This window comes from Perognathus longimembris, chromosome 7 (genome assembly GCF_023159225.1).
Source record: "Perognathus longimembris pacificus isolate PPM17 chromosome 7, ASM2315922v1, whole genome shotgun sequence".
NCBI lineage: Eukaryota > Metazoa > Chordata > Mammalia > Rodentia > Heteromyidae > Perognathus > Perognathus longimembris.
This window is the reverse complement of record NC_063167.1, coordinates 1,177,628-1,245,432: the sequence shown is the minus strand read 5'-3', so window position 1 is coordinate 1,245,432 and position 67,805 is coordinate 1,177,628. Positions and strand designations below refer to the sequence as shown.

The 67,805-nt window shown below is 64.7% G+C and overlaps 3 protein-coding genes across 4 annotated transcripts; 2 read left to right on the top strand and 1 right to left on the bottom strand.

The window, feature by feature from the left end:
• Positions 1-23,582: 23,582 nt before the first annotated feature.
• Positions 23,583-31,692, top strand: LOC125354425 (collagen alpha-1(I) chain-like). The gene is made up of 7 exons (XM_048349999.1): positions 23,583-23,978; positions 24,139-25,038; positions 25,128-25,327; positions 26,178-26,786; positions 29,415-30,102; positions 31,168-31,317; positions 31,402-31,692. Exons 1-7 carry the CDS (start codon positions 23,583-23,585, stop codon positions 31,690-31,692), a joined length of 3,234 nt encoding a protein of 1,077 aa, XP_048205956.1.
• A 7,210-nt stretch (positions 31,693-38,902) lies between these two features.
• Positions 38,903-44,040, top strand: Pex10 (peroxisomal biogenesis factor 10). Its single transcript, XM_048350094.1, has 6 exons — positions 38,903-39,052; positions 39,328-39,408; positions 40,701-41,107; positions 42,260-42,435; positions 42,516-42,651; positions 43,564-44,040. The coding sequence occupies exons 1-6, from the start codon at positions 38,947-38,949 to the stop codon at positions 43,630-43,632; spliced, it is 975 nt and encodes a 324-aa protein (XP_048206051.1). The 5' UTR covers positions 38,903-38,946; the 3' UTR covers positions 43,633-44,040.
• A 976-nt stretch (positions 44,041-45,016) lies between these two features.
• Positions 45,017-56,455, bottom strand: Rer1 (retention in endoplasmic reticulum sorting receptor 1). Of its 2 annotated transcripts, none has more exons than XM_048350096.1 (7): positions 56,316-56,455; positions 52,519-52,606; positions 50,976-51,080; positions 49,297-49,396; positions 47,761-47,839; positions 46,285-46,420; positions 45,017-45,834 (listed from the first exon to the last, which is right to left on the bottom strand). In XM_048350096.1, the coding sequence occupies exons 2-7, from the start codon at positions 52,597-52,599 to the stop codon at positions 45,745-45,747; spliced, it is 591 nt and encodes a 196-aa protein (XP_048206053.1). In that variant the 5' UTR covers positions 52,600-52,606; positions 56,316-56,455; the 3' UTR covers positions 45,017-45,744. The 2 variants fall into 2 exon arrangements, with proteins under 2 accessions (XP_048206053.1, XP_048206052.1); XM_048350095.1 differs by lacking the exon at positions 56,316-56,455 and adding an exon at positions 53,389-53,407.
• Between the last annotated feature and the right edge of the window lie 11,350 nt (positions 56,456-67,805).

The window sequence follows — 67,805 nt, the reverse complement described above, 5'->3', positions numbered from 1 at the left end:
AAGGCGGGCGTGTGGGCAGAGCCCACCCCTTCTCTGTGCCTCGGTTTCCTCACTCCTCAATGAGGTCCCTCCTGGCCTCGAGCGGCGCGGAAGGCCTGCGGGGCGGGGCTCCCCGCGCCAGCCTGGGTCCCGGCGCCGGCGGAGAGGACCCCTCCCACCCGGCGGGGGCTGCGCTCCAGCCACCCTGGGCCCCAGAGCCCTGTGCGGGCCAAGGGGCAGCACTGGGGGCAGTCGAGGCCGCCGCCCCGGAGCGCAGAGCCCAGCAGCCACGAGCCCCCCGGCCGCCCGCCCTCCGGCCGCGGGGTGCAGCTCTCGGTGGCCCCAGCGCACTCCTGAGAGAGCAGGCGCCACAAACAAGAAGGGACCCGGCGGACAGTGCCCAGCGCAGGCGGGCAGAGCCCCCGCGCCAGTCCCGGCGCTGCCTGTCTCCGTGTGAGCCACAGGCCTTCGGTTTCCTCCTCTGCCAACAAAAAAGGCCGTCAGCCTGGGCAGCCCGGAGCCTCGAGCTGCGGAGCCCCCAAGCCGGGCCCGGGGGCAGGCAGCGGACACTCGGGGGGCGCCCGGCAGGGTCAGAGGCTCTCACACCAAACACCCACCAACGAGCCCAGGGCACTGGCCCTGCTGCTCGGGGGTCACAAGGGCGGCTGGCCACCGGGCAGCCGTGCCCACGGCCTGCCCCTGTGGCAGAGCCAGAGGCCACGAGAGACGCCTCCCCGCCGAGGAGCAGGGCGGTTCGCACCTCCGAATCCTTTGTGGGGCACCTCAGCTGCGGACTTCCAATCTCTGTCCTACATACATCTCCAAGGAAACACTGCTGGCGGCCAGCTGCTGCGAGCCGAGACAGCTGTGCCCCGCCCCCCCCAGCCCAGCGCACCTGAGCGGGCCTGGACACGGCCCCGGGGAGGGGGCTCCGCTCAGCCAGGGCCTGGACACGGCCCCGGGGAGGGGGCTCCGCTCAGCCAGGGCCTGGACACGGCCCCGGGGAGGGGGCTCCGCTCAGCCAGGGCCTGGACACGGCCCCGGGGAGGGGGCTCCGCTCAGCCAGGGCCTGGACACGGCCCCGGGGAGGGGGCTCCGCTCAGCCAGGGCCTGGACACGGCCCCGGGGAGGGGGCTCCGCTCAGCCAGGGCCCGGACACGGCCCCGGGGAGGGGGCTCCGCTCAGCCAGGGCCCGGACACGGCCCCGGGGAGGGGGCTCCGCTCAGCCAGGGCCTGGACACGGCCCCGGGGAGGGGGCTCCGCTCAGCCAGGGCCTGGACACGGCCCCGGGGAGGGGGCTCCGCTCAGCCAGGGCCTGGACACGGCCCCGGGGAGGGGGCTCCGCTCAGCCAGGGCCTGGACACGGCCCCGGGGAGGGGGCTCCGCTCAGCCAGGGCCCGGACACGGCCCCGGGGAGGGGGCTCCGCTCAGCCAGGGCCCGGACACGGCCCCGGGGAGGGGGCTCCGCTCAGCCAGGGCCCGGACACGGCCCCGGGGAGGGGGCTCCGCTCAGCCAGGGCCCGGACACGGCCCCGGGGAGGGGGCTCCGCTCAGCCAGGGCCCGGACACGGCCCCGGGGAGGGGGCTCCGCTCAGCCAGGGCCCGGACACGGCCCCGGGGAGGGGGCTCCGCTCAGCCAGGGCCTGGACACGGCCCCGGGGAGGGGGCTCCGCTCAGCCAGGGCCTGGACACGGCCCCGGGGAGGGGGCTCCGCTCAGCCAGGGCCTGGACACGGCCCCGGGGAGGGGGCTCCGCTCAGCCAGGGCCTGGACACGGCCCCGGGGAGGGGGCTCCGCTCAGCCAGGGCCCGGGCCCGGCCCTGAGTTGGCCTCCTCCAGAGCACCTGAGCTAGCGGGGTGGCCGGAGGCCCTTGCTCCCCCCTCTTTGTTTTCCAGGTAGGAACGCTGGCACCCGCAGGCCCGTCCTGCCCCGTCTGGACCCCCGAGCCAGGCGGAAGCAGAGGCCCCAGCGCGGGCGCTCCCTGACAGTCACGGGGGCTGTGTTGCCCGATGCGAGCCCTGCGCGTGCGGGCGCCCAGTGCCGTCAGGACTCCCCGCAGCGCCGGGCGCGGGGTTTAAAGACAGCTAGCGGCGGAGGCTGGGCTCCTGGGTGACGGACGGCGCTGACAGCGCTGCCGCTGGGACGGAGAGGCCGGCAGCCCGCGCCCGAGACGTTTTATTAATTATGCAATATCAAAGCCAATTGAGTGTTGCTTCTTGCCGGGCTTAAGCGTCTGTCCATGTGACCACTATCAGCAACCCAGGCGGCTCTGGAGGAATTGGTAGGAGCCAGGCCCACCCTGCATCCCTGAGCGCCCTGAAGCCTTGGGCACCCCAGAGCCCTGGCACCCCGATATGCTCACATGGGCCGGGCAACCTCCTGCCTGGGAGGACTGGGAGGGGTGCGTGGCATGCAGGAAACTCTTCCTCAAGCCCCAGTGTCCCTGTGTCCCTGTGTCCCTGTGTCCCTGTGTCTCTGTGTCTCTGTGTCCCTGAGTCCCTGTCTCCCTGTGCCCCTGTCTCCGTCTCCCTGTGCCCCTGTGTCCCTGTGTCCCTGTGTCGTGGCCCCCAGTTTCCTGCATGGAGTTATCCCAGTGCTGAGTGGAGCCCAGGCCTCCTTCCTACGGGTTAGAGAGGGCAGAGGAGCAGGTGCTGCAGAGGAAAGACCAAGAAGGAGCCAGCCTGACCACAGCCGCCCAGAGACCACGGCCTCTCCCGTGGCCCCAGCCTCTACGCCCATGACCCCCGCTGCCCCAAGCTGACCAAGAAGGCGCTGCCATCTCAAGTCCCCCAGTTTACACCCCACGCTGGAGCCCCACTCCCTGTGAGTCAGGGTCAAGGGGAGCACCCCAATTCCTAGGCAGAAGATGGAAAGACAAGGAAGCGCGGGGCAGAAGCTTCTGGCGGTGGAGTCCACGGAGCCGTGGCGGTCAGGTTGTCATTGTCCTCACAGCGCCCTGTCGTCAGGGAGGAGGGCGGCATGGCGGCCGGCGCCGCGGGGAGGGGGGTGCGGCCGAGCCCAGGCCTGCGGGAGCTCCCCCCGTGCGGAGGCTAGGTTGTGCAGGCACTGGGGGGGGTGGGGGCAGCTGTCAGCGGGGGGCGGGGGGCACGGAGCTGGGGGGCTGGGGAGCTTCAGACAGGCCCAGACCAAACTGTGGTGACCGGGGTGACAAGGTCCTGGCTCACAGTGACACCTGGCAGCTCCCGTCACGACAGCACCTGCAGCCTCGGCCCCCGCCCCCAGCCAGGCCCCTGCGCCCCTCAGGGCCGCTCCCCGCTCCGCCTGGCCTAGGTCAATGGGTCAGATCGCGCCCTGGGCTGCAGCAGCCTGCTGAGCCCGAGGAAGCAGCACTGCCCTGGCTGCCCGCCCTGCTCCCCACAGCAGCCTGACCTAGATTCCGTGCCCGCGTGCGGCAGCCATGCAGAGCCCTGGCCGGCCTGGCACCGAGACAGATGGGCAGGGCTCCAGGACAAAGCAGCCTCACAGCCCACAGCGCGGGGGCTCGTGACCACCCACCACCCCGCTTCCCTCTTCCCCGTCTCCCCGCGCAGGGTCCCAGGGCCCCTCCTGGGCCGGGGCTCCGAGAGACCCTCGGCCCCACCCCCACTGTCCGGGCCTGCCGAGCCAATCCACTGGCGCAGGGGCCGGTCCCTGACCCGCTGGCACATAGGCCATGATCTAATCCATTCACAGACGAGAGGAGTCCCTCCCCACCACACTGCCTTCTCTGGGCTCCCGCAGGTGGGGCCGTCACCCCTGCAGAGAGTCAGAGGCTCACCCCTGCACCAGTGGGTTAGATCATCACCCTCGCACCAATGGGTCAAAGGCTCAGAGAAGCCAGAAGACTGCCTGTGGTCACCCAGGGAAACCGTGGCTCAGAGGAGCTCTGGCAGCTCTCAGGTCTGCCCAGAGGCAGCGCCTACCACACCACCATTTCCCAGAGGACATGGCAACACATCTTCCACGACAGGCCAGAAGGAGGCCGTCAGACACGTGCACAAGGCCTGCCAGAGGAGTACAACCCCCGCACAGAGGTGCAAAGACACCCCAGGAATGGGCTGTGCACACGGATCAGGATAGGAGTGTGCACACGGATGAGGACAGGAGTGTGCACACAGATCAAGACAGGAGTGTGCACATGGATCAGGACAGGAGTGTGCACACGGATCAGGACGGGAGTGTGCACACGGATCAAGACAGGAGTGTGCACACGGATCAGGACAGGAGTGTGCACACGGATCAGGACGGGAGTGTGCACACGGATCAGGACAGGAGTGTGCACACAGATCAAGACAGGAGTGTGCACACGGATCAGGACAGGAGTGTGCACACGGCTCAGGATGGGAGTGTGCACACGGATCAGGACGGGAGTGTGCACACGGATGAGGACAGGAGTGTGCACACGGATCAGGACAGGAGTGTGCACACGGATCAGGACGGGAGTGTGCACACGGCTCAGGACAGGAGTGTGCACACGGATCAGGACGGGAGTGTGCACACGGCTCTGGACGGGAGTGTGCACACGGATCAGGACGGGAGTGTGCACACAGCTCTGGACGGGAGTGTGCACACGGATCAGGACGGGAGTGTGCACACGGATCAGGACGGGAGTGTGCACACGGAGCAGGACGGGAGTGGGCACACGGATCAGGACGGGAGTGTGCACATGGATCAGGACAGGAGTGTGCACACGGATCAGGACGGGAGTGTGCACACGGCTCAGGACGGGAGTGTGCACACGGATCAAGACAGGAGTGTGCACACGGATCAGGACAGGAGTGTGCACACGGCTCAGGACAGGAGTGTGCACACGGATCAGGACGGGAGTGGGCACACGGATCAGGACGGGAGTGTGCACACGGATCGGGACGGGAGTGTGCACACGGATCAGGACGGGAGTGTGCACACGGATCAGGACGGGAGTGTGCACACGGATCGGGACGGGAGTGTGCACACGGATCAGGACGGGAGTGTGCACATGGATCAGGACGGGAGTGTGCACACGGATCAGGACGGGAGTGTGCACACGGATCAGGACGGGAGTGGGCACATGGATCAGGACGGGAGTGTGCACACCGATCAGGACGGGAGTGTGCACACGGATCAGGACGGGAGTGTGCACACCGATCAGGACGGGAGTGTGCACACAGCTCTGGACGGGAGTGTGCACACGGCTCTGGGAACCTAGACGATTTTCAGACCCTGTGACCTTGGCCTTCCCGCCCGCGACCCCAGCCCTGCCTCCCGGATGACGCGGCCCCGCAGCCCTCTTGGGCTACACGGGAGAATGTTTATTTTTTTCTTTAGGGCAAAAAAAAGCAAAGCAAAGGAAGCGGGCGAGTCATCCCGAGCCCTCGTGCAGGACGGCGGGCAGCCCCGCCCTCGGCGCGGCCCTCCCGGCGTGCCCCCCGCGGTCCCGGTCCCTGCTCTTCCCCTGGGCTGGGCCCGGCTGGGGCCGTGGCGCGGGGTGATCGGCGCTGGCCTTCGGGGAGCTCACCCCTGCCCGGCCCCACGTTCCCAGGAAGCCCAGGAAGTCCTCCCCACGGTCCTCGCCCACCGACCCCCGCGGCCTTTGGGAAGCTGGCGGAGGCCCGGGGCAGGCGGCGGGCGGGCGGGGCCGGGGCAGCCGCTCCAGCCGGGCCGCATCCCTGCCAGCGCACGGGGCCACCGGGCACGGGCCGGGCCGGGCTGCGCCCTGGGGCCCCGCGTCAGGCCACCTCGGACAAGAGCTGTGACACCTGTGCCGCCGCACCCGAGGACGGAGGCTAGCCCGGCAGCCCCCAAGAAAGGGGGTGGCGAGGGCCCGGGGGACGCCGCGCGGGCCCCACAGCGCAGAGGCGCAGCCTGCATCCAGACTCGAACACAGCACCTCGCCCTGGGCCCCAGAGAGGGCGGAGGGGCCCCTTCCACCATGGCACCCAGCCGGGCCAAGGCCAGAGGAAGACCGGCTCCTCCGCCGCAGATGGGGATACTGAGGCCCGGAGGGAGGGCCGCTGGCCATCACCGGCCCACACGCTAGCTGGCGGGAGGCGTGCGGGGCCCGGGTCTCCAGCTCTGCCACCCCCCGCCCGTCAGGCGTCTGAAGGGTCCCGGGAGCCGGGGGTCCCCGCCCGGGCTGCCAGGAAGAGCCGCCCCTGCGGCCTCGTGCGGCCCGGGGGCAGAGGCGGCGGCGGTGACGGCGGCGGTGATGGTGGCGGTGACGGTGAGTCACGCCCACAGCTTTTTAAGGCTCCGCTGAGCGCAGGGGCAATTTAGGTCTTTTGATTAGACGCAAGCACACAGGCAGGGAGGGCAGATCAGAGCCAGCTAGAGAGGCGGGGCGGGGCGCCACGCTGCACCCCAACCTGCCCGTCCCCCGCGCGGTGCCGTGCGGAGCCCACTGGCCAATCCCAAGCCCCTCTTCACGGAGCCGCCCAGCGGCCGGCCCCCACCCGGGTGCATGAGGGACGGGCCAGCGGCCCCCACCCGGGTGCATGAGGGACGGGCCAGCGGCCCCCACCCGGGCGCATGAGGGACGGGCCAGCGGCCCCCACCCGGGTGCATGAGGGACGGGCCAGCGGCCCCCACCCGGGCGCATGAGGGACGGGCCAGCGTCCCCCACCCGGGTGCATGAGGGACGGGCCAGCGGCCCCCACCCGGGCGCATGAGGGTCGGGCCAACTGGCCCAGCCTCTGCTGCGTGGCTGGGGTGACCTCGGTGGAGTGTGGCAGACTTTCTTGGGGCCCGCCTGCTGGCTCCCACCCCGCCAGCCCACTCCTGTCCTTCCTCCAGTAGCAGCCAGATGAAGACGAAATGGGGACGGCCCCGGAAGAAGGTATCTGGAATTTGGGCACCGATCGTGGACTTGGGGCCCGGTTGTGGTGGCCCCGGGGGCTCCGGTGAGCCCCCTCTGGGTCCTGCGGTCCAAGCCACACCCCAAGCTCCCCACCTCTCAGCCTGATGATCCCCAAGTGCCACGGTTGCCTTCCAAATACAGAATATAATAATTCCCCATAATGCCAAGCCTAAAATAACCCCACAATGTACACTCGCAGAACTCCACAGAGAATGAGCCTGACTCAAACACAGCTGCAAGCTGCTTTAAAAATACTTACACACACAAACAGGCATGCAAACAGGCACGCACAACCTGCCTGCCAGGGCGTCTGCCTCCGCCCACGGGCACGGCTCCACAGGTGAGCTGGGAGCCAGGGGCCGCGGGCGGGGGGGGGGGGGGCCCACCCTCCCGGGGACCCAGGCCCGGCCACAGGACGCGCCCAGCTGCCCGGGGCTGGACACACAGGCAGAGAAGGGAGGGAGCACAAAGGTCAGCGTCCCGGGGAGAGGGCCTGGGGGTGCCTGGGTGCTTGGGCCACACGGCAGAGCTGCCCCTGGGCGGGGTGCCCCAGCCTGGCAGCAGGCTCGGGGGGCCACCCGTACCCCCGGGTGAGGAGCCCCGAGCCACCCTCGTCTGCACACCAAAGCCACAGTGGACTGTCAGCCAAGCTGGACCCAGGAAACCACCCAGAAATCCTCAGAGCTGGGCCTGCCTAGAACTGCCCAGCAAGGGCCGAAGGGACCGGCCAGGCCCTCTCAGGTCCTGTGGGGCCCCACAATGCCCACTCCCCCCCCCCAGGTCAGGACCCTCGCCTGAGAAGGAGCCCCAGGGCCAAGCAGAGCCCAGTCAGGAAGGCCTGGGTCACCGCTGGACGACCAGCCTGGGAAAGAAACGTCTGGGGCCTTGGCCTCTCCTGCCCACCCTGGAGGGCAGCCTCCCCCCACCAGGTCACGCCAGGCCCCGGGAGGGAGCCTCCACGCTCAGGGCTGGCAGGCCGGGTCACGACAGCCCCCAGACTCGCCTCTGGCGGCCCGGCCAGCGGGGGCCCGGCCCTCCTGGCTCTAGTGGTGGAGAAGTGACGCTCGGGACATGCCACCCCGGCTGGGGCCAGGCGTGGCTCCGCTCACCTCGGAACCTCCCGACCCGCCGGGGCCTGGCGGCCAGCGGCGTCCCTCCGCCCGCGCCCGCCGGAGGGAGGACTGGGCGTGGGAGTGGGGGCCGCAGGGGCTGGGCCACGGGGCAGATAGGTGGGTGCTTCTCTCTGGCCCAGAGGGCCCGGGCCAGCACGGCCTTGCGGGGCTGCCGCGGTGGAGCCGCCTCCGCCCCTCGGGGAGACGCCAGGGGCCCCGGGGCCTGCCGAAGCCCTGGCCCGCCCCTCCCCCCTCCCCGTGACGCCCGCCCCCCCACTGCCCGAGAAGTGGGCCACAGGCCCGGCCCGGAAACGGCTGCCCAGAGACCGGCCGGTCACGGGGCCTGCGTCTCAGCGGGTAGCCCGCAGGGAGGGACAGCCGTGGAGCGAGGCTGGGCCTCGGGGCCCCTGCCCGAAGCGCTTGGGGGGCTCCCCCCCCCACCCCGGGTAGGAGAGGCAGGAAGCACGTCACCCCGCAGAGTGCCGCCCCTGGGGGCTGCCCAGGAAACGAGGCAGCGCCCGAGCCATGCCCTGAGAACCGGGGGCCCTGGTGTTGGGGGGAGGGAGTCCCGGGTGCTCTGGGAGCGGGGGGGGGGCTCGAGCTGCTCCTCACGCCCGCCCCGGGACCTTCCTGAAGGAAGCCCGGGTTGAAGAGCACAGCACGGAGAGGCCAGGGAGGCAGGGAGACCCCGGAGCTCCGGGGCGGGCGAGGGGCCGGGCCTGCCGTGCGCCCGCGGCCCCGGACGGGCCCCGGCTCGGGACGGGAGCGCTGTGAACCAGCCCCCCCTTCCCAGGGCCAGCCTGCCGCTCTCCGGGGCAGCCCCGGCAGGGGAGAGCCGCACGACCCGTCACGATGGAGCGGGCGCAGGCCGGGCGCAGGGCCGGGCGGGAGGGGCTGGATCCGGGGCCGGCGTCTGCGGCTCCCGGCCCCGCTCACCCCGGGAGAGCGGCCGCGGCCTTTGAGCCGGGATGGAATGCTTCCGCCCGCGGCTCTACCGCCGGCACGGCCCAGGTGGAGGGCCAGCGGGGGGCTCCCGGGAACCTCCGGTGTGCTCCCCGAGGGTCCCCCCAGCCCCGCTGCCCGGCCCGGCCATCTCACAGCCCCGTGCTCCCCCGCTTGACGCGAGGCCGCCCGCGGGCCGCCCCCCGCCCAGGACGGGAGGAGGCTCGGGGCTCCCCTCCCGCCAGCCCATGCGGCGCCCGGCCCTCGCTCGGAAGGCTCGGCATTTGTCGAGGATGACAAAGATCCTGGGGCTCAGAACGGGAGGTTTTTCTGTGGGGTTTTTGTGGGAACAGACACTTCCATACCGGCGTGCCGACGCCAGCACCTCCCCTGCGGTCCGGGCCTGAATCATCGGCTCCCCTGGCAGTCGGCACCCCGGCTGGGCGCACGCCACGGTCCCGGGGCTGGGGGGCTCGGCCCCAGGGAGGCTCGGCCCCGGCCGGCTGGAGCACAAGCACCGGGGTTCCACCCTGCCTCGGCGGGGCGGGGGGGGGCCTCACCCCCGGGCTGCCCCCGCGCGGCGGCGGAGCCCGCGGAGGGGATGGGCGAGGGCCGGCTCTGAGGGCCGGAGGTCTGCCGGAAGTCGCGCCCCAAGCTGCCGGGGAGCCGGCACAGACGGTGGACGGAGCCCCGCGCGCGGCCTCATCAGCCTCGCTCCGGACGAGTCTCTCACCTGTCAGTGCGATTCGCGTCCCCGGAGGCCGCCTCGGACCACTGTGAATTCACACACGCACACATCTGTAGTCTGGATCTGGAGTGGGTCCGCGGCAGCCCGCCCTCCCCGGGGAGCAGCCAGGCCCCGAGGGCCCGTCGGGCGGGGCCCTGCCTCCCCCCCACCTCCCCGATGACAGGCAGGGTCTGTCCTGGACGTGATGGGACTGCCTGCCATCCCTGCCTCGGGCGCGGAGTCCTGTTTGCAGATGGGTAAGCAGTGTGTGCTAAGCGGCCCAGCCACAGGTCCCTGGGGAAGCCAGGAGCCCAGGCCAGCTCCCCTCCAGCCAGGACGCCCAGCCCGGCCGAAGCAAGCAGGTCCTCCCCGGCTTGCCGGCCTTCTCCTCAGCCCTCACCCGCCCCTTCTTACAGGTGAGGAAACGGAAGCTCAGAGCAGAAAGGATCTCGTCCAAGAACCCACAGCCCAGAGAGTGGGAGGTGGAGGGACTTGGGCGGGGCCCGGGGGCTCAGACACGCCCCCCCCAGCCAGGCCTGGGCGTGGGGATGTGGGTCGCGTGGCCGGGCGAGGCCCTGAGCCGGACCGCCCGCTCTTGCGCTCCCTCCTGCGTGCTCGGGGCGGCAGGAAGGATCCCAGAAGCGCGTGTCTGCTTTGTGCGGAGGCTCACGGAGGCAATCAGAAGCTCTTAGAAAAGTGGGGCATTTCACGATTCATTAGCGAGAAGCCCAGAGCAGTCCAGACCCGGGGGCAAGGAAGGGAGCTGCTCGACACGCCTCCGGAAGAAGCAGCCCCGAGGCCCCCGAACCCTCCTGGGGCCAGGGGCCCCCAAGACCCGTCACGCTGAAGCCCGGCCTCGGGGACCGGGTCACCGGGGCGGAGCTCGCTTTGCACCTGTCGGAGGCTGCTGCTCTCCAGAGGAGAGGCTCGAGTCAGGACACCCCTGGGGGCCGGGATGGGGCGGTGGGAGGCTCAGGGCCCCCACGGGACGACCGGGGTGTGGGCAGAGCTGCCCACGCGGCCTCACGACCCCCCACAGCCGGCTCCCGCCAATCTCCGGGACGCCGGGGCGCACCGAGGCCGGGCACGCCGAGACCCGGCCCCTCCGCCCACCCACGAGCCTGTGCCTCCACTCCACCCGGGCCTTCGTCTTCCAGAACAAGCCACTGCCCGGCCCGGCCAGCCCCTCCGGTGTCTGAATTCCCCGCGGCGCCGAGGCCCCGGGGCGCCCTGGGGAATACATCCCTGCGGCGCCGGCTCCGGCTTGGTGGTGGCCGCTGGTCTGCACTTCTCCTCACTTCAAGGTGAGTGAAAAGCGGCTCCGGCCTGGGGCAGCGCGGGAACCGGAGCCCCAGCCAGCTCCGGCCTCCCCGGTGGCCTCCCGGAACGCCAGCGGGGCCGGGCCGCTCCACGCAGGGCGGACCTGAGCTCGGCGGCTCGGCTCGGCTGGCCCTTCCTTCCCTGGACCTGCCCAGCGGCCTGAGGTCTGCTGATGACACCCCCACCCCCACCCCCAGGACCCGCCAGCGCTTATTTAGAAAGTGTCTCTGCAGATGTAACTACGTTTAGGATCTCGAGCTGCTGATCCCGAGCGCAGTGATGACCCAGCTGAGCCCCAAGCCCCAGGGCCAGTGTCCTTGCAAGAGAAACAAGACGTGGGAGATGGAAGGCAGATTGGAGAGGAGGGCCCCGTGCGGGGAGAGGCCGAGGGGCGGGCTGTTCCCGCCCAGGAAGGCCCAGGGCGGCCAGTGGCCGGAGGAGCGGGAAGGGCCCGGCCCTCACGCCTTCCCAAGAACCAGGGCGCTCAACACCGGGATCTCTGACTTCTGACTTTCAGTGGGAGACACATTTCTGGTCCCCGTGGACTCCCCGAGCTCAGACGGGAGGGGACCAGCGGGAGGCTTCCCATCCCCCGGACCGCCAGGACCCGACCCCAGCAGCCGTGGGCACGGAAGCCACTGCTTCCTCCAAATCGCGGGTTCGGGGCCCGCAGCTTGCCTGGAGCAGGGGCTCCGGATGAGTCTTGGGGAGGGGGAAGGGAAGGACAGATGGCCGGGGGGCCTGCCCAGGTCCCGAGGGCAGTCGGGGGGACAGGCTCCTCGGGAGGCTCCAGGCCCTACACACAGCACCGCTATGGACCCCAAATCTCACCTAGCACCTTAGGGGGGCTCGCACGCCGGCAGCGCGCCCCCTCAGCGGTGCCAGTGCCCCGTCCTGAGGGCCGAGTCTCCAACAACGCCACCCGGCTGCAGGCTGCAGGCCCGGGACGGGGCCCAGACACCGCAGGCTGCAGGCCCAGGACGGGGCCCAGACACCGCAGTCCGCAGCCTCACAGGGATCTCTGCGGACCCAAGAGAGGCCGGCCGCCCCAACTTGCCCCTCCCGCCCCCGCCCTCCCTGCTGCCCAGCCTCTCCAAGGTCAGCAGCTCAGCCACCAGCCCGGCCACACACAGCCGCGCCACGGCCTCTGCCGGCCCCTCCTGCTCTCTCCTCGCCCGGACTGCCAAGTTCCCCCAGCCGGCGGGCCCCCTCCACCCGCTCCCCACAGCAGCGTCTCAGGGGGAAGCCCCCAAATGACAGCCAGCCTAGCCCCTTCCCCGAGCAGCCTGGGCGCCTCTGTCTGGGGAGGCCTGCACGCATGTGCACGTGTGTGTGTACACGCGCGTGTGCGTACACACGTGCTCCTCTGAGGGCCCAGCAAGGACAACGAGGGCCCCAATTCCACAGGACGCAGGTGAGCTGCGTGCCAGGGGGCCTTCTGCACGCAGACAGCCGCCCCCCGGCCCCTCAGCCCCCCGAGGCGCCTCTAGTACTTTGCCATCAGAGCTGACTCCTGGCACCACCATCGCCACCACACCACACACCCCCCCCCCCACCCCGTGAGGGTCTGGTGCACACAGCAGGAGCCTAGAAAACAGGTGTGAGGAGCTTGCTCCAGTCTGTGGGGGCGGAGACCCCGGAATCGGCGCCTGAAGGCTGCTGGGAACACCACCGGAGGGGATGGGAACGGAAGACAGGGAGAGACGCTGCCGGGGGGGGGGGGGGGTTGGCGCGCGGGGGAGGGCAGCTCAGGACCAGTGCGGACACACTGCTGCTGCTGGCCCAAGGGGACGGCACGCACACGTGCGCGCGCACACACACACGCACACACCACTGCACACGAGGTTGCAGGAGTAGGAGGCTGGCCTTGGCCCGGGGAGTCCCCCCAAGTGAAGGGCCCCCCAGACCCCACCAGCCCGGGCCCCCTCCCTGCACAGCCGCCCAGCTCGTGGCCAGGCCGGGCAGCAGAAACAGCGTCTTTTGTCCCTTTGTGCTGGGCGGGTAGAAAGGACAAAAGCTGACTCCCGGCTGGCTCGCTGCTGCCGCTGGAGACGTCTCCAGGAGCTCTTCCTCCAACTGCCTCTGAGGCTGCCTGTTACACAACAGACCTAAGAATAATCTGCAGGGAGGTCGCGGGTTCCGTGGCTCGCCTGAGACCCCCCAGCTCCCGGGGCAGAGGGAGGGGCTGCCGGGCACCGGGCTCTGCGCTTGCTCAGGACCCGGGCTGCACCGAGGCCGCGCACCCCTGTCCCACGTCCAGCCCCTGGAGCCCCGCTTCCAAGTTCTGCTTCCCGCTAGACTTCCCGCTCTCAGGGTGAGCCCCGGGTGGCAGGAATGGCAGGTGGAAGCCCCGGAGACCCAGCGTGGCCTTGGGGTGCAGAGTTCTCATCCAGCCTGTCACGGCCGGGGGGCGGGAAGCTGCAGCTTAGGAGGAGGTGCAGGTGTCCGGTCCCCAGACGGTAACCCCGGATCCCGGGGGTCGGCGCCAGGCAGGGCCCCACAGCCCTGAGCCCGGGGGCCCAGGGGAGGTGGGGGGTCGGCCGGGCAGCACGGGGAGCCCCTGCGGGCTGGTCCAGCCCCCCCCGGCTCGGCGGCCTCCCCTCGGAGCGGGGCTCCCGCCCTTCCTGGGAGCAGGCGGCGGGGCGGGCGCGATAGTTAGCTGCTAATGAAGTAGTCCTGTTAGGCAGAGTAACCGAATCTATACAAATTGGCCCACAGCTCTCCATCCACCACAGACATTAAACATTAAAATCCAATTTCAACTCGTATTGTCAGACCTGCCGTTTAAAGCGTTTAAAGCAGATCCGTGTGTGGGGTAGGGGATTATGTAACCCGAGCTCTCGGCGATGGGACGGGAGAGGCTGGGGCACTGACGCCCCTTGGAGGCTCTTGAGGGGAGCGCCCCGCACCCCGGCGCCCCTCAGGCTCTACGGCAGGTGTCCCGACCCTGGGGGGGGGCTGGAGCCCACCGACCCCTCCCGGGCACCTGCGGAGGCCGCTCTGCACGAGGCCCCTCAGACACTGCACACACACGCCAGCCCCCCGCCGGTGGACAGACAACAGGCCTGCCCCAGCCTCCCAGGGCGGGGGGGGGGGGGGGCAAGGCACCAGCACCACCAATCTCCAGGGAAGCACCAAGCCCAGCACTCCCAGGGCAGCAGGGATGCCCACAGGGCCCCTGGCCACGACCCAGCCAGCAACAGCTCCCGGGGCTGGCAGGACACCGAGGTCAGCTCGGTTCTCGCGGAAGCCGGGGCCTTGGTGCAGCACCTGCTGCCCCCCCCCCCGCGGGCCCCGTGGAAGCTGGGCCGTGGAGGGAGTTCAGAGGGGGCGGGACGGGGGGCGGCTTCTTCTGGGAGCCCAGTGTCCCAGGGGTGGACAGGAAGGCTCACTTCTGAACCCACTAACCGAGCAGGGGCAGGAGGGTGACCTCTGACATCTGACCTGCCCCCCCCCACTCCTGAACTCCCCCTCGGTAGCCCCGATTCTCTCACTGGGTCTCTGCTCTGGGGCCCTGAGGGCAGGGCAGGAGTGGGAGCCCCGGGTGGGGCGTGCTGGACCCCGCAGCCCAGGCGGCCAGGCTTCATCTCAGGAGCCCCGGGCACCGGGGACGAGGGATGAGAGCAGGTGCATTGGGTGCGAGAGATGGCGGAGGCCCCGGGAGGAAGCCCCGCCTGCTCCGGCGGGACCCTGAGGGCTGCCTCCCGCTCACCAGGCAGCAGAAGATGGACTGGGGAGGGGGGCTCCCCGTTCCCCGGACGTCCGTCCTCCCGCTCCAGAAGTGCCCACATCTCCTCCCGGGTGCCCCACAACTCTGCCCGCAGGCCCAGAGCCCAGGAAGCCAGCGCCCGTCCCAGAGCCCACCTGCTGAGCCCCACAGGTCCCTGCCGCCCCGACTTTGGCCAGAGCCAGGCGCCCCGGGCCGGGCGCAACACCTGCCGCACCAGGGGGCGTGCAGCAGATACCACGGCAGCCTGTCCTTGAAGCCCCTGGGGCACGACCGTCCCGGGACCAGGGTGCCCTGGGCAGGGGTCAGCCTCAGCTGCGCCCACAGCCCCAGGACGGCCCAGCAGGGCAGCAGGACCTGCCCGGGAAGCCCGGGGAGGAAAGTTTGCAGGGGGAGGCGGCCCTGCGAGCCCTCGCCGGCACCCGACTGCGCCCCGGCCCCCTCCCCCGGTCCTCCCAGGATCCCCCCCCCTCCCGGCACATGCGTGCCCGCACCCGAGCCCCGAGCCCGCCCCGGGGTCCGCACTCCGGGAGCAGCGGGGGTCCCGGGGCGGCAGATGGCGCCCCTTCCCGGGCGCAGCCCCGGCCCGCCGAGAGGTGGCGGCGCCCCCGCGCGTCCACCGCGCGGCCCGGGCGGGGGGCGCAGCCCCGGGAGCGGCACCTACTGTGCTTCTGCGGAGCGGCTCCCGCGTCCATTGTCTCGGCGGCGGCAGCGCGCGACGGCGGCGAGGGCGCGGACGCGGGGCCCGGCGGTCAGCGGCCCGGCGCGGGGTCGGGCTCCAGCGGCATCGCCCCGACTCCGGGGCCCCGCGGCGGGCTGTGCGCGCGGCGCGCTCGGGCGCGGTGACACGGCGCCCCGTGGAGGCGCGCGGCGCGGAGCGCGCTGTCACTCGTGCCGCCCGCACCACACCCCCTGCCCGCCCCGCGCCGGGAGGGGGCCGGGGGCGCGGGCTGGCGGCGCGCGGATGGGGGCGCGGTGGGGCACGCGGAGCGGGGCGCGCCGGAGCCGGGGCGCGGGGCGCAGAGCCGGGCGCCGAGCGCGCAGGGGCAGCGCCCGGCCCGCGCCCGCCCGCCCGCCCGCCCGCCCGCCGCCGCAGCCAAAGTACTCTTTCCGCAAAGATGCGCCCGCGCGGCCCCGCGCCCCGGCGGCCCCTCGGCGCCCCGCTCGCTCGCCGGCCTCCCCAGCCACAGCCCGGACCCGGAGGGGGCGGGGCCGAGGCCGCCGCCCCCCCTCGAGGCTGCCCGACGCAGCCAGGGCCTCCCCACCCCCCTCGCTGCCATCCAAGGGCCCAGCAGAAGGCCCGGTCGCCCCTCTCCCAGCCACGATGCCAGGCACACGGGCAGAGCCCGCAAGACCCTGGAGCGGGTGGGGGACAGCGCCTCCGCTCCCCCAGGGACGGCTCTGGTCCCAGTCGGCAAACCCACCCTGCTTCCTGGAGAGAGGCTGGGGCCGGAGCTGCCTCACGCAGGCTCAGTGGACACAGCCCTCCCCCAGGGTGCCAGGCCCAGGCCGGCACCCCCAGCAGCCACACAGACAGGCCTTGGGCTCTGACCCTTCTGGGGACCCCCCCTCCCCGCCAGACAAGCGAGGCCTCTCTGCAGACCCCAGCTCTTCTCCCTGTGGCCCTGCCCTGCCCAGCCCCCCTGCAGCGGGCCGGGCAGCAGCCGAGGAAGAGGGTGGGACCCGGCCCAGCGCCCAGCCGCTCTGTGTCCTCTGGGGCCTCGACGCCCTCCTGTGCTGCACAATCAGCCCACTTTGCCCACGAAGGCACAGGGAGGCCCGGCCTGCGCCCCCGGCGGCTCCCAGCCCCCAGCCTGCGCCCCGCCCCTCCCAGCACCCCTCCCCCGCCCACGTAGCCCTAGCCACCCTTGGGTGGTGTGTTTGCACCTGCGAGGGGGTCACACTACCTTTGGGGGATTGACAGGAGCCGTCCACAATGGGAGGGGGCATCCCGGTCAGCCCGGAGAATAAGATGCCACCCAAGAGGAGCCTTGAACTCCCGGACTGGACTTTGCCTGTCGGGGAAGAGAAGGCCACGTAGGGTGGGGCTCACCACCCCTCCACCCCTGGGGCTGGAACTAGGTTCTTGGGGTCCGGAGGGAGCTGTGACAAAGAGGAACATTTGAAACAAGCGTGACCCGTGTCCCCATCTTGCCCATGCCCACCGTCCAGACACGGCCTAGAGGTTCCAATTCCTCACGTGAAGCCTCTGCCTCCCTCTCCAGGCCTCAGTTTACCCATTGACAGACTTGCTGGCTCTTCCCAGACTCCTGACTTCAAGCTACCCAGCAACCTCCTTGGCTGGACAGCAGACTCTAGAGCCAAAGCTGACCCATGAGTCGCCCCACGGGGGGCGGGGGGGCGGGGGGCTGGGCGCAGCGGCTTTCTGCATTCTGCCCCCGGCTCGGCCTCAGCAGGCGGCCAGAGGAGCGTGTTCTGAGGCGCCTCCCGTGTCTGAGGTCGGGTGGCTCGGCGTCCGTGCAGGGCAGGTAGCGTTGGCATTCCCACCACGCTGCAAGTCTACAGCAGAGCCTTCCTCCTCCCCACAGCGGGGCCTCGCCAGAGCCCGGCTCCAGGAGCTGCGCGGCCTTAACGGGGGCTGCGAGGGAGCGGAGGCAATCAGAGGAGCTCCTCTCCGGGCTTGTGCCGGCTCGGCACTTTCCCCCAGCAGGAAAGACTGCTTCTGACCCCCTCAGCCGTACCCACGCACCCCAGGCGCCAGCCGGATTCCGCTCCTGGAAGGCTCTCTCTAGCATTTTCTCTGCCCAGGCCACAGCGAGGCTTCCCCCTCCGTCTTCCATTCCATGACCGCCTGAGCTGGCCCCAGGCCTCTGGGTGACGTAAGCACGCTCGGTCCCGGGCCTCCTACCCGGCCATCCCCAGCACGCGCCAAGGACTGGCAAGGGCCAGCCGCCGGGTTCCTGCTCCGAAGCCAGGAAGCTTCCCGCGATGGGGCCCGTGGGCACCGAGGCTGCTCTGTTTCTGGGACAGGAGGCCAGGGGCCTGGCCTGACGTCAGCTGGACTGGGGCTGGGGGCTTTCTCGGGGACTCCACCCATCTGCAGGCTTACGGCCCCCCAGGGCTGGGGGCAGGCAGGGCAGGGGAGCCCGGCCCCCTCCCCCTGCTGAACGGCACAGGGCTCAGCGAGGGGCTGCCGACGCCGGGCGTGGAAGCGGGGCCCCCGGGCACAAATAGATCCCGCGCCTTGTGGAGTTCAGGCTCCCCCCACGGAGTCCCAGGAGAAAGGACCTAGAGCTGCCTGCCCGCAGACAGGGTGCAGCTGAGCGCCAGACGCAGACGGGGCTCTGAGGCAGAGACTCACCCCTGCGTGACCCAAAACTGAAATTCAAACCGGAAACCATGAGCGCAGTGTCCGCTCCCGGGAGCGGCTCCAGGAATCCCTGGGCTGCCTGGGCAGGCTGGGCCAGGGCCTCCGGGGCAGGGCAACTATGGAGGAGGGAGAAGGAGGGGGTGCTTGGCATCTCTCGGTCAATCCCAGCCCCCCAGAGCCGACGCTGCCCTCCAGGCCTGGCCTGCAGGCCGCCCCTGCCCACGTCCACGCCTCTTCCTCATGCCTCCCAGATGGGCCGACACCTGAGCCTCGCACTCTCTCCAGCGCGCTCCCAGACCTCCTGGGGCCTGGGACACATCACATCCTGGCACCCAGGGCTCCCACTGGCCCGTCTCCCCCACCACTGTGGCCCCTCCCTCGTGGAACTTTCCCAGAGCGTGACTCCCGCCTCGTGTGACCGACCGTCCCCGCCTCTGCCTGACTTCCTTGGCCCTACCATGTCCACGAGAATCGTCGGCTTTGAGTCTCCCGGGGGTTCCGTGGGGTTCCCGCAGCCAGGGAGGCCCACCTCCATTGCTCCCCCCCCCCAAATCCACCTGGCCCAAAGGGACCCTCCAGTGCCATCTCTCCTCGGTGGAGACCCCGAGACACGCCCCTGCTGGCGGCCGGGCAGGCTCTGGGTGTGGCAGATGGGCGGGAGCCGCGTGCAGAGATCTCTCGTCACCTGCAGCTACCACTTGGAACACGCAGGCCTGGAGAGACACCCACGGGGAGGCGGCGAGAGGCGCAGCCAGGGCACCGCGGAGAGAGCAAGCACGCGGGCCCAATCGATACGTCTAATTGGGTAAATGTGCAATTCTCAACTGACTAAATTTAGAAAGTGTGTGCTTCAGTTTCCACCAGCATCTGGTCTTAAGACGTCCCGTTCTCAATCAGAACTCAAGGCAACGTGCGCGGTTGGCTCGAGTCCCCACGGGCTCCAGTCTCCCCCACCGGGGCCTGGGGCCTGGGGCCAGGGCAGGGCAGGCCGGGCCCAGCCTGTGCGGGGTAGGAGGTTGCCCGGGCACCTCTTGTGAGCACAGGGAGGCGGGCGGGGTGCCCTGATCTCCAGCCCAGGGCAGGGTGACTCTCTTGTCCCACGACCCCTAGGCCCTGGGCTATGTTGAGCTGGTACCAACCAGAAGCGGCGTGGAGGCACTGGAGGGCCACAGCTGCCGCCATGCTCCCACTGTACCTTGGACGCCACGCCTGCATAAGGCACAGACACACAAAGACAGTCTGGGCAGGGTGGTCCATAGCTATAATCCCAGCTACTCGGGACGGAGAGGCAGGAGGAAGGCAGTCTGAGGCCGGCCCAGCAAAAGCATGCAACCCTATCCGAACAGCAAATGAAGGCTAGAAACAACAACAAAGGACTGTCAAGTATTACAATGCTTGCCTAGCAAGTGAGAGCAGAGTTCAAACGTTAGCATAACCACACAGACACACACAAAAAAAAACACAACAAACAGACCAGACCAGGAACACATCTACTTAGGGTCCCAAAGCCCCCAAAGGGCCCATTTCCTGAGCAGAGACACTTCTACCTAGGCCTTGTAGGCCAGAGCGCCTGTCAGCTGGGATGTGTGCATGTGTATTAGTGTGGAGGAAGAGGATGGTGGGAAACCACTGGCTCAGCCAGGACCCAGGGCCGCTCAGGTGGGGAGGGGGCTGCAGTGAGGAGCACATTGAGGCCCTGGATTCAGAGGGCTGTCTCAGGATGGATGATGGATGGATGATGGATGATGGGTGGATGGATAGATGGATGGATGGGTGGATGATGGATGATGATGGATGATGGATGGATGATGGATGGATGGATAGATGGATAGATGGATGGATGGGTGGATGATGGATGATGATGGATGATGGATGGATGGGTGGATGATGGATGATGGATGGATGATGGATGGATGATGGATGGATGGATGGGTGGATAGATGGATGGATGGGTGGATGATGGATGATGATGGATGATGGATTGATGATGGATGGATGGATGGATGGGTGGATGATGGATGATGGATGGATGGATGGATGATGGATGATGGATGGATGATGGATGGATGGATGATGGATGATGATGGATGATGGATGGATGATGATGGATGATGATGGATGGATGGATGATGGAAGATGGATGGATGATGGATAGATGGATGATGATGGATGATGATGGATGATGGATGGATGGATGATGATGGATGATGATGGATGGATGGATGGATGAATGGTGGATGATGATGGATGATGGATGGATAGATGGATGGTGGATGGATGGATGATGGATGGATGGATGGATGGGTGGATGATGGATGATGATGGATGATGATGGATGATGGATAGATGATGGATGGGTGGATGGATGGATGATGATGGATGATGATGGATAGATGATGGATGGGTGGATGGATGGATGATGATGGATGATGATGGATGATGGATGATGATGGATGATGATGGATGATGATGGATGATGGATGGATGATGGATGATGGATGGATGGGTGGATGGATGGATGATGATGGATGATGGATGGATAATGGATGATGATGGATGATGGATGATGATGGATGATGGATGGATGATGGATGATGGATGATGGATGGATGGATGATGGATGATGGATGATGATGGATGATGGATGGATGATGGATGATGGATGATGGATGGATGGATGATGGATGATGATGGATGATGGATGATGATGGATGATGGATGATGATGGATGATGGATGATGATGGATGATGATGGATGATGATGGATGATGATGGATGATGGATGGTGGATGATGGATGATGATGGATGATGGATGATGATGGATGATGATGGATGATGGATGATGATGGATGATGATGGATGATGGATGGATGATGGATGATGGATGGATGGGTGGATGGATGGATGATGATGGATGATGGATGATGGATGGATGGATGGATGGTGGATGATGGATGATGATGGATGGATGATGATGGATGATGGATGGTGGATGGATGATGATGATGGATGATGGATGGATGGATGGATGGATGATGGATGGATGGTGGATGGATGGATGGATGATGATGGATGTATGGATGGTGGATGGATGGATGATGGATGGATGATGGATGGATGGACAGATGGATAACAGATGGATACATTGATGGATGGACAGATGGATGGGTGGTGAGTGGGTGGGTGATGATGGGTGGATGGATGATGGATGGATGGATTGATGGATGGATGTTGTGGATAGGTGGTCCCAGGATTTTAGCCTGTAGCACCCTAGAGGGGCCACACCAGCCAAGCCCTCCTGCAACAGTAGCCTCAGTACTCCGGCTGGCTCATGGCCTCCTCTGGCCCTTTCCACCGTTATTCAGCACCTCCACAGGACTCTGAGACGAGCACCCCTCCCTTGGGATCACAGCTGGGCCACCAGCTACGTGCTACAGCCTAAAGAGCAGAAACCCCATGTCGCCAGACGCCAGCAGCCAGCATCTGTGCCCTCCACTGTCTGGACCAGAGGATTGTATGGAAGCCTGGGGCGCCTCCCCCCCCTGCACCCTACCTCCCACCCACCCACCCACCCGCCGTGCTTAAGCCAGGGAAGCCACACACCTGCGGGCAAACCACTTTCCAAAGGCTGTTCCTCCTAGAAAGGCCTGTCCCTGCGCCAGGCAGGGCACTGGCACCAAAAAGCCACTGGGGCTCCAGGGGGCCACAAGCCAGGCTCGCCGCCCGCCGCAGGCGCCTCCTGGCCAGCGCCTCCTCCCGTGTCTCAGCAAACTAGAGGTGGGAGCTTCAAAGAGCCTGGCACCTATCAGATGCTGCTGCCCGTGGTCACTGACCCTCTGCTTCCACAGAAACAACCAGAGGTACCAACTCGCGCGCGAGAGACGGCACGCACAGCCCCCCACCCCCGGGTCTCAGACTTCAAAGTGCCCTGGGTGCCCAGAGGTGGGCTTGGTGCTGCCCCCCCCCGGGAGGGGGGGACAGGACGCAGCTATTGAAAACCAGGCTCCAGGAGCAAACGCACAGGTTGAAAGTCATCAGTCAGCCTGGTGTTCTGAACCTGGGCAGGCTGACCAGGGAGGGAGGGAGGCAGCACGGGGGGGGGGGGGGAGGGGGGAAGAGTTCCACCTGGGCACAGTCAGAACCCCGCACACAGAGCCTCAAAGGAGGTCCGCGATGCTGGCGGATCTCACTTGCTTCTTTGTATTTTTGTATTGCGCTTTCCAGAGCAGCTCCTCTGAGACAAGCTTGCTTTCATAATCAGGAGAAGGAAAAAAAAAAACTACAAGGGAGGCTGGCGGCGCGGGTGAGACTCCCGGGAGAGACCGGATCCCAGCACACTTTGAAGTGGGAGAGAGCCCCGGGGGTCCCGTTCTGCCCCCGGACACTGTGGCTGTTCCTGCCGGCCTCCCGCCTCCCCCCTCCTCCCCCCCCCCCCCCGCTCACGGCCCGAGTGAGAGGCCAGCAGTGCCGGCCAGCCCGGGGCTGACGGCCGTGGCTCCTTCGTTCCCCGGGCCTGCCCACGGGACAGGAGGGGTCTGGCCAGGACCCCCGGAGAACGTCCCATCCCTGGCCACTCCACACGCCAGCCTTCCCGGTCAGCCCCAGAGCTGCCTCTGCGGCCTCTGCCACCTCCACACTTGAGCACACAGCAGCCGAGGCCGGGGGGCTGGAGGGGCCCCGGGGTCAGCACCCCCACTCTGCACTGGGGACGGCGGACACAGCTCCTCACGCCTGGGCTCACAGGCTCCACCCACCGCCTAGTGGGAGGCGTGCCAGCCCTGGAGGGGCGTGGCCCCCTGGCCTGGGAGAGGAGGGGGGTGGGAGGAGGGAGCACCCCCCACAGCCAGGTAACCAGGATGGCCCGGCCCTGGGCTCCATCTCCACTGTACCCCTGCCCTGAAGAAAAAGGAGGTGGTTGCTGAGCCGGGGCCCTCATGGAGGGCTGGAATCCAGGCCCGCAACCTCGAATCCGGACCCTTCGCCTCTGCCCTCCGCCATCCTCACAGCCTAAGCTAAGGGGGCGGGGAGGCCGCAGGGGCCAGGAGACAGCGGGCTGCTTCCAGGGCTGGGCGGGGCCTCCGGGGGCCTCGGCCTGGGGCGCACCCCGCTGCCCGCGTGCCTGGAGGCCCTTGGTGCCGAGGCCTGGGCCCCACACCCCAATGCCACCAGTCCCGGCCCGGCCCACGCGGCAGCAGCCTGTGGAGGGCACTGAGCTGCTCTCAACGAAGCCGTCGCCACGGATACCCCAGCACTGGGGAGGACGAAGTGCGGGGGGGGGAGCTCGGCGGGGCCGGGCGCTGGGCTGAGGCCTCCAGCGTGGCCCTGCGGCCCTGCGGCCAGGCTCCGCCCTGCCCACCCGCCTCGGGGCGAGTTCGGCCACCTTCTGAGCAGCCCACCCTCATTCCACTGATGCCCTCTGCCCCGGGGATGAGGGTACAGGTGGAAAGATGGGCCTTGAACCCAGGTCCTGGCACCGTGGGACCCCACTGCCTTCCCTGGAGAGCAGGCCCCAGACCCATGGAGATTGTGGCCCTCGGGAAGCCGAGAGCGGCCAGGTAACTAGGGCGAGAATCTGCGCGAGGGGCCCGACCCAGGACCCCGAAGCCCAATGGCCCTGAGCAGCCCTAGGCCCACACCGCCTGGGGCATCTGCGGATGCCCCTGCCCCTCACACACACGTGGGGAAGCTGAGCAGACACCAGCTAGGGCAGACACTGGCCCAGAGGACCGGCGTCCACGCCAGTGAGCGGCACGCGGCCAGGGGCACAGCCAGCCACGGTTACCCGCTCCGGTGGCCCCAGGGGGCGCTGGCCTGTCCCGGGACCGGGCCTCGTGCCGGAGCGCCAGCCCTGCCCCCTCGGCCGGGAAAGCTCCTGTTGCTCCGCGGGGCAGCTTTAGAAAGCCGGGCCCAGGCTCCTGAACCCCTGGCCCCCGTACAAGACGCCGCACCAACTTGCAAGCCGGGCCAGGGGACCAGCTGTGGGGGAGGGCAGTACAAGGGGACTGTGAGTGCAGGGCCGGGGGGGGGGTCAGCAGAGCCCCCCTTGCCAGGACCACGGCCTCTGGAGCCAGGCTCCTTCAGGGCACCAGCACCCCAAGCTCCCCAACGAAGGCCTTGTCTGGGGCCCAAGCTCTGGGGGACCCTTGGGCTCTCCCCGGGTGCAGCTAGTCCCCGCAGAGGCACAATCGGGGCCCCCGCCCAGGGTGTGCGCACAGGTGAACACACGCGTCTCTATCCCGGGGTGGAAGGCCCGTCCGGACACCTCGGGAGAATGTGGGATTGGCCGGCCGCCGCTGGCACACCGCGGAGGAGAGCCGACCAGCCAGCCACACAGACGGACGCCAAGGCGCGGCCGGCCAGCCCCCGGAAGCCACCCCGCCCCCACCCCCGTCAGAGACCCGCGCCGTGCAGGGAGGGGGGCGGCGTCCCCCGGGAGCAGGCCGTGCAATGAGCTCCGCGTCCGCCCGGACGGACCCCACCCCTCGGGAAGTCAGTGCACACCAGCCGCCCCCGGCCACGGCCGGCCGCAGCCCCGGCCTCTGCCGGTGACATCTTGCTCATCCCGTGACCCTGAGGCCGGGAGGGAGCGGAGCCACGGGGCGGGAGGAGACCCAGGGGTGGACGACGCCTCACTCACCCCCTTGCAGGACGTTGGCGTGGAGGAAGCGGCAGCCCCGGTCGGGCCCTGGGCTGTGCAGCGGAGGAAGCGCGTGGCGGGGGCCGGCCGGCGGCGGGGGGGCCATCCCGGAGGGGCCGGCCGGGGCCGCGGGCCCAGACTAGCAGAGAGGGCCGGCCGTCAGCAGGGGCGGGCGGAGGCTGCTCGGAGGTCCTGCTGCTCCCGGGCTTCCCGGCGGCGCTTGCTGGAAAGGACTGCGGGCCTGCCGCACGTGGCGCACCTGGAGCAGGCAAGAAGGGCCGAGTCGGGGAGGGAGGCCCGCCCGCCCCCCGGCGAGCCCGGGGTGGGAGGGGCAGCCCCCCGGGAGCTCCACCGCCCCGACACAGCCATGCCACCCGGAAGGGGGCCGGGGGCCGCTGTGGCTGCGGGTGGGGACGCCCCAAGCTCGGTCAGCGGCCGGAGCGAGTGAGGAGCCGGGGAGCAGAGCGCGCGCGGCGAGGGAGGGGCCGTCAGGAGCTCCTCGCCTGCTGCCCACAGCCAGGAGGGCCTGGGGAGCTGCAGCCCCGTGGACGCCCTCGGCCTTGCTGCGACCTGGGGGTCTCACTGCGGTGCCACTCTGGGTCAGAGGTCAACAGCCCTTTCGGCCTCTGGTCCCCACGGCGAAGGGAGGGCGAAGGGAGGGCGGGCCCTGCGATCGCCCAGAGAACCACCTGCCGGGAGAAGCCTGGCCGGCTGAGGTAACGGACCTGGACGTTCGCAGCGCCCCAAGGCCCCTCGGAGTCTAACTGTCACCCCAGCGCGCCTCGGAGCCCCCGCCACCGCCCGAGGGGCCCGTCCTTCCCACCGCCCGCCCGGGCCAGCTCCTTCCAGGGCCTGCCCTGCCCGGAAGCTCCTCCGTGTGTGCGTGTGCGTGTGCGTGTATGCATGTGCACGTGTGTGCGCGCGTGTGTGCATGTGTGTGCGTGTTTCTCCGGCTCTCTCTGGAGACGCAGGGACTAGAAGGGGCGGGGGAGGGTCCTGTCCCACTGGCCCCGAAGCCCTCTGAGCTCCCGACTTCCCGTGTGCAGACTCGGCTAGACACTGGCACGGCCGGTGCCTCCCGACACCCAGAGCCGCGACCCCCGCGCCGAGTGAGGGGCAGCCAGGGCCCGGACCCCGCCCCTCCGCGGTCCCCGGGGCGTGGGGCTGCCGTGTGCCCCGTGGTACGGCGCCCGCCCTCCACGCGGGGCCCTCGGCCTCCCCCCCCCCCGGCTTTCCCTCCAGGCCCTGGGCGCCCCGGTGCCCCCGGGCCCCTGAGCATGGGGCCGGGCGTCAGGCAGCCCGCGGGCCGCCCTTGAAGGAGGCCCCCTGCCCTCCCTGGCGCCCCGCCCGGCCCACCCCGGCTCCAGGCTCGCCCACAGGCGCGAGGCAGCCCACCCGCCTCCACCACAGGCTGCGAGGGGGCCACAGCCGCCGTCCCCGGCCCGGCCCCGCTTCCCCCGCAGGCTCCACGGGCCCTGCCTCGACATGCCCGCCGGCCCGCGCGGGCTCCGCCGGGCTCGCACCAAGAAGCCCAATTATGCCATAGCCCCGTGCCCGCCGCCACAGTCGGGGCGTGGCCGCCCGGCACCGTGAGGTCAGCCCCGGGCGTGGCCCCCACCGCACCGGGGTCCCCGCGACCCTCGCTCCCGGCCCTGGTGCGCCAGGCCCGGCAGGAGCAGCCGAGGGCCTGCGGCAGGGGGGACCCCCCCAGAGGCTGCTGGTGGGAGCGGCCCGGCCCACTGGCTGTGGGGACCCCCTCGGGGCCGGCCCGGTCCTCCCCACGCTGGCCACGGGGCTCGGGCCGGTCCGTGTGCCCGGGCCCCACACGAAGGCGCTGGCATCTGTCTTGGCTCCTGCTTGGGCGCTGGTGGCTGGCCCCGGCGGGCTGCCGTGCGTGGGGCCATCTGGGGCCAAGCCGGGCACGGGGAGGAGAGGCCCCCAGACCCTGCTCCCTGCCACCCGGGCGTCAAGCCCAGGCCCCGAGAGCCTGGCCAGGGCCCAGGCTCTGAGGGTCACTCCCGGGCTGGCGGGCTGGCTCCAAGAAGCAACCACCACTGCCCCCACGCCCAAACTCCAGAGGGCACCGCACCCCCCGCCCCCCGGACCCCCATCGCCCCGGGCCCGGCCGGCACCCCTGCCCACTCACCCGCACGCAGCTCCTGTGCCCCATGCCCGGTGGGCCCTGGCCGTCCTGATGAATGGCTGGCCCAGGAGCGCCGAGAGGGCTGCGCAAGCCCCGGCCTGCCTCCCCACCTCCGCCCCTCCTGCCTCCCACCTTCTTTGGCAGAGCCCAGGAAGTGGGGCCCCACCCTTGTCTGGCGCCCCCCCCCACACCTGGGAAGCCCTGGGGGGCGGCGGTCAGCATGAGGCCTCCGGCAGTGCCACGCGGGTGGGGGCGCCTGCTTCCCCCAGCCCCCCACCACCCAGACCCCAGGCAAACCCCTCTCTGAAGGGGAGACTGAGGCCACCCAGCCGGAGGACGAGCTCCCTTCAGTGCCGGACGCCCCGTGGCCCCAGGGCTGAGCCGCCCACCCCCCCCCAGCCCTGGACAGCTGGAGGGTGCCCGCTGCCCCCCCCAGCCCTGGACAGCTGGAGGGTGCCCGCGGCCCCCCCCCAGCCCTGGACAGCTGGAGGGTGCCCGCTGCCCCCAGCCTCTGGCCTGTCCCCTGCCGTCCACCCTGGCCCTCGCCCGCCTCTCCCGCTCCTGCAGAGCCTCTGCCAGGCGAGCCCCTGATGCCCACTGAGCCCCACGCCCCCTCCCCCCGGCCGCAGCGAGGAGGGGGGTGGGCTCCCCAGGCTGGAGGACGCACCCGGAGCTCGGCCTTCTCCCAGAAGCCACCAGCTGCCCGAGACCCCCCGTCGGCCCCAACCCCACGCCCCTCTGCGTGGCCCTCTCGCCCCCCAGAGAACGCAGAGCAGGGCTGGGCCCGGAGGAGCCGCAGGCCCGGGCAGGCTCAGCCCCGTGGAGCCGGTTGAGCCAGCCCGGGCCGGTGGTACAGCCGGCCCCGCGGCTTCCTCCCCCCCCCCACCGAGAGAGCGTGCGGAGGGGGGCCCAGGCCCCCGCCCCTCAAGCCCTCACTGGGGGATGTCTGCCGCAGCCCCACAGGCGCAAGGGGGGCCGAGGGGCGAGGGGGCCTGAGACCCTGAGAGCAAGAGGAGCAGATCTCGAAGACCTCGGTTGGAAAGGACGGAACAGACTTCCAGACCGCAGAGCATGGCTTCCCAAAGTGAGACCCAAGGAACCCTGGGGTTCCTAGGACCCCAGGGGCCACAAATGCCACCCCGCTGTCCTCATGGAAGAGACCATGGCGTCCGCAGGGGTGGCCGGGCCCCAGCCACACGGGAGCCCCACCACCACCACCACCACCACCACCGGCTCCTTGGTGGAGCAGAGACGGCGGCTGGAACGGAACCTCAAACACCCCCCCCAGGGTCACAGTCCACAACGGAACCTCAAACCGCCCCCCCCCAGGGTCACAGTCCACAACAAGCAGCAGGACAGAGGGGGGCGTCGGAGAGCGAGGAGCCACCAGCTCCGGCCACGCGGCCACGCAGCCGGCGAGACACTAGTTCACCTCCGAGGCTGGGGAAGCTAGGTGGTGCCAACCTAGACTCGGTTTCTCAAAAAGCACCGGCGGCTCGCGCCTGTCATCCTAGCTACTCAGGAGGCTGAGATCGGAGGATCACGGTGTGAAGCCAGCCTGGACAGGAAATTCTGGGAGATTCTCATCTCCAATTCATCAGCAAAGAGCTAGACGTGGAACTGTGACCCAAATGGTAGAGCACTAGCTTTACGCAAAAGAGCTCAGGGTCCTAGGCACAGGTCTGTACACACACACACACACACACACACACGAAGCAGGGGGCGTGTGGGGGCACACCTGCAGTCCCAGCTCTTCAGGATGGGGGCGGGGGGGTAAAGATAACTTGAGCCAGGAGTTTGAGGCCACATTAGGCAACACAGGAAAATCCCATCTCCAAGGAGAAAGAAAAAGAAAGGAAGGAAGCCTGCCACTTGAGAGCTAGGGAAGTGACAGGGCTCGCTGCCAGCGGTAAACACTCCAGCCCATGTGAAAATGAGGGCTTTGTTCCGCGGCGTCCACGGCGGCGGCTTTCAGACAGTGCATCATGAAATGTGTCAACACTCGGGAAAAGCTGCCTCACTTGCTGGGCCAGGCTCTTCCAGGTGACCACACGCATCCCAAAACCACGCAAGGGGACGTCAGGCTCCAGGTGAAAAACACACCAACGGCTGGGTCTCCGGAAAATGCCCTAAGTCCACAGATCGCCTCGGGGTCCACGCGCCCCACAGATCCACAGATCGCCTTGGGATCCACGCACCCCACAGATCCACAGATCCACAGATCGCCTCGGGGTCCACACACCCCACAGATCCACAGATCCACAGATCGCCTCAGGATCCACACACCCCACAGATCCACAGATCCACAGATCGCCTCGGGGTCCACGCGCCCCACAGATCCACAGATCACCTCAGGGTCCACGCGCCCCACAGATCCACAGATCGCCTCGGGTTCCACGCACCCACAGATCCACAGATCACCTCGGGGTCCATGCGCCCCACAGACCCACAGATCGCCTCGGGGTCCACGCGCCCCACAGATCCACAGATCACCTCGGGGTCCACGCGCCCCACAGATCCACAGATCACCTCGGGGTCCACGCACCCCACAGATCGCCTCGGGGTCCACGCACCCCACAGATCCACAGATCCACAGATAGCCTCGGGGTCCACGCGCCCCACAGATCCACAGATCGCCTCGGGGTCCATGCGCCCCACAGATCCACAGATCGCCTCGGGGTCCACGCACCCACAGATCCACAGATCGCCTTGGGGTCCACGCACCTGAGCCCCACAGATCCACAGATCCACAGATCGCCTCGGGGTCCACGTGCCCGGGCCCCACAAATCCACAGATTGCCTCAGGGTCCACGCACCCGCACCCCACAGAACCACAGATCGCCTCGGGGTCCACGCGCCCCACAGATCGCCTCAGGGTCCACGCACCCGCACCCCACAGAACCACAGATCGCCTCGGGGTCCACGCACCTGCGCCCCACAGAACCACAGATCGCCTCGGGGTCCACGTGCCCCACAGATCCACAGATCGCCTCGGGGTCCACGCACCCCACAGATCCACAGATCGCCTCGGGGTCCACGCACCCCACAGATCCACAGATCGCCTCGGGGTCCACGCACCCCACAGATCCACAGATCGCCTCGGGGTCCATGTGCCCGGGCCCCACAGATCACCTCGGGGTCCATGCACCCCACAGATCCACAGATCACCTCAGGATCCACGCACCCCACAGATCCACAGATCCACAGATCGCCTCGGGGTCCACGCGCCCCACAGATCCACAGATCGCCTCGGGGTCCACGCGCCCGCACCCCACAGATCGCCTCGGGGTCCACGCACCCGCGCCCCAGCAGAGAGTGGCACCGGAGAGAACACGCGGCGTCGGCATCGTACGGGAAGGGGACGGGTCTGCGCGAGGCCGCATTCTTCAAATACTTCAACCAAAACAACACATTGCGACAGATGGGGTGCAGCCGCCGAGGGGATCCAGTTGTCTTCTCCACGCCAGACGCTGGAGAGATTTGCAAAAAAAAAAAAATGTAAAACATGTCACTCTTCTCCTCGGATTATTGTTTTTTGTACAACTGAAATGCTATTTATATTTACATGTGACTCGTTTACTGTTATTTTTAACAAGACTCCACAAATAAAAGCTCTTCCAGCAGCACGAGGGTTTCCACTGTGTTCAATAGGAAAGGACGGAGCCGAGCGGGCCGGCCACAGTGCAAGCGCAGCGTCATTGCCGGCGGGCCTGGGCCGCCGCACAGCCCCCAGGCCAACCCCAGCCCCGGCCGCCGGGCCGGGAGGAGGGGAGCGTCCTGGAGCTCCACGCCCTGCACGGGCCGCGGCCGAGCCCCGCCTAGACAGGAGCCCGGACGGTGGGGCGGAGACCACGCGGAGGGATGTGTCCCCGGGCGGCTCCCTTTGTTTCCGTGTCCTCCGTGCGCTTTACATAGGTAATTAGTTTAATTCGAGTTGAATGCTGGCTGTGCTCAGCCGCTGCTCACGGAGTGACCGGCGGGGCCACGACCGAGTCTTCCAGCCGGCCCAGCGCCCTCCGGCGGCGGAGGCAGCGGAGGCGGCGCGGGGCTCGGGCGGAGGCGGGCCACCGAGCGGCTCTTGTCTTCTGAGACCCCGAGGCCCAGCTGCTGCGGCCAGCCAGGCGCCTTCCTGGGCGCCGGGGCCCTCCAGGCAGGGCCCCCCCCACCGCAAGCAGGGCGCCCGCCAACACAGGTGGAGCCCAGGGCCTGGGTGCTAGGACTCCAGGTGAGAAGGGAGCGGTGGGCCAGAGCTCAGCCTGGAGGTTGCCCCACGTACCCAAGAAGCTTCCAGAACCTTACTTTCCCCATCTCTGTGGTTGGGTGCAGATCACAGGTCACAGGTCACAGGCACAGTGCCCCCCAGGTCTGGGCTGGACACTCGCTGGGCCCCAGCCTCCCCCTCCCCCACCCCAGAGCTCGTTCCTCAGTGTGGGGAAGGACACCCCAGGGTCACTCGGCCACGATGCCCACGAGCACCTCAACCCCAGGAGAGGCCCCGCACCCCACCTCTGCCTTGACATCCTCCCCCCACCGCCTTCCAAGCGGAGCCCACAGAAGTTGGAGGTGTGGAGACGTGGACTTGGGGAGCTCCAGCTCCGTGGCGCAAGGGGAACCACAGGGCCCTTTGGACACTGACTTCACCCCAAGGAAAGGCGCACACCACACGTGAGGAGCAGCATGTGCAAAGGCCCTGAGGCGGACTTCACCTGCACAGGAGCTGAAGCCGGCTGCCGCCAGGAGCCAGCAGAGGCCTCCCCACGGAAGAGTCTGGGGAAACCCATCTCCATCCTCCTTTCCTCCTTCGCTGGCCTTCTGTCCCCAGAAGAGACTGGGGGTAGCACCCCGCCCCTCTGGGTGGGCGCCTTTGTCACCACCACCAGAGGCCTGGCAGCATTGAGCCCTGTCCTTGCCCACCGCGAGGCCGTCATTTCCTCCTGACGTTGGTTCTCTGCACAGTCTGGGGACACTGGGTAACCGGCCGAGGACGGGCGTGGCCAGCCAGGGCCTGGGGTGGCTGAGCTGGGGGCTGGTCCCGGGCCTCCCGGAGCGGGTGGCCAGACCTCTGAAGGGACCAGGGCCCTGTCCTACGGAGCAGGCCATCCTCACTGGAAGCCGGGCCCCCCCCCGGGGCCAGGCCACGTGGAGGCTGCAGGAGGGGTGGAGGAACCAGAACGGGAAGGCAGGCGGAGCAGACAGGCCTGTGAGAGGCTCAGCCCCACAGGGGACAGAGGCACGGGGGGAGGGGGGGGTCAGGGATGGCCTTGGATGGAGAGCCGCGGGGAGCTGGGTTCGAGTGGCGACAGCAGAGACTGCCAGGCAGGAGCGGGGACAGCTGAGAGCAGCGGCCACCGCCCAGGAACGGGCACGAGTGTGGCAGGGAAGTGTCCCCCCCTCCCCCCTCCCCCCTCCCCCCACCCCGCACACCGGGACCGCAGAGCAGGTGCTCAGAAGCCGCCTGTATGCGAGGCCCTGCGTCCCCGCCCGGGCCGGCGGGGCCGTCTGACGGCACCGCCCCCACTGGGGCGTCCTCTCCTGCAGGGGACCCGGTTCCGGGAGGTCCAGGGCCGATCTACAACGCGGATATGACGCGGGCCCAAACCTGCAGCACAGCGCAGCCAGCGCCTTGCGGAAGCCGGGGGAAGAGGCCGGCGGAGCCAGAGCCAGAGGGAGGGAGGCCCCGGGCAAGGCCGCTCTGCCTGGGACTGCGCGACGGTGCCACCTCCCCCCCCCACTGTCCTCCCCCTGCTTAAACCCAAAGAGGGGCTCTCAGCTTCACCTACTATCCTCTCTCTCTCTCTGCGCCATGTCCTGGAGCTCGAACTCCTGGGTGCTGTGTCTGAGTGGCTGTGTTTAAAGTTAGTGCCCTGCCCCTTGAGCCACCGCTCCACTTCTGGCTGTGTGTGAATGTGGAGGTGGGGGGGGCGTGGGTGTGCGTGGACGCAGATGCATGGATGCGTGGATGTGCGTGGACGCGGATGCATGGATGCGTGGATGTGCGTGGACGCGGGTGTGTGGATGTGTGGATGCGTGGATGTGTGGGTGTGCGTGGACGCAGATGCATGGATGCGTGGATGTGCGTGGACGCGGATGCATGGATGCGTGGATGTCCGTGGACGCGGATGCGTGGATGCGTGGATGTGCGTGGACGCGGGTGTGTGGATGTGTGGATGTGCGTGGACGCGGGTGTGTGGATGTGTGGGTGTGCGTGGACGCGGGTGTGTGGATGTGTGGATGTGCGTGGATGTGCATGGACGCGGGTGTGTGGATGTGTGGATGCGTGGATGTGCATGGACGCGGGTGCGTGGATGCGTGGATGTGCGTGGACGCGGGTGTGTGGATGTGTGGGTGTGCGTGGACGCGGGTGTGTGGATGTGTGGGTGTGCGTGGACGCGGGTGTGTGGATGTGTGGATGCGTGGATGTGCATGGACGCGGGTGCGTGGATGCGTGGATGTGCGTGGACGCGGGTGTGTGGATGCGTGGGTGTGCGTGGACGCGGATGCGTGGATGCATGGATGTGTGGGTGTGCGTGGACGCGGGTGTGTGGATGTGTGGGTGTGCGTGGACGCGGATGCGTGGATGTGTGGGTGTGCGTGGACGCGGGTGTGTGGATGTGTGGATGCGTGGATGTGCGTGGACGCGGATGCGTGGATGTGTGGGTGTGCGTGGACGCGGGTGTGTGGATGTGTGGATGCGTGGATGTGTGGGTGTGCGTGGACGCGGATGCGTGGATGTGTGGATGTGCGTGGACGCGGATGCGTGGATGTGTGGATGTGCGTGGACGCGGGTGTGTGGATGTGTGGATGCGTGGATGTGTGGGTGTGCGTGGACGCGGGTGTGTGGATGTGTGGATGCGTGGATGTGTGGGTGTGCGTGGACGCGGATGCGTGGATGTGTGGATGTGCGTGGACGCGGATGCATGGATGCGTGGATGTGCGTGGACGCGGGTGTGTGGATGTGTGGGTGTGCGTGGACGCGGGTGTGTGGATGTGTGGATGCGTGGATGTGTGGGTGTGCGTGGACGCGGGTGTGTGGATGTGTGGATGCGTGGATGTGTGGGTGTGCGTGGACGCGGATGCGTGGATGTGTGGATGTGCGTGGACGCGGATGCATGGATGCGTGGATGTGCGTGGACGCGGGTGTGTGGATGTGTGGGTGTGCGTGGACGCGGGTGTGTGGATGTGTGGGTGTGCGTGGACGCGGGTGTGTGGATGTGTGGATGCGTGGATGTGCATGGACGCGGATGCGTGGATGTGTGGGTGTGCGTGGACGCGGATGCGTGGATGCATGGATGTGTGGGTGTGCGTGGACGCGGGTGTGTGGATGTGTGGATGCGTGGATGTGCGTGGACGCGGGTGTGTGGATGTGTGGATGCGTGGATGTGCATGGACGCGGATGCGTGGATGTGTGGGTGTGCGTGGACGCGGATGCGTGGATGTGTGGGTGTGCGTGGACGCGGGTGTGTGGATGTGTGGATGCGTGGATGTGCGTGGACGCGGATGCGTGGATGTGTGGGTGTGCGTGGACGCGGGTGTGTGGATGTGTGGATGCGTGGATGTGTGGGTGTGCGTGGACGCGGATGCGTGGATGTGTGGATGTGCGTGGACGCGGATGCATGGATGTGTGGATGTGCGTGGACGCGGGTGTGTGGATGCGTGGATGTGCGTGGACGCGGGTGTGTGGATGCGTGGGTGTGCGTGGACGCGGATGCATGGATGCGTGGGTGTGCGTGGACGCGGATGCGTGGATGCGTGGATGTGCGTGGACGCGGATGCGTGGATGTGTGGGTGTGCGTGGACGCGGATGCATGGATGCGTGGGTGTGCGTGGACGCGGATGCGTGGATGCGTGGGTGTGCGTGGACGCGGGTGTGTGGATGCGTGGATGTGCGTGGACGCGGATGCGTGGATGCGTGGATGTGCGTGGACGCGGATGCGTGGATGCGTGGATGTGCGTGGACGCGGATGCGTGGATGTGCGTGGACGTGTGTGCACAGGGGCACGCACGCTAATTGGAGAGGAGACGCTGCCGCCCGGCTGTCCTCTCCGGTCTGAAGACAGACGAGGCCGGCAGCCCCCGTGCGGTGCCCGGCACCACCTCCCAGGGACCTTGAGCTCTGCACCTTGCGCTGCCCAGGAGGGGCCGTAGGAGCAGCTCCTGGGGTGTCCCATAACCCGGGGGGGGGGAACTTTGTCCTCCTGCTTGACAGATGAGGAAACTGAGGCCCAGGTAGGTAAGGGCCTGACTGAGGTCCTCCTGTGTGCAGAGGGGACAGCCCCCCGGGCCGCACCCCCTTAATCAGGAGGCTCGGTGGGGGTCCCCAGCCCCACCAGCTGCCCACACACGGCCCCAGCTCCACCCCCCCCGCCCCCACGGCCTGACCCTCCGTGCCTGGCCCGCACGCGGCCCCAGCTCCACCCCCCCCCAGGCCCCGCTGGCCTCGCTCGGTACCCCAGGGGCTCGGGGCCGGCCCTCCTGAGCACACCAGTCCTCCCGGGTGCCCGTGGATGGAGAGGAACACGGGCGGGGCCCGGCCCCGCAGCCTGCCCTCCCCTCCCGCACGCCCCGCCCCGCCCCGCACGGCCTGGCGAGCCTCCTGCACCGAGGGAGCCCTTCCGCGGTCTCGCGGCCTCCTCAGCGCCTCGATGGCCACGCCCGCTCTTCCTCAACCAGAGCCCGCTGCCCGGCCCCAGCCGCAGCCCGGCAGCCAGTGAGGAGGTGGGGGCCGCTCCGCCCCGCACCCGCGTCTGCCCCGGCACACCGGGCCCCGACCCCGTCCCACCCCGACTGCCAGGCTCCCGCCCTGCCCCAAGTCCCAGCAGCGGCCGGACATTCGCACTTGCCCCGGGAATCCGTCTTGCTCCCGGGCATGCGGCCGTCTCCAGAGCTGCCCGAGGCCCCCTCCCAGGGACCGCGGGCACGCGGGCGTCTCCAGAGCTGCCTGAGGCCCCCTCCCAGGGACCGCGGGCACGCGGGCGTCTCCAGAGCTGCCCGAGGCCCCCTCCCAGGGACCGCGGGCACGCGGGCGTCTCCAGAGCTGCCTGAGGCCCCCTCCCAGGGACCGCGGGCACGCGGGCGTCTCCAGAGCTGCCTGAGGCCCCCTCCCAGGGACCGCGGTCCTGCCCTGCCTGGCCAGGCCCTCCCAGGGCACTGCTGGCCCCAGTCCTCCCGCTGGAGACCTCGGCCCCCGCCCCGGCCCCTGCCTCTGCCTCTGCCTGCCGTGCTGGCCGGGCCCGGGGCCTCCCCGCCGGGTCTGGGGCTGCAGCGGCCCCCTCCTCCCAGGGCCCAGCCCCCCCCCCCCAGGGCTCACAGTACCTCCAGGCCTCCATGAGCAGCAACCAGGGAAGCAGAGGAAGACTGCACCCCGGCCACCAGTCTGCCTGCCAGTGGAGAAACCTGTTCCCCCAGGTTTGCGGCGGCCCATTAGGGGCCCCCTTCCCAGGGCAGGGCACACCCTAACGGTCCGTCCGTCCATTCCCTGCACTCAGGGCCGGGTGGGGGGGGGGCTCCTCAGTCCTCTCTCACAGCTAAAGAGAGGGAGGAATGGCACGTAGCCGCACGGCTGGGCCCAGAGCCCCTAAGCATGGGGCTCCTCCGCAGACCCACACACCGCCCGGCCCAGGACACCCGGCGTGGGCCCTGGCACACAGGCCCCTCCCCTGCCCCTCAAGAATGGCCAGCAAAGGCCTCTGGGAAGAACCCCTGGTCCCAAAGCAAAAGTGCACTCCACCGTGGGGCCGCCCAGGCTGGACGAGAGGCCCGGGAGATGCGCTCACCTCTCTTCTTCTTTCCTGCCTCAATGCTATTTTCCTGAGTGGCTTGTGTCAGGACACGAGCAGCAGAGCCCTGCCCCACTGGAGCCCACACGGGCTACCCCAGCGGGCACCGCTGGCCCGCCGGGCGGACTGCGTAGACACGGAGCAGGTGGGCATGGCCAGGTCCCCCTGCCGAGCTCCCACCGCCCTGCTGGCCGCTTCATCAGGGAAACACTGCCAAGCAGGTGGCCAGAGCTGGCATCCTGAGGGAGGGCACATGAGGACAACAGAGGCCTGCGGTCCCGGGAGAAGCAGGCGCTATGATCAGCTCCTGCAAGGGGTCCCCAGCTTCTGCGCTCCTGGGGCTCACCAGGGACCCAAACCCACCATGCGATCCATGCACCGGGTGCCGCCAGAGCAGCATAAATAGCAGCTCCTCACAGACACCACCGAAGTGAGTGACAGGAGCGTCAAGCAGGCCCTGCTGGGGGCAGGTGCCCGCCCCATCAGGACGGAGGGTAAATATGGCTGAGGCACTTTAGGTGCATAAATGAGACTGGGGCGAGGAAACCTGCTGCAATTGTTTGCAGGAGGGGGTAGGGAAGAAAGGGGGGAGTGGCAGAGAGGATGTTAACGGGCATACAATACGTGCATCACAATGAAACCCTACTGGTACCGCGAGTGCATGCTAATTATAATAACAGTTTACAAGTACCAGCTAACTTATCAACATGTCCACTTCACACACGGGCTGGGAAACGGAGGCCCGCACCAGGCTCCCTGTGCGGCTACAGGAGGGCGGTGGTCAGCCTGGGCAGGCTCCCCAGGGGTGCAACCAAGAGCTTCGCGTAGAGCTTGAGGTGACCCCTGGTGGAGCCCCAAGGCCAGGGACAGCGTCTGTCAGCCCCTTTCCTCCGTGTTGGGCCAGTTTTCACAGAAGTCCACTCAGCTCCTGGACTTCGCACCCTTGGCCCGTGGAGCAGGACGGGGTTTCTTTGGAGTCTGCGGGCTCAGGCCCACAGTCCCAGTGGCTTAGCAACAGGAGGCCAAAGGAAGGCGACAAGGGGCAGTACCTCTTCTCCTGGCAAGAACTCTCATCTCGCCCTCCCAGAGTCCTGAAACCCCAGAACACTGCAGCCAACAGATCCTGGGCTTGCTGCTACCCAAGGGACCCGGAGGACACCTGTCCCTTCCACCTTCCCAACCTCCCTACCCGATGCGGCCTCTCCCTCCCTCCCCATCTTTGCACGGGGCGGGGGGGGGGGATCAGTCTTTGGGCAGTATTCCCTAGAACTGCGGCCTCTCCCTCCCTCCCCATCTTTGCACGGGGGGGGGGGGCAGTCTTTGGGCAGTATTCCCTAGAACTGCGGCCTCTCCCTCCCTCCCCATCTTTGCACGGGGGGGGGCAGTCTCTGGGCAGTATTCCCTAGAACTGCGGCCTCTCCCTCCCTCCCCATCTTTGCACGGGGGGGGGGCAGTCTTTGGGCAGTATTCCCTAGAACCTTTGAGTCGTGCGGACGGAGCTGCAGAGCAGACTCCCGCCGCCCTCTGCTGGCCAGGCTGGGCTCTGCCCTTGGGGAAGGACTGCTGAGGGGAGCCGGAGCCTGGGAGGACCCAGGCAGGAACCCCAGGGCGCCGAGGGCCGCGGGTGAGCCCCGGACCGAGACAGGATCCGGGGCTGCGGCCGCGCCCACGTGAGCCCCTAGGTGCCCCCGCCCCAGGACGGCAGGCAGGCCTTCCTGCTCCCCCGCGGGGCTCTCAGCCGTCGCGGCGGCGGGCCCGGGCCCCACGAGCCTTCCGAATCTCAGGAAGCAAAGCGTCCGCGGGCCGCTGGGGCCGGAGCGGCCTCGGGCCGGCAAGGGGCCCGCGCTGCGAGGCGCTGCGGGCGGGAGCGCGGGCCAGAGCCTCCAAGGCCTCCGGGCTTCCCCTCGGGCCCCGCTCTCGGCTCGGACCCGGACCCGACCCGACCCGGACGGAGGGCAGCCCCGGGTCCGGGAAACGCGAGCTCCGGCGGGGACACCGGGGGCTTCGGGCGCCGGGGGCCGGGGCGCCCGCGGCTCCGGCCTGCGCCCGGTTAGACCGCTCCCGCGCGGAGACCTCCGTGCTCCAGAGCCTCGACGGGCCGGGCGGGAGCTGCGGGGGCCGAGGGCCGCGAGCCGCCGGCGGGGCGAGCGCGGGCCCGCACCCTCGGGGCCTCGCTGCCCGCTCCGGCCGCGCGTCCGCGCCCCGGCCCCGCCCCCTCCGGAGCGCTGTCCAATCCGGCTCGCGCCGGGCCCCGCCCCCAGCCCCGCCCCGCCCCCTCCAGCCCGGCCCCGCCGAGCTCGGGCTTGGCCCCGCCCCGCGCGCGTGACGCAAGAGGTCCGCACCGCACGCCGAGCTACGCCCCGCGTCATCGGGCCGTGCCGGCGCGGACTCGTCGGGGCGGCCGGGCGGAGCGGCCATGGCGCGGGCCGGCCCCGCGGAGGTGATCCGCTCGGCGCAGAAGGACGAGCACTACCGCGGCGGCCTGCGGGGCGCGGCCGGCGGCGCCGTGCACAGCCTGGCGGGTGAGCGTCCCGGGGCGGGCCCGGCGCCCGCGCTCCGGGCGGCCGTGGGGCGGCGCTCGTGTCGAAGGCCCTCCGGTGGGCGCCGCCGCGGCTCCGGCTCGCTCGCGCCGGCGGGCAGGTCTCGGCCAGAGCTGCCCGGCCGCCTGGCCCGGAGCCCCGGAGGCCGCGGGACCTGCCGGGCCGCCCTCCCGGGCAGAGGACGGACTTGACCTGGACCTTCGCACCCGGGGAAGGACCCCGCCACCTCCCCGGGAATAATGCGTTTCTCCGTGCAGGTGCAAAGAAGTGGTTGGAGTGGAGGAAGGAGCTCGAGCTGCTTTCCGACGTAGCCTACTTTGGCCTCACCACAGTTGCAGGTAGCTGGCTGTGCCCAGCAGGCCCTTGGCACTGGGGGGCCACACCCCACCTAGGTCAGTGGGAGAGGGCAGTGAGGCAGAGTGAGAAGCTTCTGGAATTCGCCTACATGCAGCCTCAGGAAAGGTATACATACACCTAGGCCCTCTAGGTGCTAGGGTGCAACCCTCAACCAGTAGTGTCTCCCTTTGTTCTTTTGATTTCCCCGGGACCTTCCTTCATCCTGGGTTTTTCCAAGGGTGCCATTGGTACCAGTCTCTCATTGGCTGACCATGGTGACAGAAGCAGATCATGGTGCTGGCAGTGGGGCCACGGCTGGCCGCCATCCTTTAGGGGAGCCACTAAAGGAAGGTCTCAAGCTTGGTGAGCTCCTGCTAGGTGTCAGCCAGCCTTACAGCGGAGGGGTCCCCACTTGGGCGAGATGTGATAAGCACCAAGTGGCGGCATGGGTGACGTCCTGGGAGGCATGAGCCCTCCAGGGTAAAGGGCCCGTTCTCTTGAAAGGGCAAGCAGCCCGAGCCACAGCCCTGAAAAGGAGGCAGGCCGTGGCAGACGGGGCTTTCCCGCTAAGAGGTGTGGGTCACTGTAGGTCACAGGCAGGAGAGGGGCTGCTGCCATGAGCAGACCACAGGGGCAGAGGTGGAAGGCGGAGACCTACACAGAGGCCTGTCCGTGTGAACCTGGGCCTTGGAGAGACCCATGGGGAAGAAGAGTCCAGAATGCACTGGGAACAAGAAGGCCCTCAGCAGCAGCGATAGGAAGTAGGAAAGCAGACTTTGCTAGATGGGGCTGGGAGCCTGCTCTTGGCAGGGGCAAGTCTGGAGGTGTCTAACACCCCGTGGTGATGTCAGGCTGGCAGCTGTCAGGCCCCGACTAACTAGGCTGTTAATTGGGACGGCATCTGTATGTGGGAGGTAGGGGCACATTGTTTGGACTGGATCATTACTCGGGCAGGGGATGATGGTGGAGGGGCAGCAGAAGAGTAAGTGGGGGACTGAACAGAGACTCCAAGGAGGCCCAGAAACCAGGAGGGGCGGAATCCTGAGCCCAGGAGCCTCGTGGCAGCCAGCCTCAGGCTGTGGTGAGTCAGTCTCCGGGCCTGAGGCGGCCACAGCAGCAGGAGGAGGTCATGTTGGCCTTGGCCAAGGCTCGGGGGTGACACACTGGAGGGGGAAGGGGGGTCAAGGAGGATGGGCGGGGCTGGGGTTGCAGCTAATACTTGGGCACAGAGGCTCAGAGTGGGCTGGCCCCCAGAGCCCATCCCTCACCATTGTGCACCACCTCCACCTCTCAGGCTACCAGACCCTCGGGGAGGAGTACGTCGGCCTCATCCAGGTGGATCCGTCCCAGCGGCGCGTGCCTTCCAGGCTCCGCCGGGGCGTGCTGGTGGTGTTGCACGCAGTACTGCCCTACCTACTGGACAAGGCACTGCTGCCCTTGGAGCAGGAACTGCAGGCAGATGGAGACAGTGCACGGCCCTTGCAGGGCAGCCTGGTACCCACGGGGCGCAACCGGTCAGGAGCGCGGCGCTGGGTGCATCGCCGCGCAGCCGCCCTGACTGAACCACAGAGGAAGACGCTCCAGCGCGCAGTCTTCGTCCTCAGACAAGGCCTGGCCTACCTACATAGGCTCCATGTTGCCTGGTTTTACATCCATGGTGCTTTCTACCACCTAGCCAAAAGGCTCGTGGGTGTCACTTACGTAAGTAGCAACGCAGGGTGTGTGTGGGGGGGTGTTCTGTGCAGTCTTGGACTTTGGCTCTCAGTGCTGAAACTAAAACTTGCCTCTAGGAAAACAGTCGATTTCAGTCCCACTTACCAGCAAGTTCCATTTCCACAAACCCTGGGGACAGGTCTCTTCCTACAGCTCGCACATGGGGTGGCCAGGAGGGAGGGTGAGGCACTGGTCCGTCTCATGGTGGGTCCTTGCTACAAGCCCGTGGCTGTGTCCGTCTCACTGCTTTGTAGAATGAGCATCAGGGCTTCCATGGTGCCAAGTGGGGGCTCCAGCTCGCTCCTCTCCTCTCCCCTCTTAACTACCCTGCCCACCACCGCCCAGCCATCCTGACAGAGAAGCAGGGTCCAGCATGGCCCATGGTGACTTCCTGGCCCCACAGTCTGTCAGCCTCCTGTCTCGCCTCTTCCATCCTAGCACGCCCTCTATCCACAAAGCCTCCCTGCCCCACCCCCTGGGCTGCCATGCAGCACAGCTCCTTCCTGGAAGACTCTACCCCGCTTCCAGCCCCTCCGTGGTCAGGCTGCCCCCCTCCCCACCCAGCAGAGCCCCAGCAGCCCTGTCACAGAGCCGGTGCCTGGTCTGTCCTCAGTGGTGCGGGCTGGCCGTGTTTTGGCACGGCCCTGATGGCCTGTGGGCCAGACTCAGGGTGGTCCCGGGGCTCCTCTCCAAGGGAAGCAGAGCCAAGCTGGCAAGGGGCACGGGAGCTAAGAGCACGAAGAGGCTCTCGATTCAGTTGAGTGGGCTAGAGTTCGCGTCACCAGCTGTGGGAGAGATGAGGACACTGTCCCAGAGTCCCCAGAGGGGCCATGCGCTTTGGTGAAGCGGCTCGGCAGGGCAGCTGGTGGGCAGTCTGTGTGCCTGGACCATGCTCCTGGGTGTCTTGGCTGGCTCCCTTCTCCCTGCGAGGTGGTGGCCAGATGACCTCAATCCTCCCCTGGCCTATCCAGCTTCATGGCTCAAAATCAGCTGATACCTACAGCTTTCCCTTGGACTCCAGACCTGTCCCCCTGGCCTCTCATGCCAGGAGGCCTGGGCTAACTGAACGCAGGACGTCCAGCAGACAGAGGCCACGTCCTCTTGGGATCCTGATGAGTATGGGGCCGCCTTCCCCGACAGCTCCGCACCCGCCGCCTGCCTGGCGAAGACCTGAGGGCCCAAGCGGGCTACAGGCTGCTAGGGCTCGTCTCCCTGGTGCACCTGGCCCTCTCGGTGGGACTGCAGCTGTATGGCTTCAGACAGAGGCAGCGAGCCAGGAAGGAGTGGAGGCTGCACCGCAACCTGCCCCACCGCAGGTGGGTGAGGATGGGGGCAGGGGGCTTGGGGCAGCACGGCAGTTGGCAGGCATTCTCACTGGGACTGCCTGCCTTCCCAGAGGTTCCCTGGAGGAGCGAGCCGTTTCCAGAGCCCCGCTCTGCACCCTGTGCCTGGAGGAGCGCAGGCATTCGACAGCCACACCCTGCGGCCACCTCTTCTGCTGGGAGTGCATCACTGAGTGGTGCAACACCAAGGTGTGTGCCGCCCACATTTGGGGGGCGGGGCGGGCATCTTCTCAAGGTAGGTCAGATAGGAGGCTGTTGTTTGGGGTTAAAGGTCCAGGTCCTGCCTGTTAAGGCTTGGCTGAAAGTACAGGCTTGTGGTGACAGGTGGAGAGACCAGCAACGCTGCCCACAGGCCCCACCTGCCTCCAGGATCTTGGGTGCCCTTGGGACTCTGCTGCGGTTTACACGTGCCAGACCCTCCTTGTGCCCCCAGCTGTGTCTACGATCAGGCCAGATGCCCAGGGCACACGGGGTGCCTTCTCAGAGCAGCTGGTCCCAGAAGAGATGGCTGGCTGGGTGACCTCCTACCCTGCCAGGACCCTGGCTGAGAGCATAAGGGGGGGGGTTCCGTGGCTGCAGCCCCGCCCACACTCCAGAGTGGCCACCCTGGACTTGGCAGGGGACCAAGGTGTAAGCACTCATTCTCCAGAAACATGAGTGTTCGCAGTGCCTCGGTGTGGGTAGGATCCTGAGCACCCAGCATACACGAGTGTGGAGCCCGTGCGAGCAAGTCCAATACATCCCCTACGGGGAGGGAGCAGGGCCATCAAGAGTTGGAGCTGGTGGTCAGAATGCATCAGAATAGCGCACAGCCTGCCCTGTACTCCTGAGCGAGGGAAGCCCTCCGCAGCAGCTGGCTGAGCGTGCTGGACTCGGGCATGCATGGGAGCCCTGGGAGGGGCCCCCAGTGCCAAGGCAGGGTGGCTGGGGCGCCCCAGCACGGCAGTCAAGTTCACACTGCCCACACTCCACCTGCCCCACCCCCCACCAGGACTCAGTCCCCCAGGATGACAGCTGGGGGTATGGCGGTTTGCGCCTTCCATGGGAAATGCAGTAGGGTCAGGCCGCCCATAGCTGACATGACCTTCCTCTCCCCCACAGACAGAGTGTCCCCTCTGCAGGGAGAAGTTCCCTCCCCAGAAGCTGGTCTACCTGCGGCACTACCGCTGACAGCCCCAGCCCCAGATGGGGTGGCGCCGGAGACCTGGAGCACATTGTCTTCGGGGTTAACTGTACTTGCATAGAAATGGTGAAATCCTCACAACTTTGGTTTCTGTCACATAACTACCCCAGCCAAATGGGTAGATGACAAGCAGTTGAGCTTGCCAGAAGTCCACTTGGGGGGCCCCACACCCAGGCCCCTGCTGGGCCATACACTTTTGTCCAGTCTTAGTTAGACCATCTCAGGCCCCCTCCTCCTCTCCTTAAGCCACACAGTTGAGAACTAATGAGAAGTTGGCCAGAAAGAATTTTATTCATGTCTGCACAGGGTTCCTCGGTGAGGTCACACAGAGGGGCTGAGCGCTGGCACCGGAGCGGCACAGTGTGGGTCAGAAGGCCCTATGGCCCCATGTTGGAGCAGAGCCAGCTGTCTCCAGCACTTGGCATCAAAAGCTCACACCAGGAGCCAGCACCCTGCCCGAGACTTTTGGCACATACTTTGCTGGCTTCCTGTTTGGCCTGAAGGCGGGTGTGAGGAGGGTCTGCGCTGGTGGCAGAGTGGCAGAGCCAGCTCGAGGCGCTTCCTGTCGTGAGCACATCTGGGGAGGCCCGCAGGGGCAGCAGCACCTGCCTACCCAGTCACTGTATGGCCCAGCCCCACTCAGCCTGCCCTGCCCCCCACCTGCCCCTAGCCTCTGGTATTTCCAGGTAGTGAAAATTAAGTCCAGTCAGAGGCAGCTTGGTATCCCCTAAGAAACCAATTCCACTGATGTGCTGGCACTAAGGAAACCAGAAGGGTTGCAGAGAACCTGGGGTGGGCCTTGGCCCACCAGCAGCACCACGCCTCTGGTGTTCCTGACAGTCCCGGTGGGAGAAGCCAGAGCACAGCCATACACCACTCTCCTCGGTCCTTGATTCACACCGTTCCACAAGTCAGGTGCATGCAGCTTCCCGTCACATTTTGGCCTCAGCACTGACTGACATGGAAAACGAAAACCAGAAGTTCCAGAGCACTCCATGCAGTAACGAGTTAGTGACATGGAATGTCCGGTCAGGTGTACAAAGGAATTTAATAGGGCCTCTTAAAAGACAGTGCTTAATTTTGGATGCCCAAAAGTTGGCAATAGAGAATTTAGACCACTGACAGTATGCCATGTTTACAAGTGTACTTAGGGTGGGAGGTGTGACCCTCTCCCCAGAGTGGGACATCTGTGCCAACCAGACCTTAAATGTCTTCCGTATGGCTAATGGCAAGATGGCTTCCCTCCCCTTCTCCCCCCCACCCCACCCCTGCAAAGCAGGCTGGGCTGTGTGAATACTGTGCAAGCGCAGGGACAATCGCTAATATTAAAGTCAGAATGAAAAAGTCACTTAGTAAAATGCTTGAGTATTCTTTTATCACATCAAAAAGTTGACATGCTGTAGGTTCTATTTTCCCCCAGAGATAGTGAAAATTCATGTGTTAATAAACCCACAGACCTGGTCTGCACTGGTCAGTTCTGGTTTTTTAACCACTCAAATTTGCATGAGAACAAATTTAAATTAATCAGAAGTAAAACAAGCTTCACGTATCAAAGGAATGTGTCAAAATAATCTCAAACAATTAAAATATAATATATATATTTATAATTCCAGGCCCTCAAAAGCAATCATGGTAGTTAGGAACAAAGTTTTTGAGTCATGATAGAGGTCAACTTGAAACATCTCCAGTGAGATGGAAGTGCAGAAACTGGCACGAGAACCACCATTACCTGAAAGTCACTCTGGTGTGTGACCTCCACCCACGTCCAGGATCGGGGCTGGCATGGACCACTAGCACAGAGGCGACCTCGGCATGGCAGAGCAGCCCCTCCGCCCCCTCCCGCTCCCACAGGCCACCGCCCACCTGCACTTTACACACCTGTCGGCTTGAAACATGAACATCACTGAAAAAGACATCAATGCAATTTGGTTTAAATGCCAGTTTCTTCAAGAACCTGATATTTCAGTTACAAATCATTGAGGCTCCTTTTAAAAAGAAAATTCAACTCCCTCGTAATCAACTACTTTATGTGAAGAAAAAGGCATTGTTACAATGGCTCAAAACCGTTCTTCAATACACAACAGCTTTCAGTCCAGCTTCTAACTAGCAAATGTCTTGCCCACGTCCTCCTTCCCTTTGTATCTCCTCTTTCCATGTGTGAATGGTATGTACCGGTATTTAATCATGTGCTGGGAAAACAAACACAAACAAACGAGTTACTCAAAAGTTCCCTGACCACATTTTCCCCTGATTCTGAGGAGCCAAAGGTACCCCCTTCACTATTTCCATCACAAATACAACCGGGACCTCTTCTTGTCTCCTCAGACGGAGCAGAACCTTCCTTCCTTAGCCCAACTGATTGGCCAGAGTCCTGCCTGAAATCCAAGTGGTTAGGGAAGGACTGCAGGGCAGCCGAGTCTGGGGACACCCCCACAGCGCTCCTTGGGCAGCTTGCACAGGGCCTGGAGCTCTTAGCTACACCCTGCACTCACTGGCCCTGGTGGAGGTTTAGCGTGGGTCGTGGCTGCGTGGGTCATGGCTGTGGGGGCAGTGCCACCCCTGCTCGCAGCCAGACTTAGGCATGTCTGTCCCAGTAACTGTCATCTCAGCACAGCACAGCACAGCGCTGATGGCGTTACCTTTATTTGCCTCTTCATTGTGATACAGAAAAGCATGATGAAGTACATCACCAGGATTGGCCAGAACACTGGGACGTTGAAAGCCTCGAAGAAGGTACACACCATAGCCACAAGGATGCCCTTGGTAGCAGCATGCCTTAAAGCAAGGACACAAGTTAGCACTGTCAACACCAGCGCCTGCGGACCACCACCAGCCTCCACACGTGGGCTTCCACAGGAGGCAGGTCCCTGCCCAGGGGCAGCAGGGGCCTGCGTGGGTTGTCTGTGTATGGGCTACAACTAGCCACGGCCATGGCCTTCTCTTGGTCCCACACGTACACAAAACAAAACACCAATGCCAGATGCACCTTGCGCTTGCTGCTTACCCCTGCCACCTGGAGCAACACAGGCCCAAGGCCCCCACTGGGAGTCTAGGGACCAAGTGGTACCCACCCACCACCACCACCTGCTCCAGCCTCTACAGAAAATCCCTCCTGGCTCCCTTTCCTACAGAACAAATCCAGGTTCCCTGAGAGCTTCCAGGTTCCACGGGCCTATCTACTTTCTGCTCCCTCTCCTCCCTGTCCCCCTCATTCCAGCATTACAACGGCGCCCCAGGCACAGCGCCAGGGCTGCAGAGTAAAGGCCTACAGGCTGAAGAACAGTTTGCTCACTCAGTTTATTAACCCAACAGACAGGCTCTTCCTGTGCCACGGAGCTGGGCATCACCAGTCAGGACAGTAGGCCAGTCATACACAGACAGGTGAGAACTCCAACCAGCCATCCACACCCCTCTCTAGTTTGTTCTAGTTTCTCACGGTCAGCAGAATGTCCACACCCTGAGGATGGGCCCTGGCCCTGACTGACACAAACACCTCCCAGGGCCTGCTCCAGATCCCGTCAGGCAGAAAACTGGCCCGCTTCTGCCGGTCATGGGCCACAGGGCCTAGAAGGCAGCTGCCCGGACAGAGTCGCTGGGACCTGGGCCTTCAGGATGCCAGCACCTCCGTCCTGGAGCCAGCCTCTCACCTGCTAGCTTCAGACCACTGTACCAAGCAGCCCAGACAGCACTCCTAAAGTCTCTAAGACACCTTACTCCCATGCCCAGCTGTCACCTCACAGATGAATGTCGCAACACAAAGCACAGCAAACTCCCATTTGCTCACAGTCTCCTGAGCCACACTTGAGCACATTATCTTTCCTTACACCTTTGAGAATGAAAGGTGTGAGTGGACAGGAGGAAATGACAGCACAGGAGCCTAACTGTGGACGACAATTCACCGTCTATTTCAAAACGGCTGGGAGGATGTGTGTTTCCGCACCAGGAAGCAACACAAGCAAGTGTGCAGTGATGGCCAGGCCAACTGCCTCACCTGACCCCTGCTATCGCGCACGTGGACTGACCTGTCACACCGCGCCCCATGTACATGCACAATCACTGAGCCAAATAAACGTTGGAAAGTCTTTTAAGTTTAGTAGGAAAATAACTTAGCTCACCAAAATTTAAACTCCGGAAGCCTTCGAATGAAGGGACGAAATTCCTCATTCTGTTTGGTTGGTAATGAAGGGCCATCATCTGAAAGGCAGAACAGCAAGTGGAGATAACCCATCTGCCTCATAGTTTCATTTCTATTGCCACATTCCTAAGTTTTCCCTAAAGCCCCACAGAGGGAAATTCAGACCTATATTATTTAGCTGAAGACAAAATGCAGCCAATTTAATACAGCCAACTTTAATGCGGCCAATTGGATCAAGGGCATTGCTTTAGAGGATTCAATTTAGACTCTTCTTAAGGACTTCTACACAGTTTAAATGAAGAAAAGTCAAAGTCACACGTAGTTTTCAACTATATTGTAAGAAAACAAGGACAAATTGCCACTTACACAAAACAAACAGTAAAGAAAGAATGCAGTTCACACCTGTAATCAATGCTATTCAGGAGGCTGAGATATGAGGAGTGCAGTTCGAAGCCAGCCCGGGCAGCAAAGTCTATGAGACTCTTACCTTCAATAAACTACCAAAAAGGCAAAAATGGAGCTATGGCTCAAGTGTTAAGAGCGCTAGCCTTGAGCACAAATGCTCAGGCAGTACCCAGCCCCTGAGTTCATGCCCAGGCCTGGCCCAAAAAGAGTGCAGACCTCGCATGGTGGTGCAGGCTGGGTGTGGTGGTATGCCTGTGAACCCAACACTGAAGAGGCAGGATCACAGTTCATTGAAAAGGCAAGCAAGGCTGTGTCCAGAAGAACAGTGTGGAACCATTGCCGCCTCATGCACCCACAGCGTTTGAGGGCCAGGTCTCTGTTCACCTAGCCTCGCCCCATTTTCAGATTCAGAAATTGAAGCCTACAGAAAAGGGGGTCTGTTACTGTCTAGCCTCCCCAAACATGGCATGTAATCTAAGTGCCGAATCTCTAGTCACCCACGTTGGAAACTGGCTCAGACCATCTCCCACATGGCAGATTCTATGGCAGGCCACCAGATGGCTTCCATCACAAGCAGGGGGTAATGCCTGGGTAGAAGGCCTCAGCACCTCTTACCCACACAGGCCCAAGTATGGCCAGAGGCGTGTGAGCCTCAAAAGTGTAGCAGGTGTAGCACAAGGACATGCCAAAAACATTTCAACTCCTTAAAACCAAGACGTGCCCACCACCCTCGGCAGACGGTCACGCTTGGGCACAGTGGGCTTCCTCACCACAGGAAGCCCTGAGGCACCACCACAGGCTGTGTGCATGCACACAGCTCCTTCCTGCTGTCCGTCCCACGCTGTTTCGTGACCTTGGATCTATTACAAAACCCCAGGTGCCTCCGTTTCCTCAACAGCAAAGAGGGGTGACAGAAGGAACCCTTCACAGCTACACAGGAATTCAGGAAGTGGTTCTACATGGGTGAATGTACCCCGTTCCTGACATCACAAGTACTCATGAACAGCGCCAGCAGCCCAGCCCAAGTATTCTTGGCACAGGGAGCTGCATCCACCAGGGGTAAGGAGGCCCAGCACTGTCCAGATGGCGCCTCCCACTGCCTCAGCTCTACCTGAGTCTTCCATTAAGGAAGGATCCACTTTGGGAGAGAGGAACGCGATGAAGAGGTTTAGGTGGTAGATTCCCAAGGCGTAAGTCACGATGTACCACCCCTAGAAGAGAAGGAAGCACAGGTCAGTGAGCAGCCACCGCAGGCCTGAACCAGTTCACTTGCCAACAACCTGTAACGCTCCACCGACCTGAACAGTGGAGGCTGCAACTTAAGTGACAATGAACCTCAAGGAACATCCTCAGTGATCATTTATCTCAAAAGGACTCAGTGGGTCTTGAAGCTCAAGTGACAACCGGAGCCCAAATTACAAACGTCTTCAAGGGTCCCATCAAATACAGGAGATTCCCAGAACCATTAGCTTCCCATCAGGAGTGCAGAGCAAGGGATTTGCCCCCAAAAGACACAGGCCTACCCTGTCTACAACATGGCTAGGCATGGTGGCTGCACACTGGGGGTGCTCTGTGCACTCCCAGCCCACCAGACAGCTGCGAACAGTCACGTGGAATCGAGAAGAGAATCAGCTATTGCTAAAGCCACGACAGCTGAGACCCCTCTGGAGGACCACTGCCTGTCCCCAAAAAACGCACGGCCTGCAATTATTTATCTGGCCCAGAAGAAATCCAGAACCAAAATAAAAGCACCATGAATTAAGACCTATAAAAATATCTTGGCAAGAGAAAGACAGACCTTCCTGAGGGCATACAAAAGAAATGGGGAACCCAACAGTCCCTTCATACAGCACACAGGTGCACCGACATTAGCCCATTACACGTTAGAAGCATGCTACCAATCTTAACAGCCTGCAGGTTTCATACAAATATTACATGCACAGACACACACACACACACACACACACACACACACACACACACACACATCTACTGATGGAGAGGCAGATCTCCACAAACAGAAGGAAACAAACCTGTGCACGCTGTGCCCCACCTACCCACACACTCCTAACTCAAAGCTTCCAGGCCACTTGCCACTGGTGAACCAAGTTTCAGTTTAAAAAAAAAAATGTAGGGGCTGGGAATCTGGCCTAGTGGTAGACTGCTTGCCTCCTATACATGAGGCCCTGGGTTTGATTCCTCAGCACCACATATATAGAAAAAGCTCATTCCTATAATCCCTATAATCCTAGCTATTGAGGAGGCTGAGATTTGATGATGCAATTCAGAGCCATTCTGGGCAAGAAAAACCAAGACTCACATCTCCAATTAACCACCAATAAAAGCCAGAAGTGGAGATGTGGCTCAAGTGGTGGAGTGCTAGAGCCCCAGGACAGGTACAAAAAACAACAAAAGCGGGGTGGGAATATGGCCTAGTGGCAAGAGTGCTTGCCTCCTACACATGAAGCTCTCGGTTCGATTCCCCAGCACCACATATATGGAAAACAGCCAGAAGGGTCACTGTGGCTCAGGTGGCAGAGTGCTAGCCTTGAGCGGGAAGAAGCCAGGGACGGTGCTCAGGCCCTGAGTCCAAAGGCCCAGGACTGGCCAAAAAAAAAAAAAAAAAAAAAGCCAAACAGTCACTAAAGTTTTCTTGTGTTTGGTGCTGACTTGAAAAGTGATTAAGGAAGCCTCTGTCCTTTGAGACCATCTGGGCCAGCGATATTCCTACCACAGCACATCCAGGGAATTTAGACACCACTGAGTCTTGTCACTACGGCCCATACCTACCTGTAACAGGTAAACCCTAATCATGTAGACAAAGCTCAGGCCCAGCGTCACGACCCACCGAACAGCTGTGTAAGGTGTAGACTTGTCCAGCCAGGACTGATAAATCTATGGAACACAAGTTCAAAGGTACATCAGTCCCAGAAGCCCCTCTACACCAAAAAATGCACTTCCACTACATCATTTCCAATGTGAAAGAGCTACTTATAACAGCAAGGCATACAGCAGCAACTACAATTTAGCCCATAAATTATTTTCAGTAATTCCCAAAGCAGGTTTGTGTCTTAGCAAAAATGGTAAATATTATCACGAGCCCAAAGAGAACACTGTGGGAAAGCCAACTTCCCTGCAAAGAAAGAGCTGCCGGGAAGGCGCACAGCCAGGCCCAGAATGCGGCACTTGCTGCCCACGTCCCACCTCGAAGCTCACTGTTCCCCTAAGGAGACACCTCAGCAACGGGACCTTTTCTTCCTGCTCCCCAAAGGTTGAGCTTCCCCCAAGGCTTTGGAGACTTACACCAGCCCAGCAGCCCCATGCTGTCCCAACACATGGTATGTCTTAAATTTGAAATTCAATTTTTAAAATTTAATTATGAGCCAGGCACTGGTGGCTCACGTCTGTAATTCTAGCTACTCAGGAGGCTGAGATCTGAAGATCACCATTCAAAGCCAACCTTGGCAGAAAAGACCATGTGAGACTCTTACCTCCAATAAACTCAAAAACTAGAAGTGGTGCTGTGGCTCAAGTGGTAGAGGGCTAGCCTTGGACACAGAGGCTGAGGGACAAAAAAAAGAAATCTCCCACTAAGCACCAAAAAGCCAGAAGCAGAGCTATGGCTCGAGTGGTAGAATGCTAAAAAAAAAAAAAACCACAGGGACAGTGCCTAGGCTTGAGTTCAAGCCCAGGGCCAGCAGGAAAAAAATTATTTTTGTGAAGCATACCTATACTCCCCACCCAGCTTCAATAATAACCAATTAATTTGCCATGTGATAGTTTTAATTAAGAGGATGCATTTTTCACTGATTCAACATAGAAACAGCTACAGCTGCACTCTGCTAGACTTCCAGACTTAAAGTCAAGCAGTGCTCGAATGGTGTCATGCCTTGTCACTCTGATGCGCCCACTGCAGCGTGAGGACCTACATGTATCTTGGCCAAGGTGTAACCTCTCAGGGAGCAGCACCCCACAGCAGCTGCATGCAGAAAGGGAGGGGTGAGGACAAGAGAGCCATGTGGCAAGAGTGAGCAAGGGCCACAGTCCTGTCTGCCTCAGCCCGAGCTTCATTACAGAGGTAAGGATTTGGGGTGGGGGGGGGGGGTTAAAGTTTAAGAAGAAAAATCACACATAACCAAGACCACATGCGGTCCCCCTTGCCCAGACTCTTCTTCACCTGGCCATTCTCAGTACTGAGGCCAGACCCTCAAAGCACAAGTGTTAAGTTAGAGGAAGATATGGCTTTACCTTCTGACAGTGCCGCAAACTCACCCTTCAGAAAGATCTACGATTTTTCCCAAATACTTATAGTAATCATGTACAATCCACTAACCTGTCCAAGACGTGTGAAAAACCTGTACACCACTGACGGTTTCCCATGGACAGAATCTCCAACACTGTCACCTTCAGACATTCTGTAACTGAGAAAACACAAGATGCTTCTAAATTAAATAAAAAGCACTCAAGGACGTGAAAATGTTTGCCCAATATTGACCAATCTGTTAAGCAGATCTTTCTAGTACTTAGCATTTCTTTCATCTGAACCCTTAGTGTCTATCCCATTAACTGTGCACAAAAAAAGCAGCAGGTGACAGGCTGTGGTGCAGGAAGAGGATAGAAGGAGGTAGCAGCTGATGAACAGGACAGACTTTCACTTCTGCTTGTTCCTCAAACACACACACACACACACACACACACACACACACACAGAGTGCTGTCCACCGGCCAAATGCAAGAGCTGCCCTTTCTCACCATGGAATCCTCCAGCAGGCCCTTGTATGTAGCCTGTTCACCTTCCCCCACAGATCTCTTCCTCTGAGACCCCATCTTCTTCATGCTCTACCCAACTCTGTCCGTTCCCCACCCCCCAGGTCCACTCCTCATCAATAGGAAAATGTACCAGCTTGCAAGTAGCCCATATCCCCATTTCTTATCTGGCAACTAGAGGTAATACTATCTGCTCCAGACTATTTCAGCATCTGCTGGATCTCAGGCAGAATTTACCTGTGAGAACCCACATGCCAAGTCACATGTGCTGTCTCAATTCCCAGATGGCCAAGAGAACAGGCATCATTACCCTCATTTCACAAAGGAGGAACAAGTCTCCAACAGACCAAGGTCATGGAAACACCTCTGCTCCTCGATGGCTCAAGGCCCAGCCTGCTACCCAACACCTCCACTAACATGGACTAGGAGAACTCACCATTTTGGAGGAGAGTAGTGCAAGATGAGGTGCTGGTGGATCCCTAAGTCAGGAAAGATGCTGGGGTAAAGTTCACATCCTCTCAAATCTGTGGGTGACACCTGCCCACACTCCCTCTGCTATTAATGGGGTGGAAAGGCAGACTCTTTTGTTAACTAGGCTGAGGTCCCATCTGTGCTCAACAGCTCGGAGGCCCTCAGCAATCCTCTGGCCACACAGCTTGTTTCCTCCTTTGCAAAAGGAGGCTCTTTCAAACACCAGAAACACAGGCACCGACCTCATTCCACAGCAAGTCGTCAGCACAGTCTCACTGTTTCCACTTAGATTAGAAAACTGAGGCTCATGAAAGCTTAGGTTTCTCCACTGATCAGCCCATGTGATGCAGTGAGTCTTGAACCAGAACCCACGCCTGCCTAACTCCAGCACTGTCTAAACCATACTCTCACTGTGCACATTGGGGAAACTGTCTTTTGGAAGTCAGCAAGCCATTTAAAACCTGTGACACTAGATGACAAGTAGATAATCTTCCAATCTCAACTGGAGTGTGTGTGTTTAACTGTTCCACAGACTGCAGCCTCAAGTCTTTATAAGTGTAAGTATGTGGGCACCAGTGGGTCACGCCTGTAATACTAGCTACCCAGGAGGCTGACACCCAGAGGACAGCAGTCAAACTGTCAGGAAAGTCTGTAAGGCTCTATCTCCAAAGTATTCAAAAGCTGAAAGCATGGCCCCAGTGGTTGAATGCCAGCTGAGCAAGCAAAGCAAGTGGAGCAAGCATAAGGCCAAGTTCAAACCCCAGTATTCACACCCCAGTACCACCACACACACACACACACACACACACACACGTGAATATGACACCACTTTTCCTGGATCCATCAAGCACAGTGCCCAGAACTGCCCAGGAGACCAAGAAGTACCCTTTGGTCTCAGGTAATCCAAGAAATAAAAACACACAATTTATCAACAACAACAACAAAAATTAACTGATGCCACGTTAGAGTGAATTACATAGACTGGCCACATTATTTAGCCCAAAGCCCAGCCTGCAGAAAACCCTTGCAGTCTTACTATTCATCTTATGGTGCTTGCAAACTTTCTCTATTTTAAGCTGACCGTGTTTAGCACTAAAACACTTTTGCCCAAGTTGAGACAAGAGTACTATCAGAAAGAAAATGCCTAGTTACCCCTTTAAAGTATGTACTCTTCAAACTTCTCTTTAGACCGATGCATGGAAAACCTAACACAAAATGCACTCCCACTTTCAGGTCATCCCATGAGCACTGCTCTACACCTTGACTCAACTCACCACCCATGACAAGCCAAGAGGGATGGGCATGATTAAGAATGTGAACTTCGGAGTCCAATGCCTGCTTTGGACCTTGCTTCTGCATGCCTCCGTGGCACGACCAGGGACAGCTACTTAAACCGCCTGGGGCTCCAATCTGTAGAATGGGATAGTAGCACCTGAGGCTTTCCCCAAAGAGCTCCTCTCGGAGCCTGGCAGCCAGTATGTACCCGGCTCTCAAACACGTCAGACTTGTTCCTGGATTAGGGCGGTCCTCACACCAGCTGTTCTAGCCACAATCCTCTTCCCTTTGCTGAGAGTAAAGGTCACCTCCTCAGAGGCCTCCGCTGCTGTCAAGAATGACCACCAGTTCCTGACATCTCTCACTCAATTTTTGTTTAACTGTTTTCTGACACCCTTCTGGCTTGCTTCTCAATTTTCTCCTCCTAGGATGCAAGCCTGGGAGGCCCTCGTCTGGTTCTGGATGGACCGCCGATTGTCTACTGAATATAACATCTATGTTCCTCCAAGAAGAAAAATAAAAGCCATTCCAGACAGGCCACAAAGTACCACCATGCCAGAAACGATGCAAACATCCTCTATGTGCCTTGTTCTGGAGTCCATCAACTGGCCGGTTTTTGTGATCCATCACTCCCGTACTGGCAGCACAGCACAGCGAAGGAGGCCTTCGAAGGGCCCGGCATCTGCAGCTTATATTTCCTGCTCAAGGAAGAGCCCCTGGGACTGCACATCCTTAAGAGTCGGTCCCTCCTTGACCAGCCCTCTGAGACCCCCACCTCTGGTTTCTTCCCAAGGCCGCGCCTGAGCTCCCCCCTCCTCGGGCTATGACCATCTTGGACCTCCTCCTGGCTTGTATCCAAGGTGCCTCCACTGCAATCGCCCCACGCATACATACCAGGACCCAAATGATCGAGTTTCTCAACTCCTGAGGAGCCTTTACTCGCTTATGGAAGCAATCCATCTTACTATAGGAAATGAAAACTCAACCCAAGAAAGAACAGAGCAGCTGGCAGGACACACGGTCTCCACTGAGGAGTCAAGAACAAAATCCACCGCAGGGTCTCGGTGTGAAGGCAAGCCTCGGGGCTCGGAGATGCTGTGTCGAGGAGGCCGGCACTAACTTTCTGTCGGGGAGACGCGGCCCGCACAATCCGCCCGGAGGACAGCCGGTCTGCCGGCCTTCCCTGGGAGTACTACCAACCACCGTGTGATCCCGAGCGCCGGACTGGCTCCCACCGGCCCAGCGCGGGGCCTCTTCCTCCCGGGCTCGGGCGCGCGTCCCGCACCGCACGTGCGCTCCGCGGGCGAGCGCCGCGGCGGGGCGGCGAGGGCGGGGAACGCGAGCCCGCTCCCCTCCAGGGCCGAGGGGGCGAGGGCCACCTCCTTCACCGCCCCGACCGGGGCGAGGGGCGGCCCGGCGCGGCCCCTCGCGCCCCCGGCCCGGGGCCTGGCGGGCGGCCTCGCGGCCGGGCTGACCCTCCGTGGCCCCGCCGGCGCGGCCCGGCCCGGCCCCGCCCGCCCGCCCGCCCGCCCGCCCCGCCGTCCGCGGCCCTGACAGCGGAGAGAGGCGGAGGCGGCGCCGCCCCGCAGCCCCGCGCCCCCGCCCCGCCCCCGGCACCTCGCAGCGCCGCTGCGGCCGAGCCGCGGTCTCCCTCACGACCGCGGGAGGAGGACGGCGGGCAGGACGGCCGCCAGCGTTCGACTCGGGATCCGGGAGGCTGCACGGGCACTTCCGCTCGGTCCTGCGGCGCCGCCTCCGGCCTCCAAGATGGCCGCGGGGCGGGACCCAAAGCTCCAACCATTTCCGCTTCCGGTGCGTTGGCCGCGGCCGTTGGGGGCGGGCCCACGGGCGGAAGGACGCTGATGACGAGGATGGCCCGCGCCACGCAGGCGCCGTGGCGCCCTCCGCCTCCCGGACGGGCCGCGCGCCGCCCCGGAAGAAGCGGGGAGCCGCCACGGCGCCTGGCCACGCCCCCTGGCGACCACAGGCCAATGGCAGAGGAGCTTGTGGTTGCTAGGGAAACATCGGCGCAAGATGGAGGCTGCTGGCCCGGCCAGCCCGGGCTCGCTCCCGCGGCGTCGGGGCCCGTCGCGGCGGCCGCCGCAGGACGGTACGAGCCGCGTGCCTGGCTGGGGGCTCGTCGTCCCGGGAGGGCGAGGCGGGGGCCCGCGGCCGGGCCAGAGCCAGACGCCGCCGCCCGCCGCCCGGGCCCGGCCCGCGGCCTCGACCACCCCCGGGGGCTCCGGACGCCTACGGCTGACGGGCCTGAGCCGCGTCCGCCCGGAAGACCGAGGCCCGGCCGGGCGGGGCGGCGCGCGGGGCCTCGGACCTCAAGCGCGGGCCGCGCGGTGCAGGCGGCGGGGGAGGGGCGGCGGGAGGAGGTGACCCCGACCCCTGGGAGGCGCGGCCCCCCCTCCCCGCCTGCCCCTTTGTGCCTGTCAGGCAGGAAACCGGGGGTGGCCCGCCTACCCCCGGAACGGGGAGTTGGGGGCCGCTGAATTGTAAGCGATGAGCCTGGCCCAGCCTCTTTAGGTGTAAGCGTGAGCTTTGTTCCAAGGGCGAGGTGTCCATCGAAGGCAGGCCCCCTCCCTGCCCGAACCCGGCCAGCCAGGCCTGTCCACACACACACACCCTCCAGTCATCTTTCAGTCATCTTTGGTCCTAGCCCTTCTGCTCATTGAGCTACCGTTTCTCCACCAACTTGTGGCTCCTCTATAGACCCAAGACCAGGGGAGGAACGAGTCAGTCAACAGTCCTCAACTGAACCCCAAACAGCCTTTAGGCAGGAAACTGAGGCTGGTGGAGAGATCCCCCCAAGGCCTGCAGGAGCTACCCCAGAGCTCTGAGTCACCCTCATCTCCTGGTGTCATCATTGAAGTCATGGTGTCAGGTGATCACTCTTGCTCGTGTTTTCAATATTCAGGTTATGGTGTCTATGAATACCCAAACTCTTTCTTCCGCTACGAAGGCGAGTGGAAAGGCGGGAAGAAGCACGGTAAGAGGCCTCCGCGGTCTCTCCCTGAGGCTGTCACGTAGTCACCATCCTGGGGAACTTGGGTGCCAAGCGTGACAGGACTGCAGCCAGGCACCGGTGCCACCCTGCTCCAGGTTCCTGCTGGTGCACCTCTAGCGTTGGCGCTTGCTGCCGCACGCTGGTGCTGCCCCATCTGGGCAGCAAGGCAGGGCAGAGGCCATGGGTCCAGACCACATCCCCTAACCCACCCCTAACCCCAGCACGTCACATACATGGTTTGTTTCTGATTCTAAAGAAACAGCCGGGGCTGGGAACATGGCCTAGTTTTAGAGCGCTCGCCTCACATACATGAAGCCCTGGGTTCCATTCCGCAGCACCACATATATAGAAAACAGCCAGAGGTGGAGCTGTGGCTCAAGTGGCAGAGTGCTACCCTTGAGCAGAAAGAAGCCAGCGACAGTGCTCAGGCCCTGAGTCCAAGCCGAAGGACTGCCCCCCCCCCCCCCCAAGAAGAAGAAGAAGAAGAAAAAGAAGCCTGCTTTTGTAGAAAATCCAAGCCTTGGAGGAAAGATGTATAAACACCCCCTGGCATGCCTCCCGCCCTGCCCCGCCCCCTGTGCCAAGCAAGTACTGTGGATATCTCAGTGTCTGTGCTCACTGGATTTACGTCTGTTCAATGACTCTGCCTGCTTAGTGTCACGCATTTTCCACTGAACAGTTGGCTTTTCATATCTGATGGCCTTTTAGTTTGTTGTTTTTGCCATGCAGATGCTTCTTATTCTTATGCCACTGTCGAAGATTTTCTTCTTCCAGGCAGGCAGGGAGGCTCAGATCTAAGTCTCGTTAGAACTGTGTGGAGAATGTCCACTTTTTACGTTGTCTTCAGACTCCTCTGTCTTTACATGGAAAGCGCAAATGACCAATGTCTCCTTTGTATTCTTCATGTCTCTGGTTATTCTGGCCAGAAACAGGCCTGTCAGGCAGGCTTCGGTGGCTTTGGGGGACTTTTTTTGTTGCTTGAGACTGATTTCTCTATGTTGCCCAGGCTAGGCTTGAGCTTGAGATCTTCCATCTTTAGCTAAGATTTTAAGCATGTGCCCCCAGGGCAACTGAAGTCTACTCCAAGCGCTGGGTACCACTGAGCCCTGGGGCACACACCTATAATCCCTCTAGCTACTCAGAAGGCTGGGATTTGAGAAGTACAGTTCAAAGCCAGCCTAGGCAGTCTGTGAGACTCTTATCCAACTAACCAGGGGAAAAAAGCTGTAAGTAGAGCTATGACTCAAGTGGTAGAGCACCATCCAGGCAAGTGCACAGGGTTCTGAGTTCAAGCCCCAGTACCAGCACACACACACACACACACACACGTGCATGTGCACACGCTCTAGGTTCCAGGTGCTAATGCCTACAATTCTAGCTGCTTGTCCCCTCTTGGTAGACAGAGCTAGCAGTAGTGCACGCCTGCTGCATTCCAGGCATGCACCTAAGTAAGAAGCAAGATCCTCAGCAGCAGCCAGCACAAGAAAGCCCTCGGTGCGTGGCTCAGCAATACAGTTCCTGCCTAGAGCACGCAGGCCCTTAGTTCAAACACTATGCAAAAACAAAGCAGAACACACCGGAAATCAGCCAAGGTGCGGGGCGCGGGGCTGGCCACCGTTTGCTCTCATGGGCCCTCAGACTTGACGCTGATTTCTCTCACCAGGTCACGGGAAGTTGCTGTTCAAAGATGGAGGTTATTATGAAGGCCAGTTTGTGGATGGAGAGATTACAGGGGAAGGCTACCAGCACTGGGCCTGGTCAGGTTAGCACTGGCTGTGGGTGCAAGTTGGTCCTCTGCGCTGGTCACAGAAGACAGTAGAGAAACAAGGGCATCAGTTCTCCTCACGTGAGGGACAGCAGCGTAACCGCCCCCCGCAGGCTGGGGCAGAGCTGCACAGGGCCCCACAATTGGCGAGGCCTCCAGACCCCTGAAGGGCCTGGCCGAGGCCTGGGGTGCCCCGGGAGCCCTGGTTGTGGTCTGGCACTCACCTCGACAACCCTCTCAGCTTCCCTACTACACTACTCAAGTGACGGGTGGACTCCAAGGGGCGGTGTCCTTTTCTTGGCAGACGGGCCGCGTCCTCACTGGGGACAGCTGCTCAGCAGAGCTTGTCTCTCAGGCCCCGTGTTCGGTGGCTTTTACAGAACCTTCCCCCTAGTCAGGCCCCGTCAGCGCCCGTGGACGGCGTGCCGCCCCCGCTGGCCGTGCCCCTGCCTCGCTGGAGGGCACCACACTAGAGAGAGAGACAGAGGCCCATTCTGAAGCGGCCCCTCCCACCCCCTGTGACCAGAGCCGACACCCCCCGCCCCGTCTCCACCAGGAAATAGCTATTCCGGACACTTTGTTTTGGGAGAGCCTCAAGGACGCGGCATCATGAAGTACAAAGCTGGGGGCCACTACGAAGGGGAGCTCTCCCGCGGCCTGAGGGAAGGTCTGCAGTGGGCTTTGGGGGGAGGGACGGGGGGAGGTGGGAGCCCGACGTCCACTCGTGTAGGAGCCACCCCCCTGGCCTGTCTGCCTTGCAAAGTTGGAAAAGGAGGTGGGCTTGCGCGTGCTGCCCGCCTCCAGAGTGCCCAGCACCGCGCTCTGTACGTCGGGCCCGGTGGCTGCCACACCCCAGCCGTCCGCTGCCGCGCTCTGTAGAGATGAGAAAGGCCCCCATCTTAGGTGCCCGCGACCTCGGGTCAGCAGGTGGGCCCGAGCCCACGGTCCCCCCCGTCGGCCGCTCCTGACACTGCCCAGGGTCTCGGCCGCCCCTGCAGGGCCTCGGGAGGCCCGGTCCTCAGCCAGCCACCTCCACCTGGGTCTGAGGCAGACTGGAGGAGCGCCTGTCCACACCCTGGACACCACCCAGCCGGGCGGGCTCGGACCCCCCCACCACAGAGGCGGCCTGCCCTTCTGCACTCTCCCGGTTCCCTTGCCTCAGGAGTAGACGTGCATGGGGAATCTCTAAAGGTCCCAAGTGTGAACACGGCGGCAGTTTAGAAGGCTGCACCGCCACCCGTTTTTCCTCCGGCCTCTCGGGGGAGAGTGCCTGGCTCTCCCCACTGTGTCGTGGGTGGTATATTTTCAATGAACTCGTGATCGTGGGAGTCGACCTTGAGTGTCCTGCTCAGCAGCGCACCTTTCCGTCTCCCAGTGCCTCTGAGAGCCGGGCCGGGCGCTCCGTCTTCCCTGCTGACCTGGGCGGTGGCATGAGAGCTGGGCCAGGCGCTCCGTCTTCCCCGCTGACCTGGGCAGTGGCAGCTGTCGCTACCCCCCCCCCCGTCACACCTGCCATTTCCAGCTGGGCAGTGCCATGGCCTCCCTGGGGCTGGCCCAGCAGGCAGGCTGGCCTCTAGAGTGGGCAGGGGGTGCCAGCCCTTTAAACGCACAACCTTCCTCCTTACCAGCCCTGCCAGGATGAGACTGGCCGGGTGGCGCCAAGCCCAGCCCCCCCGGGCGGGGAGGGAGCGGGGAGCAGCCCCACGCGGCGGGAGACCTGGCGCGAAGCGCAGGTCTGCTCTGGGTTCCTTCCCTAGGACAGGGGGTCCTGGTGGACGCGGACGGGCAGGTGTACCAGGGAGCCTTCCATGACAACAAGCGGCACGGCCACGGGCAGATGCGCTTCCGGTGAGTGCGCGTCGTGGAGGCGGGCCAGCACCGGGCCGGCCACATTCGGGAACGGCTCCCACGGCTCCTGGAGTGGCACCGGTGAGGAGGGCGGACGGCAGTGCCAGGCCGTGAGCGCACGCTGGGATTTGCACCTGTTAGCGTGTATAAGCGTGCTCCTCGGTGCTCAAGCCTAGGGCCTTCCGTCGGCCATGCGAGCCCTTGGTGACCGGGCTGCACCCCAGCCCTCTTGTTTAAGTCAGTTATGTGTGTAACGCTGGGCGCCCGCGGCTCACACTTGCGACCCTCGCTACTCGGAGGCTGAGAGCTCAGGACTGCAGTTTGAAGCCAGCCTGGGCAGGAAAGTCCATGAGACTCTTATCTTCCGTCAGCCACCAAAAGGGGGTGGGGGGGAAGTGGAGGTATGGCTCAAGTGATAAAGCACTAGCCTTGAAGAGAACAAACAGGAACAGCACCCAGCCCTGAGTCCAAGCCACAGGATCTGCAAAAAGAAGAAAAAATCTGACTGTAGGTAGAGTACAAAAAAAACCTCACCCTTCCTGCCCCCCCCGACCCCCAGCAGAGGGCTGGGTGCCCTCAGCCCGCGCTGAGCCTTCCTAGCTGGGGTCTCATCCAGCACCCCCTTGGGGGGAGCGCAGTCACCTCCCACCGGCTCCCCGAGGGGCACAGCAGGCCCTGGAGAGCGGGCTCCTCCCCGGGCGCGGCGGGCGGGCGGGCCCCCGCCGCCCCTCGCCCGCTCCAGCCAGCCCCGGTGAGGCAGGAGCGACGCACGGGCCATCTGCTCGGAGCCTATTTTTGCCTTGGCCCTGGCCCTGCGTGCTGGGCCCAGTGGGAGGAGCTGGTCTGAGTCACCGTGGCCACCTGGCTCCCGGCTGAGGGCCCCGCGCTCTGCCCTCAGGAACGGTGACACGTATGACGGCGACTGGGTCCGGGACCAGCGTCAGGGGCACGGAGTGCTGCGCCGCGCCGACGGCTCCGCGTACGAGGTACCCCCCCCCCCCCCGCTGGGGCTGCGAGGCCTGGCGGGCCAGGGCCAGGGAGCGCTGCAGGGGAGGGACCCGGGGTCGCAGCCCCCCCCCCCGCCCCGGGGCCCTCGTGCTCAGCTGGGGCGGGCCCTGCTCCACAAGGCAGGCTGCCACAGACGGCACTGGAGACGCGTGGACCTCCCGCGCAGGAGACCCAGGCTGCGGCACCGCCACGGCGGGCACGGAACACGGGCTCCAGGCACCGTGCCACGTGCCCAGGCTCCACGGGACGTTCGCCTGGGCATCTGCGGCGCCCACAGGAAGGGCCGACAAGGCCAGGCCTCTCTCCAGACAGCCGAGTCCCCGCCAGGGGACAGCACAGTCCCGTGGTGGTCGGGGTCCTCGTGTGGCAGGCCGGGGCGGGGGGCACGGAGCCCGTCTCAGGGCTGGGCGAGCATCTCCAGGGATGGCCCCAGTGCAGAGGACTGAGGGGCACGGCGGGCCGGGCGGTGCCCCCTCGCGCACCTGGCCCGCTCCCTGCGGAGAGCAGGGAGGTGTGGGCCGGAGGCTGAGGGGCCGTGGCGGCCGTTGGCACCGGCCTGCCGGAGCCGGAGCCGGATGAGGCGGGCGTGGGGTGCGGCCCCCTCAGCCCTGCTTGGGGATCGCAGAAAGGCCTGAGTAGAGCCGCCGTCCGGAGCCCGGACTCGCGAACCGTGCTCAGGAGCGGCTGCGCACAGGCCAGCGCCCTCCTGGCCCCGAGCGGTGTCCGTCCCCACGCGCCACGGCCCCCAAACCCACCCGGCCCCCCAGGACGGGGTGCAAGTCCAGGAGACCTGCGGGGACGCCCGGGCAGACTCAAGCCAGAGGTGCAACACTGCCCAGCAGGGGTCTGCTCCTTCCCCACCCGTCCCCCAGCACCCAGAGCCCCTCGGGGGGAGCCGGCGGCACGCAGGACCCTCACGACGGCTCGCGCGCGTACGCGGGGAAACGGGGAGCCCGTGCGGCCCCCGGCCCGGGAAGCGGCAGAGCGGTTGCTTGCCAGCCTCTGGCCCAGTCCCTACCCTGAGGTCTGGGAAAGCTCTGCCTCGCCGGGTTCCACCGCCCCGAGACAAAGTGCTTTCTGGCAGCCGGGAAGGACCCTGGTGCCCCGAGCGGGAATGGGAGAGAGCCCTGCCCTGCCCAGCCCCGTTTCCAGAGGCAGACGTGGCCGGGACGTCCCCGGCCACCGCCAGGGCTCCACTGCCAGCCACGGCTGCCCCCTGACTCACGCTGGTGCAGCGCCGTGGGGCCCTGCCCGGGCCGCTCCCTCCCGAAGCCGGAAAACAGCGGCCTTGCCAAGGAATGGAAGCGGGAGCCTCGCCGCCCTTGGCCCAGGCGCCGGCCTGTCCACCAGGGGGCAGCTTCGCCCCGCTCGCCAGCGTGGCGCTCAGCCCCGCGCCCCTGCACAGAGTTGGTTGGGACAGGAAATGCCGGGGCCCACGGCTCCAGCCCACCGGCAGCAGCGTGGAGCCTCGGCGTGGAGCCCGGGCCCCCTCGGGTCTGCGGCACCCCGCGGCGTGGAGGCGCGCGCCCGCTCAGGTCGTCAGGTTGGCACGCTCTTTGCTCCTCCTGGGGCTCGTCCTGAACCCACCGCACGTTCCACAAGGGCTCTGTGCGGCCGTTCCCACAGCCCGGGGCGCCCGACCTGCGAGGCCGCACGCCCCCGGCCGCCCCTCGGCCCCGCTGAGACCCAGTGCCCGCAGCCCGGTCCACAGACCCTGCGCCCGAGGGCCGCCCGGCCACGGCACCCCGCGCCCAGCCTTCTCCCTGCGGCAGGAGCCCGAGCCGTGCCCAGCCACGGTCTGTGCCAGGATGGCACCCAGTGCCGGCTAGGATTCACTCCGGACACAGAAGCAGCAGCAGCACGGCCGGGGGCCGGGGGCTCGCACCCCGAATCCCCAGCTGCTCAGGAGGCTGAGATCCGAGGATCCAGGTTTGAAGCCAGCCCAGGCAGGGACGTCGGTGAGGCTCAGCTCCGATTCCAGCGCACAGACTACAAGCAGAGGCGCGGCTCGCGTGGTGCAGCTCCAGCCTTGATTGAAAACAAAAGCCGCGCAAGAACAGAAGGCTCGGAGGGGTTTTTCGGATTCCTGTTTCTTAAGGAGCAGCCTGGGCTGAACCAGCCAGCCAGAGACTCGGAGCGACTGGAGGCACCGCGTCCGGACGCGCACAGGTCCAGGCACTTGGTGCGGCCTGGGCGAGGCCGAATGAGCCCCCACCCCACCCCAGGCTCGTGGACCTTGAACCGAGGAGACCTCCCCCTGCCCCCGGCCAGAGGGCGGGCTGAGGCACTGGCCCTCTGTGGCTCAGACACTGCCCCCGCCACCGCTGCCGGCCTACGCTTCCGAGGCAAGAGGCTTGCCACAGCCAGTTGTGCAAGACGAAGTGCCAGAGGCCGGGAGCCTGGAGCTCTGCTCACAGCCATCTCCGAGCTGGGAGGCAGCTGGGAGGGGCCGTGGGGGGGAGGGGCCAGGAGCTGCACACCCGAGACCTGCCTCGGTTGGGCACCACCAGGCCTTAGGCCGTCACATCACTCTTTAAAGAATACATTGTGAGGGCTGGGGATGTGGCCTAGTGGCAAAGTGCTCACTCGCCTCGTATACCTGAAGCCCTGGGTTCAATTCCCCAGCACCACATCTATAGAAAACGACCAGAGGTGGCGCTGTGGCTCAAGTGGCAGAGTGCTAGCCTTGAGCAAAAGGAAGCCAGGGACAGTGCTCAGGCCCTGAGTCCAAGCTCCAGGACCGGCAAAAATAATAATTTTAAAGAAGAATATATTGTGAGCAGGGTGCTTACAATCCGAGATTAGAGGTTCACGGTTCAAAGCCAGCCCAGGCAAGAAAGTCCATGAGACTCTTCTCTCCAGTCAACTACTCAGAAAAAGCCAGAAGTGTCGCTGTGGCTCAAGTGGCAGAGCCTTGAGTTCAGAGCGGCTCAGGGACAGAGCCCAGGCCCTGAGTTCAACCACCGGGACTGGCAGTGCGTGCCTATGTGTGCCTGTGTGTGCGTGCAGGCGTGCGTGTGTGTGCGTGTGTGTATGTCCCCTCCCGTGACTGGCTTTCCTCAATGAGTACCATGCCCTAGAGGCTCACACGTGGCAGTGTGCATGCATGTCTGTGCGCGTGTGTGTGTGCTCACACATGCGCGACCCCCTCCCCCCGGGACTGGAGGCTTACACTGGCTGTGTGCGTGTGTGCGCGCGTGTGTGTGTGTGCTCACACATGCGCGACCCCCTCCCCCTAGGACTGGAGGCTCACGTGGCTGTGCGTGTGCGTGTGTGCGTGTGTGTGCTCGCACATGCGTGACCCCCTCCCCCTGGGACTGGAGGCTCACACGTGGCAGTGTGTGTGTGCATGTGCGCGCGTGTGTGTATGTCCCCTCCGGTGACTGGCTTCCCTCAATGAGTACCATGCCCTAGAGGCTCACACGTGGCAGTGTGTGTCCGTGCGTGTGTGTGTGCGTGTGTGTGCTGGCACATGCGCCCCCCCGGGACTGGAGGCTCACGTGGCAGTGTGTGTGCGCGCCTGTGTGTGCGCGTGTGTGTGTGCTCACACATGCGCGACCCCCTCCCCCCGGGACTGGAGGCTCACGTGGCAGTGTGTGTGTGCTCACACATGCACGACCCCCTCCCCCCGGGACTGGAGGCTTACACTGGCTGTGTGTGTGCGTGCGTGTGCGCGCGTGTGTGTGTGTGCTCACACATGCACGACCCCCTCCCCCGGGACTGGAGGCTCACACGTGGCAGTGTGTGTGCGTGCGTGTGCGTGTGTGCTCGCACATGCGCCCCCCTCCCCCGGGACTGGAGGCTCACACGTGGCAGTGTGTGTGCGTGTGTGTGTGCTCGCACATGCGCCCCCCTCCCCCCGGGGCTGGAGGCTCACACGCGGGAGCGCGTGTCGGAATTCCCATTGAAGCCCTGGCGCTCCGCGTGCGTGCGTGTCCCGCCGTGTCACTGGACACGGTTACCTCCGCCCCTCGGCCGCGGCCGGCGGCCCCTCTTTGAGACCCCGCTTGCGGCCTGGGGCGGAGGCCCGGAAGTGGAGTCCCGCCTCGTCGTGACTGGGTTCTCTCGCCGACTTTCTGCCACCACATTTTGTACGTTTTGAACGCGTCGCCCTCCCGCCCCAGCCTCCCCGGGGCTGGCATCGCGGGCGCGCGCGCTCCCCCGCGCCCGGCGCGCGCGCTCCCCCACCCAGCGTGCGCGCTCCCCCACCCAGCGTGCGCGCTCCCCTACGCCCGGCGTGCGCGCTCCCCTACGCCCGGCGCGCGCGCTCCCCCACCCAGCGCGCGCGCTCCCCCACCCAGCGTGCGCGCTCCCCCGCCCCCGGCGCGCGCGCTCCCCCACGCCCGGCGTGCGCGCTCCCCCACCCAGCGTGCGCGCTCCCCCGCCCCCGGCGCGCGCGCTCCCCCACGCCCGGCGTGCGCGCTCCCCCACCCAGCGTGCGCGCTCCCCCGCCCCCGGCGCGCGCGCTCCCCCACGCCCGGCGTGCGCGCTCCCCCGCCCCCGGCGCGCGCGCTCCCCCACCCAGCGCGCGCTTCCAGTTTTCTAAGGAGCTGGCCCAGCGTTTCCGCGGCAGCCGCTCCGTCGGGAGCTCCCAGCCGTGGTGCACGAGGGCTCCATTTTCCGCACACCCTGGCCCACACTCGCTCTCTGACGTGGTGGGCCGGAGCCCCGCGAGCCACAGACGGCTGAGCCCAAACCCCGACGCCCCCCCCCCGCCCCCCGCCCCCACACAGAGGCAGCTTCACCGCGCTTTGCCGGATGCTTCCGCGCGCGCGCTCCTCCAGGCCGGGCCGCCCGCGGCGCCCGCAGTGCCCCCAGCACGGAGGCTCGCCTGCCCGCGCGTGTCCCGGAGGCCCCGTGGAAGTCCCTGCGTGGGTGCATCTGACCGTAGGATCCCAACCCAGACAGGCCAGGCCACGGACGGGGACCTGCCCCCCCCAGGGCCATGAGCGTTCCTCTGTTTACATTTTCCACAAAGCAGGTTTTTTTTCTTCAATGCCAGGGTTTGAACTCAGGACCGAGCTCACTTGCATCCACGTGGGCCTCACCCACCTCCACCCCAGGTTGTTTCTGATTATCGTGGAGATGGAGTCTCGGGACGTTTCTGCCCAGGCTGGTTTTGAACCGTGACCCTCAGCCTCCCGAGTCGTTAGGATGACGGGCGCCCGGCACAGGGGTGGTGGTTGTTTTCTGGTTTTCTGTTCTGGAGAGAGTAGAGGGCAGTGAATTCTTCCTCGGTGCCTTTGCTGGCTGGTCTTGGCCTTCGGTTCCCGTGAGAGTTTGGCGCCAGCTGTCTCTCACATCAGCCAGATTTCCCATTTTACAGGAAAGAAATCTGAACCAGGGCCTGCGAAGTTCCAGGAGAAACCTTCAGCTGTGTCAGGAGAGCCCCCGTTCCGAGCACAGGGCGGGGGCAGCCGTGAGGGGCCGTGGGGGGCCGTGGGGGGCAGTGGGAAGCCGTGGGGGGCCATGG

Coding starts and splice junctions, on each gene's coding strand:
- LOC125354425 (XM_048349999.1), top strand. CDS start 23,583: ATGGCCCTGAGCAGCCCTAGGCCCACACCGCCTGGGGCATCTGCGGAT. Junction 23,979..24,138: donor GAGGGCAGTACAAGGGGACT/GTGAGTGCAGGG, acceptor CCCCGGGTGCAG/CTAGTCCCCGCAGAGGCACA. Junction 25,328..26,177: donor GAGAAGCCTGGCCGGCTGAG/GTAACGGACCTG, acceptor CCGCCGCCACAG/TCGGGGCGTGGCCGCCCGGC.
- Pex10 (XM_048350094.1), top strand. CDS start 38,947: ATGGCGCGGGCCGGCCCCGCGGAGGTGATCCGCTCGGCGCAGAAGGAC. Junction 39,409..40,700: donor TGGCCTCACCACAGTTGCAG/GTAGCTGGCTGT, acceptor TCCACCTCTCAG/GCTACCAGACCCTCGGGGAG. Junction 42,436..42,515: donor CGCAACCTGCCCCACCGCAG/GTGGGTGAGGAT, acceptor CTGCCTTCCCAG/AGGTTCCCTGGAGGAGCGAG.
- Rer1 (XM_048350096.1), bottom strand. CDS start 52,599: ATGTCTGAAGGTGACAGTGTTGGAGATTCTGTCCATGGGAAACCGTCA. Junction 47,840..49,296: donor TTCCTTAATGGAAGACTCAG/GTAGAGCTGAGG, acceptor TCTGCCTTTCAG/ATGATGGCCCTTCATTACCA. Junction 45,835..46,284: donor CAATGAAGAGGCAAATAAAG/GTAACGCCATCA, acceptor TTGTTTTCCCAG/CACATGATTAAATACCGGTA.